The sequence below is a fragment of the Leptodactylus fuscus genome, chromosome 3, assembly GCF_031893055.1.
Source record: "Leptodactylus fuscus isolate aLepFus1 chromosome 3, aLepFus1.hap2, whole genome shotgun sequence".
NCBI lineage: Eukaryota > Metazoa > Chordata > Amphibia > Anura > Leptodactylidae > Leptodactylus > Leptodactylus fuscus.
Window position 1 is genome coordinate 143,343,088 of NC_134267.1, and position 57,552 is coordinate 143,400,639.

At 41.1% G+C, this 57,552-nt stretch overlaps 2 protein-coding genes and 1 non-coding gene across 3 annotated transcripts; 1 reads left to right on the plus strand and 2 right to left on the minus strand.

Moving 5' to 3' along the window:
- Positions 1–465: 465 nt before the first annotated feature.
- On the minus strand, positions 466–19,451 carry LOC142196902 (5-hydroxytryptamine receptor 3A-like). Its single transcript, XM_075266884.1, has 10 exons — positions 19,403–19,451; positions 15,839–15,996; positions 15,582–15,626; positions 15,256–15,365; positions 14,900–15,069; positions 13,402–13,562; positions 11,628–11,838; positions 9,038–9,319; positions 7,365–7,620; positions 466–499 (listed from the first exon to the last, which is right to left on the minus strand). The coding sequence occupies exons 1-10, from the start codon at positions 19,449–19,451 to the stop codon at positions 466–468; spliced, it is 1,476 nt and encodes a 491-aa protein (XP_075122985.1).
- A 7,928-nt stretch (positions 19,452–27,379) lies between these two features.
- On the minus strand, positions 27,380–55,365 carry LOC142196702 (5-hydroxytryptamine receptor 3A-like). Its single transcript, XM_075266679.1, has 9 exons — positions 55,287–55,365; positions 49,677–49,840; positions 47,764–47,808; positions 44,153–44,262; positions 43,142–43,311; positions 41,306–41,451; positions 32,355–32,565; positions 29,802–30,017; positions 27,380–27,636 (listed from the first exon to the last, which is right to left on the minus strand). Exons 1-9 carry the CDS (start codon positions 55,363–55,365, stop codon positions 27,380–27,382), a joined length of 1,398 nt encoding a protein of 465 aa, XP_075122780.1.
- Positions 54,638–54,745, plus strand: LOC142198757 (U6 spliceosomal RNA). The gene has a single exon (XR_012715399.1). It is a non-coding gene; the product is annotated as a U6 spliceosomal RNA (small nuclear RNA).
- Positions 55,366–57,552: the final 2,187 nt, after the last annotated feature.

Below are 57,552 nucleotides of genomic sequence, written 5' to 3' on the forward strand. Positions count from 1 at the left end.
CACTATATATTATAAGACTATTTGTACTATATTATTAATAATATATCTTGGGCGGTATTTTAAAATAAATGGAATTTCCATTTTTCTAACGATTATTTATTTATATTTTATGTTAATAGTTGAACACAGTCCTATAAAAGTTATTGGTGCAGTGGCCTCTTAATTTTCTGGAAACGCTGCTTTTTATTCCTACGCAAATGAGCTAAGAGTGCACTGGGGGCTTGTTCTGGTGCAGCTGAGCATAGCAGTAAAATCTTCCCCGCTCATCACCCCTTTCAGAACTTTTCCCATACCTCGTCCTGAAGAGAAGGAAGGTCTTGCCATGATGCTCAGTTGGCTATAACAGACCACCAAAGCACTCTCTAGCTCATTTGCATGGGAATAAAATTCATATTTTTCGGAAGATCAAGATTCCATTCTTGAAAAGAAAATTCCTATTTATCTTGCAGCAGCACAGAAGGTTCTTCATCCCTGCCTTTGACTCTCAGGAGCGGCCCACCTACATAGAAATCAAACAGTTAATTAGAATAATTAGTCTAAGAACCACCCCCCTTCCCCCCTCTATCCCTTTGTGTCTTTACTTGCACTTTGTTTTTTTCCATCTTAGCCCCACTTGGGGTTTATTTTCATACTTCTTAGGTCTGACGGGCACTGAAACAGATAAGAGACTTCTGTTTAGGAGTGAACTTACTGGGATTCCAGCTCGGAGAATTAGTTAGTGAAAGCGCCTATAGCTGCTGCATGCTGCTTCCAGTTGCCCATAGTCTTCTGAAATTTCATCCACCTACGCACAATGTGCAAACTGGTCTGAAGAAGGAAGTAGATTTGAGGGATAAAGCTCAGAGTCGGAGCCTGTATCGAATGCCGGCAGGAGTAATCCCAAGATGATACAGGTACTATGTACTTCACAGGGGGTATAAGTCAATTTCAAAATATCATTGTGCTGAATACAAAAGCAAAGTTTACAGGGAATAATAACTTTTTTCTATTCATTTAAGGTACAAATAATCAGGAAAACACACTTAACTGGGAACAAAAAAATGTTTTTGAAAATTGTTACATGGTGTAATCGTTACAAAAACAACAATACAAGAATAGGTAGTGGATCAGACAGTCCCAATCACAACCATCTTTCTTCACTACTTTTTTTCAATATACTTTTAAGTGTTTTATTGGACCTTTCTACCAGACCATAATTTTCAGAATTTTACATAGTTCTTTTATAATATTTGGTATAAATAGTGTCCCTTGATTTGTTAGGATTTCCTTTGGTAAACATGTTCTGGCGAATGTATGAAATAAGGGCTCGTTCACATCTGCGCCCGGCACTCCGTTATGCAGGTTTCCGTTTCCTGCATAAAACAGAGCAGGAGACGGAAACCTGCAGGAGTCTTTCTCACCCATTCATTTGAATGGTTGAGAAAGATGTGCGGCCGTGAGTGTTTTACGCTCTCCGCCGCGAAACCGTTTTTTTTAAATCCGGACACAGAGTCGGACATGCACTACTCTGTGTCCGGATTTAAAAAAAAACGGTTTCGCGGCGGAGAGCATAAAACACTCACGGCCGGACCCGGTCTGTGCTTTCCATCTTCTTGCATGTAGAAGACGGAAAGCACAGAACGGAGTGCTGAACACAGGTGTGAACCTAGCGTAACTCTCATAGGATACATTTTGAGGAGAAGTTTCTTAAAGGTACAGCCTCAGTGTACCGAGTAGCATAGTCTAACACTAACACATTGATGACCCCCTAGGGAACAAACCAGATCCATGTTCGTACGTATTTCGATAATTGGTAAAGGGACTTCTGAAAGGAGTTACAGGGAAGTAGAACTGGCAAGATGGTCAAAACTAACAGAAGTTCAGTATTTCTCTATAACACCCTGGCCAATAAAACCTCCTCCGGGCATGTTCCTGAGTTTTGCATGCCTCCAGGTGACCAGTAGTTGTTTTACCGCCTATTCTCTAACTTTGGTCACGTGATATATTAAATCATTGTTCATTGCAAATTAAGGGGAAAATAATAACTTTATTTCTATTGCGCCAACATATTCTGCATCGCTTTACAAAACACAGGGCACATAAACAGACATTCTGAGACATTACAATATGACAAAGAAATGAACATAGGAGTGAGGGCCCTGCTCGCTGCTGCGCACGCTCTGGCGCCATTTTTGTGTAGTTCTCAGGGGATTTAGCTGAAAACTGCTGGAAGAAAGGAAGATGGAGGCGGAAGATCGCAAAAGAAGGACATCTCACCGAGAAGAAACCAGAGGAGGGCGTCAACGAAGGATGGCGTGGAGGGGTGCACGAAATGCCCACCATGCTTGGTAAGTATGATTTACATATACATTTTTTTTAGGTTAAACTTAACAACGGGCTGCTCTTTTATAAAATGATTAGCGGGGCCAGAATAGCCTATTTAAAGGCTATTCAGCAATATGTCTATCTCATATTGCTGAAATTAGGTGATAGAGCCCCTTTTAAGAGCAAGATGAACAGAAGGGGATCAGAAGAGGAGAGGACAAGCAGGGAAGAAAGAGGGAAGAGAGATTGAGAGAGAAGGGGAGAAATTTTTTTTTTTTTATAAATAAGCAGTAGGTTCTGGTTGGGAGGGGAGGAGTCAGGATCGGAGTAATTCCAGTGGGAGAATTGGTAATGGATCCAAGGGCACTCACGAGCCAGATCCTCAACAACAAGGATGTCACAATTAGAGATGAGCGAACACTAAAATGTTCGAGGTTCGAAATTCGATTCGAACAGCCGCTCACTGTTCGCGTGTTCGAACGGGTTTCGAACCCCATTATAGTCTATGGGGAACATATACTCGTTAAGGGGGAAACCCAAATCCGTGTCTGGAGGGTCACCAAGTCCACTATGACACCCCAGGAAATGATGCCAACACCTCTGGAATGACACTGGGACAGCAGGGGAAGCATGTCTGGGGGCATCTAACACACCAAAGACCCTCTATTACCCCAACATCATAGCCTAACAACTACACACTTTCCACATTCAAAAAAACCTCTATCAAAGTGGGAAAATACCTGGAAACCTTCTTTACTCCCCAAATGGATGGACACAAACCCCAATTTAAGCTCAACAAACAGTAACAACTACCCCTTTAAACCATGACAACCACAGATGGAATAGGCAATGGGAAATCCTTTAGTCCTCACCCACAACTGTCATAGTGTGTGTGTGTGATGTGGTAAGACCTTCCAAAATTGACTTTTCTAGCCCTTAACATGAGCCCTTCCAAACAAAGTTACAGGACCTTAAGCTGAGCTACCAGTAGAGATTGAGGCCCTTGGCATGAGTAGAGCATTGCACCAGCAGTGTTTTTGGCCCTTAGGGTGAGTTGAGCCTTGTACCAGCGTGTGTCCCTTAACATCAGGCGGGCGCTAAGTTCTGCGCTTTGCACAAAAGTTCCACATTAACTAGGCTGAATGGTACAAACCTTAGTAGGCCCGAGAACCAGGAACAGGTCTTGCAATGGCTGTCGGATAACGCTTAAAGCACATTGTCCACCAGCCAGTCAGCCTCTACCTCCTCTCCTCCTCTTACCCAACAGTCTTGTCCTCCTTCCACCCAAAATTCTCAATCTTCCCAGAACAATAACCCCAACTGTCCCTGCTCCCCAGAGCTGTTCTCCCTTCCTTTGACTGTACCGCAACCTGCCCCTCCATTTCGCGATTCCACGGACCTAACAGACGAGTATCTGTGTCCAGATGCTCAAACACTAGAGTCTCCTCCATCTCCGGTCGATTTGGTGGCGGATGACCAGCAACCCACCCTCATCGACAACGATGAGACGCAGTTGCTGTCAGGGCAGCCAGTTGACATGTGCATTATGCAGGAGGAGGAGGCGAGACAGGAGTTGGAAGAGGAGGTGGTGGACGACGAGGACACCGACTCCACCTGGACAAGGCGGATGTCAAGCTGGGAAAGTAGTGTGGATGTTGAGGCAGGTGCAGCACCAAAAAGGGTAGCTAGAGGCAGAGGTCAGCAGCTTCGCCGAAGCCAGGCCAGACCCGGAATGTCCGAAGAGGTTCCCTTTTGTACCCAGCCCAGAAAAACTCCCCCATCGAGGGCACGTTTCTCGAAGGTGTAGAGTTTTTTTCAAGGAATGCGCCAAGGACAGATATAGTGTCGTCTACACAATTTGCCTCTCGAAATCGAGTAGGGGCCCTGAGAAGAGCAACCTGTCCACCACTTCAATGCACCGTCATTTGGAATCCAAGCACTGGAATCAGTGGCAGGACAAACATCGCCCGCCGTTCATGCCACTGCCTCTGCTCACAGTGCTGGCGATGCACTCCAGAGGACGAGTCAGGACATCACTTCATCTGCCTCCGCCACTTTGTTGACTTCTCCCTCATCCTCCCCTTTTCCTGCCACTTCTCCTTTTGCCCGCGCCATCATGCGCCTCTTCCCAGCAACTCCCCATCTCCCAGGCCTTTCATTTCATGCTAAAGTACAGCGCAACCCACCCACATGCCCAAGGCTTCAACGGTCTCATCTCCAAAAATCTGGCCCAGGAGATGTTGGAGTCCCGGCTGGGGGACACTCTGCCCTTTTTGGGCAGAGTGTCTACTGCGCCACCTCACTGTGCCGTCCACACCAGCACTTTCCCCCAAACATGAGGCGGTCCCTAAATTCAGCGCTTAGCTGGGAAGAGGCGCATTATGGTGCAGGCCAAAAGGGCGGATGAGGGTGAACTCCCCAATGTGTCACAGACGGATATGTAGGTGTCCTTGCATCATATCCTTGCACCATACTTGGCTGGATTGGACTTTCATTTTGTGCCAAAAAGTGGTCAAGACAGCGATCCCTCAGCTAATCCCATTACACCATCCGTTGCCAACTGCAGCACTGAAATTACCATCTCTGGAAGTGGTCCAAAATCTTTCTCTGCATTTAGCCAGGTTTGATGCTATGGTAGGCTCCAGGGTTCTCTTAATGCATATTGCATGGGGGACTCAGATGTGTTTCTCAGCACTGAGACCACCACTTCTGAGATCCCAAAGGAAGTAGGCAAGAGATGTGCAGTGCAGAAAAAAAAGATGAGAAAATAAGTGTAGGCTGTAGAGCACAGAGGGATCGGAGAGGGCAGAGCTGGTGTCGGCCAGGTATTCCCAGTCAGAAACTGGTACTATATGTCAGTGGCAGGACTTGAGTGTATTTGTAACCCCAATATATTCTTTGAATTCCCAGTCAGAAACTGGCACTATATGGCAGTAGCAAGAAATGAGGGTATTTGTAACCCCAATATATTCTTTGCATTCCCAGTCAGACAATGGCACTATATGGCAGTGGCAGGACTTGAAGGTATTTGTAACCCCAATATATTCTTTGCATTCTCAGTCAGACAATGGCACTATATGGCAGTGGCAGGACTTGAAGGTATTTGTAACCCCAATATATTCTTTGCATTCCCAGTCAGAAACTGGCACTATATGGCAGTAGCAAGAAATGAGGGTATTTGTAAACCCAATATATTCCTGGAATTCCCAGTCAGACAATGGCACTATATGGCAGTAGCAAGAAATGAGGGTATTTGTAACCCCAATATATTCTTTGAATTCCCAGTCAGACAATGGCACTATATAGCAGTAGCAAGAAATGAGGGTATTTGTAACCCCAATATATTCTTTGCATTCCCAGTCAGAAACTGGCACTATATGGCAGTGGCAGGACTTGAAGGTATTTGTAACCCCAATATATTCTTTGCATTCCCAGTCAGAAACTGGCACTATATGGCAGTAGCAAGAAATGAGGGTATTTGTAACCCCAATATATTCTTTGAATTCCCAGTCAGAAACTGGCACTATATGTCAGTGGCAGGACTTGAAGGTATTTGTAACCCCAATATATTCTTTGAATTCCCAGTCAGACAATGGCACTATATGGCAGTAGCAAACATAGTGGGTGTATATAGCCCCAATTCTATTGCTAGGGGACTTGCAGGGTATTTCTGGGGTGAAGTGGGGGGGGCACACCGTTGGAACGGGGGTATATATAGGGTATACGGGAATACACTGTCAGTGTATTCCATTCAGGATCCTGGGAAAGCTGGGTTGCGGCGATTGAGCCCGTCAGTGCCACGTTACACTGACAAGCTTCTCCCTGGAATTGAAGTTATATGTAACCCCAATATATTCTTTGAATTCCCAGTCAGACAATGGCACTATATGGCAGTAGCAAAAATAGTGGGTGTATATAGCCCCAATTCTATTGCTAGGGGACTTGCAGGGTATTTCTGGGGTGAAGGTGGGGGGGGCACACCGTTGGAACGGGGATCGGGGGTGTATATATAGGGTATACGGGAATACACTGTCAGTGTATTCCATTCAGGATCCTGGGAAAGCTGGGTTGCGGCGATTGAGCCCGTCAGTGCCACGTTAGGGTGCATGCACACTACGTAACGCCGGGCGTGTATGAGAGCCGTACACGCCGGCGTTACAGCAGGGCTGCCGAACACTTCCCATTCACTTCAATGGGAGCGCTCGTAAACGCCGCTGTTACGAGCGCTCCCATTGAAGTGAATGGGAAGTGTTCGGCAGTCTGCTGTAATGCCGGCGTGTACGGCTCTCATACACGCCCGGCGTTACGTAGTGTGCATGCACCCTTACACTGACAAGCTTCTCCCTGGAATTTAGCTCTTACAAGAGCTGTTGGTTGTCTTCTCCTTCCTATCCTAGCCTGTCCCTGCCTACCCAGAATCTAAGCCCTAGCTAAATGGACGGAAACCTCCGTCCCCGGTGAATTGCAAGCTCAGAATGACGCGAAACTGGGCGTCGCTGTTCTTTTAAATTAGAGGTCACATGTTTTCGGCAGCCAATGGGTTTTGCCTACTTTTTTCAACGTCACCGGTGTCGTAGTTCCTGTCCCACCTACCCTGCGCTGTTATTGGAGCAAAAAAGGCGCCAGGGAAGGTGGGAGGGGAATCGAGTAATGGCGCACTTTACCACGCGGTGTTCGATTCGATTCGAACATGCCGAACAGCCTAATATCCGATTGAACATGAGTTCGATAGAACACTGTTCGCTCATCTCTAGTCACAACCCCAGGTGCTGCCAGGAGGATACAGGGTATCTAACAGTAGCAAGCAAAGGTCACTAAGAGAGGGTCCTAAGCCTGTGTGGAAGTGTCAGAACTGAGAAGCGACAGGTATTCTCTAGATCATTAATTCAGATTTCTCTTGGTTCATTACACAGGACCCAAGCTCTGACCCAATAATTGGCTCCTAATAAAACAGGGCTCCAAAAATTCAGCATAAGACACCCCTTCGAATTAATTCCTCTGGTGGGTTCAGGGATCTGCAATCCAGCACTCCCATTACACAGTATATCTATTTGTTATACCAAACACACCACACACTAATGATTATAACAGCATATGATCCAATAAAGATCAGGTATAGACGATACAATAATGAGTCAAGGACATAGCCAACTTGAATCCACTCTTCTTCCTGTGCCCGCAACTGGTTTCTGCTTTCCAACATTTCTCTCACCATACGCAGGTTTTGACTTATAAGAGCAAGTTGCCTTTCTGTGCCTGGACACAAGGCCTCTGGAGGAAGCAGCTCCAGGATAGGTGGTGCAAACTCCTTTTGCTCTAAGAAAATAAATTAAAAAGAAAAAAATTATATATATCCTACTAATATTATAAATGAGAAAGTTTGGATGTTTGTGTGTTCGGATGTTTATGTGTCTGTTACTCAATCACACAAAAACAGCTGGACGGATTTGGATGAAATTCGGAACAGATAGTTTGTAACCTGGATTAACACATAGGCTACTTTTTATCCCAGTAAATGACATGGCTTCACGACTGTTATGAATTTATGTTCATATACTATATTAAACTGCTCTTGGCAGCAGGAAAATCAGCTAATTGGAGCTTGCTGATAAAGCTGCTCTGATTCTTATTATCTGATCTGCATAAGTGTTCTGTTCAGACAGAAAGGGGGGGGTAGACAAACAATAGCTGGTAACGGGCCCTATTTACTTACCGATCCTGGCAGGGCCGGGATCGGTAAGTGACACCACGGGCCCCACAAACACTATCATTATACTCGAGGGTCTTTTCAGACCCCTGAGTATAATGATCGGAGGCCCGGGAGAGGTAAGAAACATAAAAAAACACTGTTACTTACCTCTCCATGATCCGGGCAGGCTTCAGGCCTAGTCCCGGATCATGTGACGTCTGACGTAATTGAAGATGGACTACAGCGGAGGACTGCAGTAGAGCCGGGAGATAGGTGAATAACAGTGGTTTTTTATGTTTTTCTCCACCTGGGTCTCCGGTTATTATACTCTGGGGTCTGAAAAGACCCCAGAGTATAATAATTGTTTATGGCTGTGTACAGTGGGGCATAATACTGTGTTCAGGAGCCACTAAGGGACATAATACTGTGTGCAGGGGCCACTAAGGGACATAATACTGTGTGCAGGGGCCACTATGGGACATAATGCTGTGTACTGGGGCCACTATGGGGTATAATACTGTGTGCAGGGGCCACTAAAGGATATAATACTATGTGCAGGGGCCACTATGGGGCATAATAGAGCGCGCAGGAATGTGTAGGAGGGGTCGGTCGAGGGGGGGGGGCCCATGTCAAAAGTTCGCCACGGGGCTCCGACATTCCTAGTTACGCCACTGCAGACATGTATGCAAAATTGACCACATTAAGTATAACCATATTGTTTATCATGTTTGATCTCGCTCTTTGCAAATGATGACAAAACTGTGACTTGTTATTAATTGCAAAATATTCATTGTTTCATATCTCTGTAAATTGATACAATAAATCAATGATGTGTATCAATTTATCATAGATTTCAATATCTGTGCTTGCTGTTATATTGGAACTTACTTTCATAATATGACAACCTGTTCTGGTCATTTATGATACTTACACAGAGGATTGGCTCAGTGCAATGTATTTACCTTGTAATGAGTTAAAGTTTTATTATTACTAGCATATGTAAAGTAGATATAAGCAATAATTATCTTTCTGGAGTTTTCTTACCTGTGTTGCCTTTTTTGTCATGGCAGGGGCTTGGGGGTGACTGGGTTGATGCGTTTTCATTATTTGGAGGCAAAACATGGTTATTGAATGATGTGTTATTATCATTATTGGCATCTGGATCACTGTAACATATCAAGTGAGCCAGAAAACCCAGAACAAATCTTCTGACCCAGTAAGGCATGAAGCCGCTCTGTAGAGTCCCTCGATGCAGCACATGGGTGATTATTACTGTCTCCAATAGACTGAGTACAAGTAGTGCAAGACAAACGGAGAAGTAAATACCTGTAGAATAATATCAGGCAAGAATAAGCCGTCAAGTATAATATGCATAGAAATCTTAGTTAACTAGATAGAATAAACATAGGAACTTGTAGCACAGATATATATTTGTTTAGGTAAATAAGATAACTCAAAAATTGACTGCACTTTGTGTGCATATATGCAAGGACATGAAATTGTGAGCTTCATTAAAAACAGAAATTATAGAATAGCAGGAGATGTAGACCTTCTGCCCTCCAGGGTTCCCTTTGCGTCTGATAGCACATCGCTAGGATTCTCTGGAGGGAAGAAGGGAAAGCATAGGTGGCCATGAGCAGGTGCAGGAGCAGGGAACAGTAAGTAAGGCTGCAAGCCCATGGCAAGAGTATTCGTTGAGCGAACCCCAACAAATAATGCTAATATACTGAAAAAAATCCCAAAGTATAACGATTAGAGGTCTAGGATAGTGAGTAAACATAAAAACCAGTGATATTCACCTCTCCTGGTCTTCAGTGTGAATCCCTGCTGTCTTTGGACTTCTGTAGTGATGTCACAAATGTCATGTGGGTCAGGCCAGTGTCACGACACATAATGATGCCAGTGTAACCCACATCTATGAGGTCATTGAAGAGGGCCGAAAACAGCAGGGAGCCCCACTGGAGCCCAGGAGAGGTGAATACCAATGGTTTTTATGTTTGTCACTTCCTCTAGGTGTTATGTCAGTCCAGGTAGCTGCAACGGGGCTAAGGGATAGCAGTAGGGAATCTCGCCCTGCACTACTCCCACTAGCTATCCCAGTCCCTGCCTCACGGGTGTGGGTCGGCTGTACTCAGGCTAAGCCTGACCCTGACAGCTCCTCTCTCACTGATTCCGTAGGCCTAGAGGGAAGTGGGAGAAGGAATGCCCTATAAGACCTCTAGGGACTGGAGACTAAAGGGGGTCACCCCTAACGAACAAGTGAAGCTGCTACTGACAGGGACTGACAAGGGTGTGCGCTGACTAACAACACAAGCAGCACACAGGAAACATGTGGGAAAGGATTCCCCCAAACCAATATGGGAAGGAACCATACACTAGGAAACAAACACAGGGAAACTGAGTAGAAATCAAAGGATAAGGCAATTCACTCACACAGTCAATAACACACAGAGGTAGGATTGGTGAACACAGAAGGGAAAACACACAAACCAACTCGTTCACCCAAACCTCCCAAAAATCAACCACGGAACTTCCTCTATCCCAGAACACCACCTACTCCTCCTGCTAAGGCCTAGCTCTGTAAAAGCGACACTCAGCACAGAACCATGGGAGGCATGGGTTTAAATACAGAGTAGAGACCACTCCTCCCAGGTGCAAATGGGAGGACAGACTAATCAACCAGGAGATAAAGCTGCCTACCATCAGTGCGCACGTGCAAGTCAGAAGGTGTGCACCAATACTCACGACAGGACAACCCCACAGCGCCAGGATGCCACCCCAGACACTGCGCAGCCAAAAACTCCCCAGGTAAGAAAAATAGAAAGTAAAGAACCTAAATACTCCTAACACTAGGCCTCCAATCATTATACTATGGGGTCTAAAAAGACCAGGAAAGGGGGCGCTATGCTGTGGGAGAAGTCCAAATCAAAAGTTTGCTATGGGGCTCAGGCTTTTCTAGTTACGCTCCTCTTTAGCAGTTTGCCACTCCTGTCAATAGCTGTATCTGTTTGATACACCACAAAAATACTATCTTCTCCTGTACCTTCAGCTGCAGCCCTGCTACCACTGATGCGCTTGCTCTGGATGCACAGCTGTCAAGATGCCAAGAAAACTGCCACCTGACAATAACTTCAGGCTTAGCAATTTATTTAACATGGAAATTGTCATGTCATGCGTTGCTTGGTGATTGAGGTTTGTGCCTTTGCTGGATCTTGTTCCTGTACGTTGCTATTAGCTATGGTGTTTATCTTTCTAACAATTGCTTTGGTCCTGACTTCACTATTTCCTTGTCATTTATATTGTCTGACTAATTCCTGTTGTTCTGGCTCTGACCCTTGGCTACAGTTCTGACTACACTCCTGTCTTCTCCTTTTGCTATCTGCATCCTGACCATCCGCTTAGTAAGTACTCTTGGCTTTGTCTCTGACATCAACTAAATTACTACTGCCACTAATCTGGACTATTTTGGCGGCCATGACGTGAGAATCTTTCTTTACCAAAGTCCATACCTTCTTTTGGGGGTTAAGAGAGCAAATTGGGGGATTCCTTCAACTACACACCCCAGTCTAGTTAATGTCAGCATGCGACTTCACACTTCCAGTAAGTGACTGTAAGAAACAGTAACAAGACTCACCAATCAGAGGAGTCCCATTGGCTGTGCTTGGTAGTAAGTCATTCATTATAAGCAGGAATACAGTGTATCCCAAGAGCAAGGTCATCTTGAAGGATGCACGGTCAGTGCTGTGTGGTGGAAGGAAGAAGCTCAGTATGTCAATCAGCATCAGGAAGGCACTAGGGATAAGTAGATTCACCACATAGAGGACAGGACGACGTCTGATCACTACCTACATAGAGCAATACAGATTAGAATCTGAACTTGACAATTTTGACAATACTTACAGGACAGCAATATCTATTAATTACAATATGTGCATTTTCTTCCTACTTTCCTATGTACATGTGTTTATATCCTTTTTATAAAACATCCTGGAATCAAAGGCTGCTGTGCATTCCTCTAGCGGATATGCCACAACTTGATTAAATAACTATGTGACTTTAAGGGGTTAAACATTAGGATTCACATCTGATACATCCATTAGTATAGACAATGATTCTGACTCTACTGCAATATTCTGACATGGTCATCACTTATAATATACAGTAAACTGTCATGGCTTCTAATGAGTCATTCAATTCCAGGTAGAACTGCTAGAACAACTTTCATCTGGGAGAGTCAGCAAGTTCCTTTTCTGAAGGAGATATTGATTGATGGCTAGATGCCCTTGTTATTTACCCTGAAGGAACATAGTTTGGTCCCTTCTGTCTCCTGGCTTCAGTTATTTATATGATCACTTCTTGATTACACTCTACTCCCTTATGACATTAAGTTATGGGAATAAAACAGACTCTTTCTTTTCTATCAGATGTAAGGCCCAGATGTGTTTCCAGGATCTACAAGATCTTATTGCTCTCTTCCAATGTGGGAAGAGCTTCTTTCTTCCATCATTGGGAAAGAGAATTAAGCATCTGCATTGGTCAGAAGGAGGTCCTGAAGATTAATATCTTGACTCATTGGTTATCTGTGGCATCTCAGGTGAACATGAACTACTCTAAAATTCTCCCCAGGTGGTATTATTGTCCAGTGGATGTGTTCCATGTACACTCAGGGATGTTGGAACTTTGTTGTAGATGTGGAGTAGAGTTGAGTCGTATGCTACATGTCTTGTGGAGTTGTCCCAAGATTAAGCCTTTCTGGGAGAAAATTCTATATATCTATCAGGTTTATGCAAACAGCTCCTTAACTAACTCGCCACAAATATTACTGTTGTCCCTGTTGCCAGGCTCTTTCTCCAAGATCTAATGTACTTGGATAGATGTACGTGGTTGGTATATAGGTGCTGTTACTGTCTTATTCATAAAGTAGCACCATTGTGTATGCTATACTTCATTGCTTAAAGGGATTCTACCAGCAGGAAAATAGGTATCAAACTAATAACAGTACCTTGTAGAGTGGCTTCTATTCTTTCCAAGGATGCCTTTTATATTTTACATAGCAGCTCCAATTTCATGAATAAAAAGCGTTTTAATATTGTTCTCCTGCTTTGGTTATCTGATCATGGGTTTTGTTAACCTAACAACCCCTGTTATATTTTATTTTCAGAAAATAACTATATATATTTACTTGAAAGCAGATAATTTTAGAACACAAATTTACTCATTGACAAACAACATTAAAAAAGCAAACAAATATATAGTATTGCACCACAAGAATTCGCAGTGGAGGATTAAGTGAACTTTATCAATTTGGCTTACAGACATTTTTAGAAGCTTGTAAACATCTGCATTTTTGTGTTCAAAGCACTCCTCTTTCTGTCTATACAGTCATATTTATGGGAAGGCATCCTCACCCAGAATGTAATTATATCCCATTCATCAATACCGAATTTCAGAATATCAGGGCCGCCTTCAATCCTAAGGAGCTCCCACTCTCCGCTTGTCTCTAAGTATTGTAGAGAGTTCTGAAGGATTTGTTCTACAGGAAGGGCCAACCCTAGGCGCACATCCCTCACTGCAAGAGGAACATAGAACAGTGGCATTACGGTGATGCTTCATGTAGAATAGATGATTAGTCTGTAAATATATCTCATAAATAGATAAGCTGAGCCTCAATATAATAGTTCAAACACAAGCAGGAAATCTCTACGTCTACATTCCTCTTAATATACAGTTTGCGGATTTCCTTTATCAGTACTGCATACTAAACATGGCCAGAGCACAGATGGAAACAGCACATTATGGAGGATTCACCAAACGATCATGTCTTCATAGGGGAGAAATGTCACCATGAAAAGGTCATCCAATTGGCAGGCAGCATGTTATAAAGCAGCATTTGCAAAGCAGCACAATATAGATATTTCTCAGATTTTGTAGACTTTATAAAGGGCAATAATTGAAACTGGAGACTTAAAGGGGTCATCCAGTTACCAGGATTATTGTTTGTATAATGAAATGTTATACAATTTTCCAAAATACTTTCTGTGTCAATTCCTCACATTCATTTTCAAGATCTCTGCTTAGGGTGGGTTCACACCTGCGCCCGGTCTCTGCTTTCCATCTCAGAAACTGGACAGGGGACGAAAACCCGGCGATCAGTTTTGAAACCCATTCACTTGAATGGGTTTGCAAAGTGACTGCCCGTGTGCGTCTTCTGCCTGTCCGCGGCAAAACCGTTTTTTTTAATCGGACATGCAGGACTTTGTTTCTGGTTAACCACTTCAGTACCGAGCCAAATTGTGGTCCAGGACCAGACACATTTTCGTTTTTTTTTGTATGTGCAGTTTTGAGGGCTGTAACATTTTTCTCGTATGTCTCATTTAACTTATTTTTGCGTCTTTTTTCAGGGACACATAGGGCTTTATTTTTATGTTTTTATTTTCAAATGTGTTTTAATTTTTTTTTTATATCCGGGAAAATATGAACATAATAGGAGGGAAATTGTGTCTGGTTTTCACTTTATTTTTTTTATATTTAATAACACAAAGTGCTACTGAAAAACTTTATGAAATAGTTTTTCCTCTCCATTACGGTAATTTTTATTTTGTATGGTGTTGTCGGGGGTGGGGCTATAACTTTTAATAACGGCGTTTTATTAGCGTATTTTAATTTATTTTAATTTTTTTTAAACTTTTTTTGTAATATTTTATTTATTTATTTATTTTCAGATTGTGTCCCCATAAGGTCATGTGGGGTTTTTTTTCTTTTACTTTTAACTGTCACTTCAATTTAATCCTTGTTTTAAACTTTTGGGTTACATTTTAAGCTTGTATAACGTACTTATATTGTCCAAAGTAGTGTGTTTTATATATAGTAAACTATTATTCGACTATATGTACCTGTAATACATACCTGTATGCATGTATGAACCAAAGGTCAAAGAGCAGTTCTGAACATCAAATGGGAAGTTGAAGATGCCAAGGTTGCAAGAGCTGACTACTCTAAGCATTTTGTCATATCTCACACGTCCAGTGTGGTTAACATATACAAAGGGGGTCCGCTGTGATTTATCCTCATCTATGCTGTAGGAAATAAATAGCAGTGTTTGCTTCAAATAAACATAATGCAATAAATTACTTTTAGAAGAAACACATCAAATCATACTTCATCCATAGGTGTCATTTTAGCACCTATGGCTGCTTGGTGGAATACTGGAATTAGTCACAATACAAACATACACAAGTAAATACATAACAGACAAAACATACAACTCATAGACAATTATGTCTGGTGTCCAGATGCTCTCTACTGGCAATGAAATTTTCTCCACAGATCCACATTTTGCAGGGGTCCAGGTCAAAAACTCATGATACCAAAACTGGAAAAAAAGATGAAATTATTAAAAGTAGAAAACATAACTCTTACAATATGTTCCCAACACACTAACATAGTTTTCCTTTCTAATGGTTGAAGAACATGAATGTTGAGGAATGTGTGTACCCGTTAACCATAATCAGTTTTTTGCAGGTGGATTTTGATGCGATTCTGTGAATTTCATGACTTTTCATAGATATAATTTAATGATATAACTTACCAGCCGTACCCAAAGGAAAGTAGTAAGGATCTGAGATTTTTCATTCTAAAGAGAACAGAGAATAAACTGAAAAAGGTGATAAAAAAGTGGCCTAGTTACCTAATGTGGGATTATCTGGTGTAGATGTAATACATCTCTTTTCATGATTCTTTGGACGTTGTCAGAAAAAAAAAAGTCATAAATGTTCAAATTTAAAATCTATACAGATCTAACAACCTGGGACCTAAAGCTTCAATATTATATAAAATAATTCTTACCACTCCAAGCACTGCATAGATTGTGAAGGAAATATTCACACTAGTTGGGCGGCTATAATTCAGGGTTGGACGAAATGGTTTCTTATCAAACACGCTCTGCAAGGATTCATATGATGGTCCTGCTTCAGAACCTGAACATTCTAGCTCCGCACCTTCAACTAGAAAAAAATATGTGAAAATAGAAAATATTTGACTTCATTTAACGCTATAACTTAGATACATATTTGTGGAGTATTAGGAACAAATAAGCTACAAGGTAAAATCCTATGTAGACTGATCCAAGTGAGGCTTTGTGCTAAATGTTTTTGTAGTTTTGCTGTGTTATAGGAGCAGAAAAACAATAAATAAATAAAAAATAAAAAATGGAACTATTTCCTATGGAGACCATAATGTGATCTGTCATGTTTCCCTTGGGAAGCCTGATATCTTAATGGACAAAATTGTGCAGCATGTTGCAGTTGCACTAGGTTGTTTTCCAAAGGAGAAAACATCAGCATGCTCCTGGTGTAAATGTAGGATAATTTGAGTCAGAGGTTTAAAAAAAAAAAAAATGCAAATTGGTGGCCCAAATTTATTGTTACTTATTGTGGATATAATAATTAAATTAAACTAATTTTAAATACACAATGTTTTTTAAAATATATGTGACTTCTAGTACACTAAGTGAAACTCTAACCAACCACTCCAATTTCATTGTTGTCCAGTGTTGGATAAATACATTTATAGATCCATGCATTAAAGTTGGACAATTATCAATCATTACCTGCCTTTTTTTCAATGACTATCCTCAAATATTAGTGTAATACCTTAGTAATTTCTTAATATATATTTAGAGTGTTGAACCTCCATTCTCTTGATCTTAAAATCCCTTTCAGGGCAGGGGAGTAACTAGGGGGGACCAGTGCAACTGTGTGTCAGAGATGGGGGGGCCAAGCCACTTTTATGGATTTAGACACAACATAAAGTCAGTGAAATTAACTTGCTGCTTGGGTGACAGAAGACCTAGCCACAGGTCTGATTCAGGGTTTCTCCGCATGGAGCATTATACTCTGAATTTTCTGTCATGGATTTGCAGACAGAAAAAAATTGCAACATTTACAGTAGCAGTAAAGTGGCTGAGATTTAAGAAACATAGAGTGAAATCCTCAACAATTAAGCAACAAAATTCACATTTGGCCAGGGCTCCACATAGCGTTCTAGCGAATCCCATCCAAACATTGTGGAAAAATACACGCATTGGACATGCTGCGATTTCTAAAACCATTGCGGTTTTGGAAATCACAGCATGTCAATTATATTTGCAGAAATGCTGGTGGTTTCCCTATAAGTATAATGGGAGCAGGAAGTCTGCAGAGGAAAACGTCAATTAGACTGAAAATGGGTAATCCCTTTAAAGCGTATCTGCAGTTATAAACAACTTTTCATAGATGAATAATACAGACAAATACAAGAAACTTTGTAAAATATCTTATTAAAGGCATTCAATCATTAAAATGGAATTTATTCTCCTTGACATGTAGGAATAGCCTTAAAGGGGTATTCCCATGTACAAAATCATATCTATATTTGTAGATAAATAAAAGTTAAACATTTTTGCAAATATAAGTAATTAAAAATTCTGCAGAGTTTTAAAGATTTTCTCTAACTTTCTTACTGGTGATAGTCTTTTATCTTGATCGGTTGCCATGGTTACAACCACTAATGCAGAAACTTTCTATGGGAACTGTCATTTTTAACTAATCAGATACTTGCATAGCCTTTAGAAAAGCTATTCCACACCTACCTTTAGTATGTAGATTGCCTCAGTGGTTTCTGAATAAGTCTTTTTATTCATATGCTAATGAGCTTCCAGCCAGCTCAGGAAGTTCCCAGCAGCACTCGTCTCTGCTATCATCTCCTATGTATGTGTGCAAACAGGAAGCTGAGTCATTATCAGTAGCAGCAGTAGCAGTCTGTGCTGTGTACACTCATAGGAAACAATAGCAAAGGGGGTGCACGATGCATCGTGCACCCAGTCTAATTAGCATATGAATAAAACAGACTTATTCAGAAACCACTGAGGCAATTTACATACTACAGGTAGGTGTGAAATAGACTTTCTAAAGCCTATACAAGGATGTGATTAGTTAAAAATGACTTTTCTCAATGATAGAGCCCATTAAAATGGCACGCATGCGCAGTCGAATCTGCCATCGGGCAGGGCTGAGTGCATGAGCCGGCAGCCATTTTCTTGTGGCCACTTACATGAGCGTACTGTGTAAGCAGCCACAAGAAAATGTCCGTAGACATTCGCAATTGGCTCTGCCCGATGTCAAAGCCGACTGCGCATGCGTACCATTTAAAGCCAGAAGAAGCCATCGAAAGAAGACGTCGCAGAGAGGGAGTGTTAGAAGAAGACAGAGGCCGTTGCTGGAGAGTTTTCTCATAGCACTGGGGAAATACCCAGTGCTATTTGAGCGCTGGAGACCACCCCCAGTGCTGTGAGAGAACTCATTTGCATACCAAAGAAAATCAGGATATCTACAGAACAGCGGTGCGGAGTAGACTTCTAAAGGTAGGAGAAGAATAGCCTTTCTTAAGGCTATTCCCACGTGTTAGGGAGAAAAAAATCCATTTTAATGATTGAATCCCTTTAAGGATATCTGTATTCTTCTCCACTTAATAAAGGAATAACGATAAAAAGAATTGTACATATATATTGTGATATGCTGTACATATAAACTGTGATATGTCGTACATACATGCTATGATATGCTGTACATACATGCAAACCAAGTATAATCTGTATACTCCCTAATATTCAATAGCATTATTAAGGCTGTGAGTTCTACCCTGAAAAAGGTTGTACAGATATCAGTATATTGGCACAGTAACATTGTTTTCCACTTCATGTTTTGAGAAAAAGATGTAGCTTCTATAAACTAGAAATTTTCACTTATCCCATGAAATAAACAGTATTACAGCTGTGCATTCTCTTACTCAACAAATTTATGTTTATGTGGTTTGGATTTTGAATTTAAGCCAATAGCAGCTGAAATCTGTATTTCTGACTATTGGATTGTGTATTTTAGCATAGAATCAATACCAGTAATACCATCAATACCAGTAATAACGTGTCATGGATTTTATGCTACACAGGGCTGCAATACCATCACTAATGGAAGTGAATTGAGTTGCATTGCGACCTATGGGATGTTATGACCAAGACTTATAGTTGCAAAACAAATTTGAGCAGAATTGTTTGATTTTTGTGTGTAATTCTAAGCCTTATTCATAACGCCTAAGTATTTTATTAAGCAGGTTGCATCAGAGACTATAAGCCAAAACCTAAAGTGAAGACTACACAGGCAGAAGGTATAATACAAAGATTTGTACTTGTTCTGTGTTTTGAACCCTTATTCCTATTTAGCTAAGTGAGTGAAGGATTTGCAGGGCGACACAGCAATGTTTGTTTATTGGACAGGAATCTTGTCCAAAGATGACCTGTGTCCCTAGCCTAATGATTCAGTGCCATGGTCATTATTCTGCGCAAATTTCCCAAAGCAAAACTTTAGTATTTCTTACCATAAGATAAAACTTGCCAGATTATGATGCCGAGAACAACAGTCTTCATGTCTCCAGTTATTATCTGGACGCACTTCTTCCAGTTATAGTCCTCATGAGTTGTCTAAATAAGTGTTGCAGGTCTCCAACTTATCTACAACCTTGTTTCGCACATATCACGTTCTCTTCCTCTCTACAGATCTCCAGATCTAATGTTTTTTATCCAGTTATTGCCTTCACATTATTGCCAGAATTCATACTCCTCCATTATTATATATTTGCCTGACAATATCACGTCTCTCCTCTTCCATGAGAACTCTATGTATGGTGCTCGGATCAGCTTATCTTTCTACTTCTATATGTAGTAGGTGGGCAGCACCAGAGAACACTGTTCAACATGTCCAATTTCAATGATTGTTACTTTTCATTCTCCTCTATGGATTCATTAGAAGTGAGAAAGGTCGCTGACATTATTCTGTGTTCATTTTCCTAGTATATTTCCCAGTGGTCACACTATTGTCACTATAGCTGTACAATTAAATTCAGTCATTTGGAAAGTGTGAAAGCCGATCTTAATCTCAACAAAATTAACACTTCATATTTTCAGAATGTTGTAAGTGTTTCTTCTTCTATTGCTTCAGATTGCATGCCAAACCCATCTGGTCCAACTTTTCCTATGGGAACAGATCCAATCTAATTGATGTTTCCTCCATCAATATCAGACTTTGAGCGAGGATTGCTAGCTGCTAGTGAGTGCTGCCATGATATGTGAAACATATACAGTCCTATGAAAAAGTTTGGGCACCCCTATTAATCTTAATCATTTTTAGTTCTAAATATTTTGGTATTTGCAGCAGCCATTTCAGTTTGATATATCTAATAACTGATGGACACAGTAATATTTCAGGATTGAAATGAGGTTTATTGTACTAACAGAAAATGCGCAATATGCATTAAACCAAAATTTGACCAGTGCAAAAGTATGGGCACCTCAACAGAAAAGTGACATTAATATTTAGTAGATCCTCCTTTTGCAAAGATAACAGCCTCTAGTCGCTTCCTGTAGCTTTTAATCAGTTCCTGGATCCTGGATAAAGGTATTTTGGACAAACAATTCAAGTTCAGTTAAGTTAGATGGTCGCCGAGCATGGACAGCCCGCTTCAAATCATCCCACAGATGTTCAATGATATTCAGGTCTGGGGACTGGGATGGCCATTCCAGAACATTGTAATTGTTCCTCTGCATGAATGCCTGAGGATTTGGAGCGGTGTTTTGGATCATTGTCTTGCTGAAATATCCATCCCCGGCGTAACTTCAACTTCGTCACTGATTCTTGAACATTATTCTCAAGAATCTGCTGATACTGAGTGGAATCCATGCGACCCTCAACTTTAACAAGATTCCCGATGCCGGCATTGGCCACACAGCCCCAAAGCATGATGGAACCTCCACCAAATTTTACAGTGGGTAGCATGTGTTTTTCTTGGAATGCTGTTTCTTTTTGGACGCCATGCATAACGCCTTTTTTTATAACCAAACAACTCAATTTTTGTTTACAAAATGAAGCTGCCTTGTCCAAATGTGCTTTTTCATACCTCAGGCAACTCTATTTGTGGCGTACGTGCAGAAACGGCTTCTTTCTCATCACTCTCCCATACAGCTTCTATTTGTGCAAAGTGCGCTGTATAGTTGACCGATGCACAGTGACACCATCTGCAGCAAGATGATGCTGCAGCTCTTTGGAGGTGGTCTGTGGATTGTCCTTGACTGTTCTCACCATTCTTCTTCTCTGCCTTTCTGATATTTTTCTTGGCCTGCCACTTCTGGGCTTAACAAGAACTGACCCTGTGGTCTTCCATGTCCTTACAATGTTCCTCACAGTGGAAACTGACAGGTTAAATCTCTGAGACAACGTTTTGTATCCTTCCCCTGAACAACTATGTTGAACAATCTTTGTTTTCAGATCATTTGAGAGCGGGCTGTCCATGTTCGGCGACCATCAAACTTAACTGAACTTGAATTGTTTTGTAGAAAGAAATGGTCCAAAATACCTTCATCCAGGATCCAGGAACTGATTAAAAGCTACAGGAAGCGACTAGAGGCTGTTATCTTTGCAAAAGGAGGATGTACTAAATATTAATGTCACTTTTCTGTTGAGGTGCCCATATTTTTGCACCGGTCAAATTTTGGTTTAATGCATATTGCGCATTTTCTGTTAGTACAATAAACCTCATTTCAATCCTGAAATATTACTGTGTCCATCAGTTATTAGATATATCAAACTGAAATGGCTGTTGCAAACACCAAAATATTTAGAACTAAGAATGATTAAGATTAATAGGGGTGCCCAAACTTTTTCATAGGACTGTATGTTGCCAATGGGCAACTTAACTGTCCTGTCCAATTAGAAAAAGCTCTGTATTAAGTCATGTTATAGTCACCAAGGGAGATCCTAAGTAGGGAGCTATAAGTTGGAGAAAAGAGATACTGATACATAGCTTCTCTGTTATTATTGACTATGGCTGTCCATGTGTTACATCTGTATGCCCTCTGTAGGGTAAATGAGCAGTTGGCAACTTACAGTATACTCAACCATACTGACCAATAGGCCAACTACCATATAAGAACAAAAATCGGTATAAAAAGTATAAATTTATTGAAAAACATAAATAACAATAAATATGGATTCAGAGGCAATTTGTGCAACCAACAATGGATGCAATGAAATACATACTAGCAGGTTTCCATAAAGAATACACTTTACAATTAGTCAATGCAATACTGAATGACAAAACAAACATACTCCATGGAGTGGGTATCATTCACTGTGTTCAAATAGGTATATGAGAGGATCATAGATCACTAGCAATTGCTGAAAGCTAACACATTGACCCACAATATTGCAGACATGAGAAAAGGCATTTGAGATACATTTATATTACCTGTATGTATAACATGCATTAGTACGCGCCCCGACGCGCGTTTCACCACATAAGTGGCTTCGTCAGGGGGAAAGGCTATATTTATGTTTTTCAATAAATTTATACTTTTTATACCGATTTTTGTTCTTATATGGTAGTTGGCCTATTGGTCAGTATGGTTGGTTTCTGTTAACACTACCTAGATTTGCCCTATATATTTTTTGTTTGTTACAGTATACTCAGTATACTCAACTGTTTAGCAGCTCACAAGCTTTTTTTTAAATTAATTATTTAATATTAATTTTTCAATACAACTAAGAACAACTGGGGTAACAAAACTGGTCAACTCCTTGAAGGGTGCATCTATACAAGGAGGAATAAAGATGTAAACAATTGGGCACAAAGGTCTACTTACTAATATAGCGCTATTATATTGCACAGAGATATTATAACACTGTCCCAAGTAGGGCAATCTAAATTCCCTATCAGTATGTCTTTGAAGTATGGGAGGAAACTGAAGAACCCGGAGGAAACATACAAACACCTTGGCTGGATTTGAAGCTAGGACTCCAGCACTACAAGGCAACAGTGCTAACCACTGAGTGATAGTGCTGCCCTATTAAAAGGAATCTAGAAATGTGAGGTACGTTATAGGGAATAATGAATATGTCAACAACCTAAAATGGAAAAGAAAACGAGAGCAGGGGAAGAGGAGAGGAAGAAAAGGGAACATAGAATGAGAGGATGAGGGTTGACGTAAAGAGTGACAGAGCAGAAAACATAATGGTGAGGAACAGTGGACCTCCACATTGCCCCTTGTCACCCCCCGCCTCTGCAGGAGTGAGCAAAGCAACTGAAACTATGAAGAGTTAAAAATTGATCCACCTAAATAGTTTTGTACTTAGCGTCTTGAAGTGCTAAAGTCGAGGAACATTTCATAACGACTTTTAATTTGCACTTTTTCAGCTACAGTTTCAGGAATTTCTATAGAGCTGGAATATAGGCTCTAGCCATGTTTATAGGATGCCTTAGAGCATATACGTGGTAGGATTTCATTGGAATGTAGCTATGACACAGAAGGAAGAAGGCTGGGGAGAAAGCTACTGGAAAATCAGTGAAGGTGGAGCTAATCTGGGAGCTTAAAGGGGTTATCTGGGATAAATCTCTGCACTAATCTAAACACCCTCCCCCCTCCGTTTTTCTAAATAATATAATTAATCAAAAGTATATATTTATCCATATCCCTTACTGCTCCAGGGACATTTTCCTATTATCCGGTTACAATCCGTTTCCCTGTTTCCGGAAATGGAACGTAACTACAACTCTCCTCCCATCCACTCCATCATACTTGCCTATCTTCCTCCTCCTTCTGTGACGTCTGCCCGCGCTATAGACCCTGCGCTGCTCTGTGCAGCCAATAATCCACCTCTACTGCGCGGGCATGGGAGCAGCATCAGCAGCGGGTTTGAGCTGAGTAGGTTGGGAAGGGGTAGTAGTTGTGAGTGGGATAGGTAGAGAGAGGGCGTGTATGGGAGGGAGGGAGAAAGCAAGGAGGGGACTGAGGTGAGAGATAGCTAGGTGGAAGTTACACAGCAGGAAGCTGAACCAACTAAACAAATTCAGAAGATACCAGGAGTTCCCAGAGACTCCCAGAAATCACTCAAAACACTGCTAAAGGTATATGGGTGCATTTATTAACCCATTACTAGCACTAATAGATCTTTTTCAAAAACATTTTTTGTCTGGAAGACCCTTTTAAATCAAACATGAAAAGGTGGAGCATGGTATCCTCTTCATTGCTTCCACACCAGGGGGTGCTGTGTAATTTGGAGAGGACTCTGTATCATATGGACAAAAAAATGTAACACAAGTTCCTCCATGAGGAAAGTGTAAATTAAAGAGCCATTTGCATAAGCAAGTGAGAATGTATCTTTTAATTAGCAGAGTTCAAGCACAGTAACCCCAGTGGTGTCTTGGTGTGAGTAAAGAAAGTAGGAAAGAAGGGAGGCTAGAAAATGATGAAGTTGATTGGATTTCGCAAATCCTAGAAGACATGTCAGAAATGTTGCTTAGGGGAGCCAAGGATATCCACAACTGCCTGCTCCAAATATGTCTACTTATCTTTGGAAATATGCAAATCTGTTTTCCAGGATGTAAATAGGAAAACAATGCCTCTGCTTGCTGCCCTCAAGGGACAGCCCCCTTAAACATCATGCATTACTTTTTCAACAAGCCTATTGCTATGATGCAAGTTTTAGCCAAACCAGTAGATCTATTCCACAAGGAACAGAATCCCAACTGTGGACAGTGCTGTTTGGATCTGTTGAATCTCATCAGCACAGCTTAAGGAAAACTGGTTTTGAAGAGATGAGAGACTTATACACCAGGTTCTGTGGATACATCTGTAAAGGTGCTCTCTCCCCTTAAGGAGTGATATTATTCCCAGAACCTAGTCTAGAAGTCTCTCATCTCTGCCAAACCAGTTTTCCCTACGCTGTGCTGATGAGATCCAACGGATCCAAACAGCGCTGTCCACAGCTGGGATTCTGTTCCTTGTGGAATAGATCTACTGGTTTAGCTAAAATTCGCATCATAGCAATATGCTTGTTGAAAAAGTCATGCATGGTGTTTAAGGGGGCTGTCCCTAGAGGGCAGTAAGCAGAGGCATCGTTTTTCTATTTACATCCTGGAAAAAAGATTTGCATATTTCCCATAATCCCTCAGTGGAGAGAAAATGACTTTGTATGTCTCCATACACATGTAAAGATACTTATCTTTGACCTTAGATTGCTGTAATCTGCAAAAATATATTTTGCCTGTGGCTTCATGCAGGGGGCAGGAAGTTGTGGTCTATATTTGTCAGTATAGGATATACTGTAATTTATTCCATCCTTGTACTTACATGGTATACATATGCTTTGCAGAACTCTTATGTAGTTAATATTGTTTGATATTATGGGTTGGAATAGTATGCAATTATTATGTTACATTGCAACCTCAACACCTTTTGTTATGTGATCTTTCATCACTTTACTTCTTTCTATTCATATATTTTATGACTAATGTTTAAATAAAGACCTGTATTTTTAATATGGATTTTGTGTGTCATTTTTTGGTGTTTTACTAACAGGCTTTAACTAATAGCTCTATATATCTAATAACCGGCTGAAGTAGATGATATTATGATTCTCACTTGCCACTTTGTTATTCCCCAGTTGCAAATAGTCCTGTCACTGCGATAGTGTATGGATAGCTTTTAAATACAAAGTATCCTCTAATATCTTCTATTAGTTGAAATGGGCGGTAGTATAAAGCATACTGCCTGTTTAAATTATATATTAGGAGAGCACAGCATTCATGTGAATCATTGTTGTGTCCTGTAATAGCGGCTATATCGTATGATAATTGAGCTTCTCAGAATACCAACTTCCATGAGTGTTTCCTGCCCCAGATTCAATCAATTCCTCTGCTGCCCTGGGATGAGACAGAATCATTAAGAGGCTCCAAACTATTAATAATTCCAGCTTATTTTGAGGGGTCCCATGTGTCACAGAGGTGGAACTACCGCCATAGCAGTCATATCTGCTCTATGGGGCCATTGACTTTAGAAAGCCCAGCCAACCCCCCTGAGCTTTTTTTTTTTTTTTTAATAGGTCATTGCCTGCAGGATTGCTCCAATAAAGGGGTCAGTATAGCATGTGAGGGGCAGTAAGGGGGGCATTATACCATGTAGGTGCCAGGAAAGGGGGTGTTATATAGTGGGGAGGCCAGGAAAGGAGATGTATAACGTGAGTGCCAGTAAAGGGGATATTATAACATGTGGGGTACAGCAGAGCCCCAGTTTGTCATGGGGCCTAGTCTTTACTAGTTATGCCCATGATGTGTCAGAATTGAAATCTCATCCAGGGGCAAATATTTTAAGTAAGATTCATGTTTGTGAGTCCTGGGGTGCCTTAATCCATGCTCCCTTATGTCCACTTTCACTATAATATTTGTTGTCCTAATAGTAAGAAGATCACTAGAAAGTTCTTTGTACTGTCCCTTCATATATTTGTACATTGTTAATAGGTCTCCCCATAGACGTCTTAACTGAATAACCCCAAATTGGCTAATCTGTTGTTGCACTACAATCCACCCATTCCCCTAATAATCTTGGTCACCCTTCTCTGCATTCTCTCTAGTTTAGATATATCATTTGTTATATGTTGGGCTCAAAATTTCACACAATAGTAGTGTGGCTGTATTAGGTATTTGTATAGAGACATACCTATGTTCTTGTCATAAGAACCTGCGCCTCTTTTGATGCATCCCATAATTTGCCTTGGCAGCAGCTGCCTGGCACTGGTCACTACAGGTAAACTTAATGTCCACCAAAATCCCTGTCTTTTTCAGTGGAAGTTTACCTAGTAATTTACTATTAAGTACATAAATATACATGTTATTTCTTATTGTTTTAAAAGGCATAACATTACATTTGTCTACATTAAACTTAATTTGCCAAATCCCCGCCCATGCTTCCAGGTTCCCTAGACCCTCTGTAATATTCCATTATCCTCTTCATTTTTTAATTACTTTACAGTAAGTAGAATTTAATATCATCTGCAAATCTGGAAACCCTGCTCTGTATGCCCTCTACCTGGTCATTAATAAACATATTAAAAAGAGTGGACCCAATACTGACCCCTGCGGTGACTCTAATCCAGTCTGAATATTTACCATTCAAACATGATTTCCTATCACTGAGCCAGTTGTGAAACCAAATGCAAAGGTTTTTCACCAGTTCCAACATTTACATTTTGTTTAACCACCTTTTATGTGGTACAGTATCATTTACGGTTTGTCTTTCATTTTTTCACTTTTTTCCTTTATTTTACTTTTCATTTTGTTCTTTCATTTCAAGAGAATATAAAGTGATTCTAAATATCTGGACAGTTTATTGGTAAGGACAGAACTATTATAGCTGCAGAACATAAATGCCAATTTTCAGCTATTACCAGTTTATTTTCCAAAAACATTTACAAATTTCTTCTTGGTCATAATAAAACATTATTAAGATTATGACATTATTAACATTGTTTATGCATGATACCATGTCCCCCACACAGCCCCTAGTACTACAGCATAAATAATCATGAAGAGCAGGTAGAACCTGTAAACCAGAGCATCCAGAATAAGACCAACGTGCAGCCACTGCTCTTGCAATTTTTTATTTTCATTGTAACGTTCCATCATCTGCCTCATGCTGTGCAAGTCATCTGAGATGGAGCTTAGAAATAAATGGGACATTCCCTGGGTAGATGTCATCTGTGTGGCTTCCATGTCATACATATCCCCTGTGTATGGAAAGAGAGTTGAAAACAAAAAAGTGGTATGATTATTAAAAAAAAGCTCATTTTACAAGGATAGTAGCTAGCAAACAAGCTGCACAGGTAAACCAATACTGCCCTAGCAAATGAATACCAATATAATGGAGATGGGCATTGAAAGGGATATTTCCATATCTGACTTTTAGGGAATATCTGCAGTTACACCATAAATATCTGACAAATGTTGACCAAACTCTAGGACCTTCACAAAAGAACTTGGGTCGTCTTACGTCAGCTTGTGCATGTTCTGTCTGTAGGGTTGTCTGTGCTTACACAGTTTTCATTCATACCTATGGTAATTCTGAATTTAGCTAAGCATGCCTGCAATAGAAGTAAATGGAGAGAGTATTGTAGGCACATCCATGAGATTAGCGTTGAGGGACCCCTATTCCTATGCCCAGTGGGGGTACAAGAGCTAAGACATTTATGGCATATACTGTGGACATGTCCAAGATGGGAAGTATCTTTAATAAAGAGTAATAAGAAAAAAATACTTCAAAAACTATAACACTGCACTGCTCCCAGAAGATTAATTATTGTCTTTTCCGTATGTTTTACATATTCCACTTTTTATTACTTAATTGTATAAGGTAAGTGTACATTAGGTATAGAGTTCTCTATTACAAATTCTATTCTGTCCTACCCATCATTCTTCTTTAGTCACTAATACCTTTAATTATATGGATTGTTACGTAGACCAGCGTCAATGGTTATACTCCTATGACAGGCTGGGGAGCCTTCATAGGACTGTTGGCTATCATGGGAACAGGATGGCTCCCGCAATGTTAATGCTAATGTTCATCTGTCAGCCCCCATTGGAGAGTGAATGTCTGCTGTACTTTCCATTATCCACATCCAAATTTCCAAGGAAACCTCAATTCTTTTGATGGTGGGTGGACATAACCTTCACTATGAAAATGTTAAGTGTACTGTATATTATCATCTAATATTTTTTTATTCAGTGAAATATAGAAACATTTCAGAATGTTCAGAGTACTTGAACTATGATAAACTGACATTTTCTTTTGTATTCGTTTCTTTCTTGAATAAATTGTGACTAACATCTGACTAACAATGCTTTATATCAAGCATGCCATGAAAATGTTTTAAAGAAGCAATGTTCTATATTATACATTCATTTCCAGGATAATATGTTTAGGAATCACTGTTTTACATGTGACATGCATTTTTATTCACTATTTATTTATGACGATTTATATTGACTCATTCATGTATTATTTTGTTAATGACAAGGAATATTTTAGATCAGAGGCGCCCAATACATTGATCGTGATCTACTGGTCAATCGCGAAGGAAGTATGGGTCGATCACGTGACGCAGCCAGAAGCACTCATTGCAGGTGTGGTCTGCTGTGTGGGCGGGGCCTGGACTGCAGCCCCGCCTAGTTTCCGTGTCAGACCGGAGAGAGGGGGAGCGCGTCATGCCCTGGAGCTGCTGCTGCTTCTGTCCCGTGTGTCTCAGCAACGGAACGGAGGAAAAGACTTCCCTCCGCTCCACCGCCAAGACACACGGGACAGTAGAAGCAGCAGCTTCGGGGGATGACGTGCTCCCCACTCTCCAGGCGGCTGCGGGCAGGATCCTTCCAGGCCGGGGGTCTGTGCTGCGGGCACTGGCATTACTGGCAGTGGTGTCGGCTCTGTGCTGGGTGCCCGAGCAGTGCCATGTCAACTGTGAGCCAATCAGAACGTCTGCATCAGAGCAGGCCCCACCCCTTAGACTTGTTAAGCCCTGTAAAGTCTTGTTAGACTTGTGGGCCCCGCCCACGCAGCAGACCCAGGCCCCGCCCACACAGTAGATCATTTTGACTTGGTTAATTTATAAGTAGCTCAACCCCTGTACCCCTGTTTTAGATCCTCCCCCTAACCAAGCAGGAAGTTTGACATTGACAGGTGGGGCTATTTACATGAACTTGTTTACATGCATTTTGTTTAGTGCAACACACCCTGAAATGTGTTATCTGAGACATTTAATAAATGCTTTAATTCTACTCCATCTGACAAACCTTTGAATATTTATTTCTGGTGAGGAGCGCGGATCTTGGTAGTTTTTTATTTTGAGTTTTCTGAGGATGCAAAATGAATTAAAATAATTTCTCTGGTAGAACATCATACCTCTAGTTTCACGGATGGTATTTAGCTGTTGCTCTTTGTCGGAATGATCTTGTGTTTTATGGCGTACCACAACTGCAACAAAATGGAGGACTAATGTATGTAACCATCTTGGCACATGTGGACATCTGAAGGAATCCTTATGTAAAATATTCATAATAAAGACTGTTTCTAAAAGTCCTAAAACCAATAGTGCCAAGCACACTGACACATAAATACCTGTGGGGAAAAAAAACAGAAAAGTAGACAAATATCATACAAATAATGGTTTGAGTTTTTTAGGCGTAGTCAATTTTTATTGAAATTTTTAAGAACAAATAGGATAATGCAAAACAGTTGCATAACAGTCATGAGCCACAGTATGCATATAAAGGAGGGAAAAGCCCAATGGAGGTCAAATCAATAGCTCATACAAAAACAATCAGCAACGGGAAAGAAAGAAACAGAAGCGAAAAACAGGGGGGACAGAAGACAAAAACAAACAGACATAAAAAAAAGAAGACAAGACATGGGAATCCAGGGGCCAGAACAACCGGGTGGTTTTGGTTTTTTGATTTTGTCATAGTTACATTTATTAAACTTGATAAGACGAAATGTATGTTAAACTGAAAGTGAACTTATGATATTAGAAGTTGTAGGGCATGGGAGCAGAAGGTGTAATATACAGATTATAGCATGGATTTCCTTGTAATCTGTATTTTTTACTACATTAGACATTTTCTCCTTAAAGGAGTTGTCTCATCTCAGTCTTTCTTCAGGCTGTATGCAGTGTCTGCTTCTCACTTCCTGTATTTCTTTCCCTCCCCCTCTCTCCTGCTGAACGGGACACAGAACACTTCTGCAGGTCAGTTGTTATGCAGATTTTTAATAGAGCAGTCTCAGAGTTATCTATATGTTATTTAGATGAGATAAAAGACCCTGGCTTTATCAGCAAACTGCAATTAGATGAAACAGACAAGAGCAGTGAGTAAGTGACGTCACTTGTCCTATAGGTCTGTGGTTATAGCAATAGTAAATAGTAAACAATGGGAGGAATAAATTCACATATCAAGCAAACAAAGCAGAATTTCTATAGCAATATATTTAGAAACAAAAGGCTTCAATTTACATGAACTAACAGTATAGATAGGATCCTTGAGATGGGACAACTACTTTAATTAGATAGAAGGTTGCAAGGAAATTTTACATTTTCAAACTTTTACTTTGACCCTGATTTGGTATGGACAAGATTCTCTGTGTCAAATAAACTCTGTGGCAAACCCCACATTTCAACCCAATTGTTGTTGTGTTTGATTTTTTTTTTTGTATTATTTGGTGTTTTCCATCTTTTTGTCCCAGCAATGCGAGACCACGATTGACGTTTTTTTTTTCCCCACAAAAGAAGCATCTTGCTTAATCTGTCTTCCATGGGTTCTATAAAGTTATTTGGAAAGGAATTTGAGATAGAAGATTGACTCAAATTCTCTTCCAAATTCTTCTGTGTGAAATTATCTTAGTCTGCTATTGGGGAGGAGGGTAGTAGCATTACTTTTGTCACATGGGTAAGCTATTTTAAACCGTTTTCTGCTGTTATTAAGTGAGCCTTCCTATGCCTCTTGTATGTTGTGCATGGTTATTTGTCATTAGTTCTTCATGCAGAAGAACCACCGACATGACTTTATGAGTCCGGATGCACAGTCCTTGGCTTCATGTGCACAATGCACCTATGCCACTGGACTCGTCTTCTCTAGAGATGAGCGAGTACTGTTCGGATCAGCCGATCCAAACAGCACGCTCGCATACAAATAAATGGACGTAGCCGGCACGCGGGGGGTTAAGCGGCCGGCCGCCATCAAAGCGGAAGTACCAGGTGCATCCATTCATTTCTATGGAGCGTGCTGTTCAGATCGGCTGATTCGAACAGTACTCGCTCATCTCTAGTCTTCTGACTTAAAGGGATTATCCGGTTTTTATTACTGATGTCATATCCAACACCTCAGACACCTGCATATCACCAATACTGAGACTGTATGGCTCTCGGTAATGTTTACATTACCATTTACTGCAAGCCTTGCTGCTTAGTTGCCATAAAAACTGTAGCAGCCATTGCAGGTTCGGCCCAACTGTCCTATAGACTACAATGGAAGAGTGCTGTAATTGCGAAGCATTGCATTTGTCAGCATCCACTAGCTGTGGAAGAGCCATTACCAAGTTCAATACCATCCTCCACAGTGGAACTGCTACTATTACCCCCAGCCGGGAAGATGTAATGATTGCCTGTTACCTCAATAAAGTTACATTATTTGGTTCTATTGCGCTGCTGGTTCTTTCTCCTGGTTTTTGTGTTGGGATGTGGTTAATACTTGAAGGTAGCCGTAGACTCTGTGAACCAGAGTGCTGTTGGATTATAAATAGCTTATCTTCTTGCTGTCTGTTGATCCCGTAAGTTATCTGCAGCTTATTAGGGAATGGCTTAGATACTATTTCACTTAGTCACCCTTTAATAATAATTAATAGAGAACGTAGCCAAGGTAACATATGTGGTAGACTTAAGGTATTCATAATAATAATTCTTACCTATAAGTGGTGTTCCAATAGATGTAGCAGGTAACAAATTATTTATGATGAGAAGAAATACCATATATCCCAACAGTAAGGTCATTTTGAAGGTTGCACGGTCCATGCTATGTGGTGAAAGGTTAAAACTGAAGATATCAATGACCATCAAGAAGGCACTTGGGAGTAGCAGGTTCACCACATACAAGGCTGGCCTTCGTTTAACAATAATCTGAAGTAATAATACAAATTCATAAGCAATAGCAAGGATTTTAAATGGGTTTTCCCACTATTAACATTCATCTCCCCCTTGTAGTATGTGAATCCCAGCAAAGTCTCATGTGCTGTGCTTTTAATGTGCAAATATGATCATAGCCTAAGTTGAACTTTTAATTAAAGGGGTCATCCAAGAAATCATTACAAAAAAATCATTTGAAGGGGACTGAACTGTAGTATTGCCATGTGACCAAAGGATGTGACGTCACTTCCTGAGAAGAAGAAAGCAGCCATGTTTTTAAATAATGGATAACCCCTTTAAAATATTTGACTGGGGGTACTTACTTTAATACATCAGGAAACTTCTAGGTCACTTTCCATGTTCATTAGACAAAGAGAGTGAAGAAAAGTTCTATTGCAGTATACCATCAATTATAAAACCACTGTTCATATCTGAATGGTCCAAGTGAATATAATAAACCTACAGATTTTTTTCTTTTTCCATTTATTAGGTTGCTTTTCACCTCCTTCTTCCTTTCATTTAGACTGTTAACACTACTAGGATCTGTATTTTTATCTCATACACAGAAGTCTATGGAGAGGGAGCCTGCTACCAGCCAATGCATAATTTATTTCCTCATTCTTTACAATTGAACAGCCTTATCTTGGAGGAAAGATAACGCTGATAGCAGTGTCAAGAGAGCTCGCTTACTTAGGGTCCATTCACATGGAGTTTTTTTGGCAAGGATTTTGGCACTGAATCTGTCAGAATTCATGTGGAAAAAAAGCCTCCCCATAGAGTTCTATGGGTTCTGCTAGCTTTTTTTTTCCACTAGCGGATTTTTAGCAGACACAAAAAAGCTTCCTTCAGGCAGATTCTGCCTGCAAAAACCAACACAGTCAATGGGAGGCGGAAAATCCACGTGGAATTGGCAAAAAGTACGTGGAAAGACCACTAGCTGTTATTTTCAAGGTCCATACACTATGCTGGAGGAAAAAAAACATTTTTTAATTCCAGAAGCAGATTTTTTCCTTGCCAAAAAACTCTGTGTGAATGGACCTAATGGTGCATTCACATGGAGGAAAATGGTGCTGAATTTGGTGTGGAATCTGTGTTAGATTCAGCTCTGAAAAAAAGCCTCCCATTGACTTCAATGGGTTTTTTAGCAAAAAAAGGAACCCATTGAAGTCAATGGGAGGCTTTTTTTCAGCACTGTATCTGATGCGGATTCCACATCAAATTCAGCGCCATTTTCCTCCGTGTGAATGCACCCTTGTAGTGTAGCGAGTAATACAAAGAGGCCAAATACACAAGTTTGTGTGTGGAAAAACCACATCAAAGATAAAAACTATCCACACACATAAATAATAAAACAGTATAAACTTACTGATATCCAGGATAAAAAGCAAGGATAACAAAAAGTAAACAGAAGACAAAAGATAAATAACATACAAATAGGGGACTACATAAGTCAAGGTACCAAGAATACCAAGTCAGGTATGTAGGAATATGTGGTAAATAGTAATGACATAGAGCTGGCAGAAATAGCCACGGACGCCGATGAGCTGAATACATAGGTGATTAAAGCAGGAGCTGTGGGCTCAGCTCCTGCTTTAACGCTGCGGCCTGGCTTGCGTGGGTAGATGTGATGACGATGTGATGACGTCATCGCGCCTACAACTATGTGAATGGAGTGAGAGAGCGGAGAGAGGAGTGGCGGGGGAGTGTAAGTGTTTGTTTTGTATTAAATATTAAGGTGGAACATAATGAAGGGGGCCCATGAAACTGGGGGGCAAATGAAAAGGAGGGGGGGAACGGCATGACACTGGGGAAGATGAAAGGGGTGGGGAGAGAATGGCATGACACTGGGGCAGAGACGAGGGGACATGAAACTGGGCAGGTGAAGGGGGGGAGAACGGCATGAAACTGGGGACAGAGATGGAGGGGGCCCAATGAAACTGGGAGACAAATGAAGGGGAGGGGGGGAACGGCATGACACTGGGGAAGATGGGGGGGTGGAACAGCATGACACTGGGGCAACGACGGGGGACATGAAACTGTGGGCAGATGAAGGGGGGGAGAACGGCATGAAACTGGGAACAGAGATGGAGGGGGCCCAATGAAACTGGGCGGCAAATGAAGGGGAGGGGGGGAATGGCATGACACTGGGGAAGATGGGGGGTGGAACAGCATGACACTGGGGCAGAGACGGGGGACATGAAACTGTGGGCAAATGAAGGGGGGGAACGGCATGAAACTGGGGGCAGAGATGGAGGGGGCCCAATGAAACTGGGGGGCAAATGAAGGGGAGGGGGGAACGGCATGACACTGGGGCAGATGAGGGGGTGGAACAGCATGACACTGGGGCAGAGACGGTGGACATGAAACTGTGGGCAGATGAAGGGGGAGAACGGCATGAAACTGGGGACAGAGATGGAGGGGGGGACATGAAACTGGGGACAGAGGAAGGGTGTATATGAAACTGGGGGAGAGATGGAGGGGGGGCATATAATTTATGGGTGACTGTAGGAGGATTATACTGTGTGGGAGCACATGATAAATGAATGAGAATGGGCGGAGTCAACATAAAAGTGGGTGGAGCTAAATTTCCCGCGGCACGCAGAGTGCGCCACACATTTTGCCCCTCTTTATACTCTTTAAAAGTTGGGAGGTATGGCGGTGACGCCACACTCCTGCGTGACGTCACTCACTTCATCTGCGACGCACAGTGTCTCGACTCCCCTGCCTCCTTTACAAGGGGGCCCACTGAGGCTCTGTCACCCAAGGGCCCATAAAAACCTGGAGCCGGCCCTGAATAGAAGAGCATGCATATGTAGTTACCATTATAGCTTAAAGACACTACAAGTCTTTACAAAAGTCTTTGTCAAAACAGACATGAATTACCACATACACAAATTTACCACTACTGCCAAGGGACCACCCAACATGCGTTTCACCCAACCAAGTTCTGATGAAGCCCACTTGGTTGGGCAAAACTGCGTCGGGCGGTCCTTTGGCAGTATTGGTAGGTTTGTGTATGTGGCAATTCATGTCTGTTTGACTCTGCTGGTGTCTTTAAACTATAGTGGTAACTATTTATGCATGCTCTTCATAGCTTTTACCTTGTGGTTCTTATATCTTTATTCCTTGTTTAGTATATACCACATTTATGTGTCTATTTCTGACAGCTCTCTGTCATTACTATTTACCACATATTCCTACATATCTGCCTTGGTATTCTTGGTACCTTGACTCATGTAGTCCCCTATTTGTATGCTATTCATCTTTTGTCCTGTGTTTACTTTTTGTTATCCTTGCTTTTTATCCTGGATATCAGTAAATGTATACAGTTTGACTATTTATGTGTGTGGATAGTTTTCGTCTTTGTTACGGTGTAGCAGAGCTTAGCAGCTGCAGTATGTGTTTGTTTTCTAGCAGCCTCCTTCTCCCCCTCCACGGATTTCTGTGTAAGTAGTATCACAACCTGATAAGGAAACTTATTTCTAAATAAAATACATCAAAGTTTCTTATATTCACTTAGATTATCAAGTTATGATAAAAGAAAAAATATGTCCTTGTACCGTGTTAGCCAGTGGATATGAAATGAAAGAAATTTTTTGAGAGAAGTCCTCAGTAGTTGATACCTTCTTTAATGGCTAACTTAAAAAGTTTTTTGATGACATATCGAGCTTTCGGGACTATAGAGGTCCCTTCATCAGGATGGTATAAATCAATTTCTGAAGGTAGGCATATACAGTATATACACAGAGAAATGGAGTGTTAGATGCAAAACAGATGGAGAACAGAACACCATGTAAATAAACAGTGAAAAAACATATATATCAGTTCACAGGAAAGTTCTCTAGGTTTATGGCTTCTTTGATCAGTGACATGTTGTCTAGTGGTTGTAAAACGTCATAAAACTCTGGGCCTGGTTTAAACCCCTCTGAAGTGTGTTAAAGGTCATCATAAGTTTAACCTCCCATATGAGGCGATCTTTTCTGCTCTTGAAATTCCCTCTCAGTACCAGGATCTTCATATCCTGGGTCATGTTATGATTTTCATTGCAGAAGTGTTTTGGCACAGGGAGGTCCATTCTCTGTTCTCTAATCGTATGTCTGTGTGAGTTCATCCTCATCCTAAGTGACTGTCCTGTCTCACCTACATACAGGCCCTCAGGACACTTAGTACACAATATCAAATACACTACATTAGGTGTGCTGCAGGTGAAGTTACCTGGGATCTTGTAGTGTCGATCAGAGTTCGGGATCTTTATTTTGTAGGTAGGTAGATGTAGTCACCAAACGAGAAGTAATTGTGGGTGAGGATGAATTTTGTGAGTTTCACCACAGCTTCAGCATTCATACCCTGTTTTTCCATAAAAAACTGGCAGGCGTTTGCACCGTCCTGGTGTGGGATGTTGGAGTATAAAAATTCTACATCCATGGTGGCCAGGATGGTTCCATCTGGAAGGGGACCTATAGTAGATAGTTTATTTAATAGGTCTGTAGTATCCTGTAGGTAGCTGGCTGTATCCTTCACTAAAGGTTTGAGGATGCCCTCCACCCATCCAGAGATCTGTTCAGTGAGAGTCCCAACACATGAAATGATCGGTCTCCCTGGGTTCCCAGGTTTGTGCAGTTTTGGAAGCATGTAAAAAGTCCCCGTTCTTGGACTTGTTGGTATGAGGCCGCTTAGGCTTATTGCTCCATCAGATAGGCCGGAGATCACCTTTTTTAGTTTTTTGGAGTATTCCACTGTGGGGTCTGAATCCAACTTGGAGTAGTAGTGTGTGTCATCCTCACCCACAATTACTTCTCTTATGGTGACTGCATCTACCTACAGCAGACTGGCACCGCAATGGGGAGCAAAATGGCGCCACAGTACGCTAATCTCTTCATGGCCAAGCTTGAGAGTGACTTCCTATCCACCTGCACCACCAGGCCTCTGGCCTACTATTGCTTCATTGACGATATCCTAATCATTTGGACTGGGTCTGAACAACAGCTGAAACCCTTCCATGAACAATTCAACCAGTTCCATCCCACCATCAACTTGACGCTCAATTACTCCTTCTCTGAAATAAACTTCCTAGACACAGTCATCAAGATACAGGACAACAAAATTGAGACATCACTGTATCGGAAGCCGATTGACCGCCCTACCTACCTAAGATGGGATAACTTTCATCCGAAACACATAAAGAATTCCATTGTCTACAGCCAAGCCATCAGATACCATCGCATATGTTCAGACCCAGTGGACAGAGACAAGCACATTGGGGGCCTCAAAAACACATTCTTGAGGCAGGGTTACCATCCAAGAACAGTTGAAAACCAAATCAACAGGGCCACCAGAATACCAAGATCGGAGTTATTAAAATACAACACTAAACAGGAGAACAATCGGGTGCCCCTGGTTGTCACATATAACCCACACCTGGAAATGCTTAGAGGAATTACATGCAAACTACATCCACTACTGCAGAAAGACCACCATCTAAAATCCATATTTCCAGACCCCCCTCTCCTATGCTACAGACAGCCACCAAACCTCAGGAATATGATTATTAGCAGCTCTCTGTCACCTCCAACTAACACAGGACCATTTCCATGTGGAAATGAGAGGTGCAAGACATGCCCGCACATACTGACTACGGACAAAATAAAGATCCCGAACTCTGATCGACACTACAAGATCCCAGGTAACTTCACCTGCAGCACACCTAATGTAGTGTATTTGATATTGTGTACTAAGTGTCCTGAGGGCCTGTATGTAGGTGAGACAGGACAGTCACTGAGGATGAGGATGAACTCACACAGACATACGATTAGAGAACAGAGAATGAACCTCCCTGTGCCAAAACACTTCTGCAATGAAAATCATCACATGACCCAGGTGTAAGGGAATTGCTAGGACAGCAATTCCCAGTAACTGTTTAAACCCTGGGATGGGGCACAAGGGACAGTGAGCCCTAAGCTGAAGCCTCCCTCTTTCCCTTCCTATTGCCAGACCCTATCCTAGGTAATAGGCGGCAACCACGAAGACAGTCCCTCCCTGAATACGTGAAACACAAAACGCAGACAAGACAAACAACAACAAAGGGAGGTCAGCTAGCCAGGGTTCGGTAACAAGAGAGCGATGCAGTGCCAAATCGGAGTCCAAATGAATTGTCAGTAGGGAAGCCAGAGATCAAGGATTAGAGTACAAGTAATAAACAGCAAGAAAAACCAGAAAGCTAGGGCAATAACCGGCACCAGTGTGACTGTGAGCCAAGACTAAATAGGGGAGGAAGAACCCGCCCTGAACCTGATAGGAAGGAAAGCTGTCAATCACAGGCAAGACAAAATCAAACACTTAATGAACAGAGGCAACCTTGGCAGAAGACGGGTGTGGTGCAAATCCAATTAAGGACTAGAGCCGTGTTCACACAGTGCAACTAAAAACTTTATGACATAGGTGTATCAAGTGGCAAAAGCTCAATGCCCAAAGATTCAACAACTGAATATTTAATAAAATTTGCTGCAGACCCAGAGTCAACTAGAGCCTTGCCAGAAACAGATCTGTCCCCAGAGGACAGAGACACAGATAACATCATCTTAGTGTTATTTCCACCAAATACCTGGTTGCCTGAGTGGTTCTTCTGATTACCACTCAGGCACTGAAGTCTTTTCGCAGGTGACAAGGGTCTGATAGAGCAGTCTCGGATGACATGACCAGGGGAACCACAGTACAGGCACAGGTTATTCCTGAGACAATGTTCTCGTCGTGTTCTGGCGTCCATAGCTCCCAGTTGCATGGGTTCCTCACCAGAAGTGATGGGAGGAAAGGTAGGTTTTTCGGAGGAGAGAGAGGAAGAGACAGAAAACTTGGAGGCAACAGGCCCTACTCTCTCTTTTAAATTTTCTCGGATCTTACGGTCAATACGGACCGCCAAAGTCATGGCCTTCTCAAGAGTTGGGGGATCTGGGTGACCAACCCAGAGCTCCTTAACACGATCACATAGCCCTTGTTTAAAGTGAGCTTTTAGCGCTGACTCACACCAACCTGCCGTTACACTGTACTTACGGAACTCAGAGCAATACTCCTCTGCAGAGAGTTTGCCCTGCCGCATGGTGAGGAGTTGAGATTCTGCAAGCGCAATGTGGTCTGGTTCAGCATAAATAGAGCCCAGGGACTTAAAATTTTTTTCCAGATCAACCCACTCCTCAGCCTCAGCAGGGAGTTTAAGGGCCCAAGCTTGTGGGTCCCCCTGTAAAAGAGATATAACCACTCCCACCATTTGGGCCTGAGTCACATGTGGATTAACACAGAAGTACAGGCGACAAGACTCCCTGAAAGTTTCAAATTTTGCACGGTCCCCTGAGAAACGGTCCGGGAGTAGCATCTTGACCTTATAAGGTGCCAAAACAGCTGGGGATGATGCAGCAGCCTCAGTTAGGGTCTGAACCTGTTTAGCTAGCTCAGCTACCAGGCCTGTCAATCCCTCCAACTTGGCTGCAAGGCCCTGAATAGGATCCATGCTTATCAGGAGAGAAGCAATGGCAGTAGGTTTTGGGCCGGTTATTATGTAAGGGAATTGCTAGGACAGCAATTCCCAGTAACTGTTTAAACCCTGGGATGGGGCACAAGGGACAGTGAGCCCTAAGCTGAAGCCCCCCTCTTTCCCTTCCTATTGCCAGACCCTATCCTAGGTAATAGGCGGCAACCACGAAGACAGTCCCTCCCTGAATACGTGAAACACAAAACGCAGACAAGACAAACAACAACAAAGGGAGGTCAGCTAGCCAGGGTTCGGTAACAAGAGAGCGATGCAGTGCCAAATCAGAGTCCAAAAGAATTGTCAGTAGGGAAGCCAGAGGTCAAGGATTAGAATACAAGTAAATAAACAGCAAGAGATATCAGAAAGCAAGGGCAATAACCGGCACCAGTGTGACTGTGAGCCAAGACTAAATAGGGGAGGAAGAACTCGCCCTGAACCTGATAGGAAGGAAAGCTGTCAATCACAGGCAAGACAAAATCAAACACTTAATGAACAGAGGCAACCTTGGCAGAAGACGGGTGTGGTGCAAATCCAATTAAGGACTAGAGCCGTGTTCACACAGTGCAACTAAAAACTTTAAGCAGATTATCAAACTGCACACGCCTCCTGCGCCGCAGCACACGAGCAGAGGGTGGCGCAGAGTCCTGAACAGGCAGAGATGTTACACCAGGATATGAAGATCCTGGTACTGAGAGGGAATTTCAAGAGCAGAAAAGATCGCCTCATATGGGAGGTTAAACTTATGATGACCTTTAACACGCTTCAGAGGGGTTTAAACCAGGCCCAGGGTTTTATGACGTTTTACAACCACTAGACAACACGTCACTGATCAAAGAAGCCATAAACCTAGAGAACTTTCCTGTGAACTGATATATGTTTTTTCACTGTTTATTTACATGGTGTTTTGTTCTCCATCTATTTTGCATCTAACACTCCATTTCTCTGTGTATATATATGCCTACCTTCAGAAATTGTGTTATACCATCCTGATGAAGGGACCTCTATAGTCCCGAAAGCTCGATATGTCATCAAAAAACTTTTTAAGTTAGCCATTAAAGAAGGTATCAACTACTGAGGACTTCTCTCAAAAAATTTCTTTCATTTCAAGTTATGATAATAACAAATCTATGAGAAATTCATAAACAGCCATGCAACATAACACATACAGTCTCTTTGGTGGATAAGTAGTAAGGTTACAACTATTTTACTTACATTAAAAGTCACCATGTTCTGCATATTTCCAGCATCAGATATTTCTATGTTGACCAATTCCCACTCACCCTGTGGACTGTTACCATCTGAAGGAATTTTCTCAGTGCTGCCATTTGCCACAAGAAGAGCAAGCTTGATGTGTTGGGCTGTGGGCAGAAGCAGTCCAATATGTGAATGATTATGCAACTTAAAATGCTTGTATCTTGTTCACACTGCTGAAGTAGTTTATGTGTTTCATTTTGGACTATACCTTTCTTGCCATCCTGTGGGTCAATTGAGGTGTTTAAATGGGTTGGACTTCATGCAGTTATGTTTTTAGATTGACTATGCTAAATTGTTATTTTACATACGAGTAAAGTAACATTTCTAACTAAAATAAGTGGAAATTGTGTAATAACTATTTAGAACCAGAAGTGTTTGATAAAAAATTGTTCCAATTAAAAATTGGAATCACAAACTTGTGAATGGCTGCAGCCAAGTAAACAAAAACTGGAAGATAGGATCGTATGGGGATTTATCATGTAATGAATGGGTCTATATATTGTTTATGGCACAATCTCCCTTCTACATTTTGTCTGATGTCAGATAACCTCTATAATATTTATTTATTTATTTATTAAAGCTCGTTCACACTTATGTCTTTAAGTTTATTATTCTGATCTGCCATAGGATCACAACAATGCACTGAAACGCAGAGAGAATGAAGTATGCAGACAGACCACCTTCTGTTTGCATCCAGTATCATTATCATGTTAAAACAAAGTCGGAGGCTTTTTTTTAGTCTTATTTTTTAAATGTAAGGCAGTCCTGCACATGATGTCGTTGTCTGTACACTCCTGTAGTTCTATGGAGTGAGGGCAGCTGGAGGGGGAATATTAATGTTACCCTCCAGCTGCCCCCAGTTTAATGTGCTCGTTTAGTTTCCCTAAGCTTAATGTCCCCCTCCAGTTTCCCCCAGTTTAATGTACTCCTCCAGTTGCCCTCAGTTCAATGTTCTCCTCCAGCTACTCCCCGGGTTTAATGTCCCAATCCAGTTGCCCCCAGTTTAATGCTCCCTTCTATCTGCCCCCAGTTTAATGTTCTTCTTCATCTGCCCCCACAGTTTAATGCCCCCTCTACCTGTCCCCAAAGTTTAATGTCAACCTCATTTGTCTCCCTTTAGTAATCAGCAGGATCACTATTCTAATGAGAGACTGGGAGGGGGAGTGTAGGAGTCAGAGGGGGGGGCTGAGTAAGAGGGAGTCAGTGCAGCAGCTACACAGGAAGTCTGCGCAGCAGTAAGGTAACACCATATAAATAACACAGAGGATGCAGCAGCAATCAGAGACATCCAGAAATCACTACAATAACTGCTAAAGGTATATGGGTGTACTTCTTAACCCATTACTAGCACTCTCAGACCTTTATAAAAAAGAAATCTTCCTGGAAAACCCCTTCAATACTAACTGCTCTCACTCATCATAGGATGAGTGCAACAGGTATTAATCATAGAATTCAGATCAAGCACCCTCTGTCTGATGTTTGTCTGTGTTCACACTCATGTTAATAAGCATTACGGAAGCTTTCTTCCCTTGTGTTTTTACATTTATGACGGACAGAGTCCTGCATGAACTGTCTAGCAGCAACCTAAGAATGTGCCACTCATCTCAAATTCATAGTAATATGTTATTTTATTCTTTAAATAGATGTATGAGAAGTATCGTACAAATGTAATGTGTAAGTATAATGTGTGCTACTCAGTACTGAAATATACAAAAAGGTAAGGAGATATTAATAACTAAAAATAAAAATTATAAATACATATACTGTTTCAAGTAGATGACTAATTCTACCCACCTGTGTTCAAGGAAGAGCCAAATGTCAAGGAACAATTCTGGATATCAAAGGGAAAACGAAAAATGCTGAGATTGCAAGAACTAGTAACTCGCATTGGCTTTAAGAAACTAACCCGTCCTGTATGATCCACACTTAGATAAGAAAGATGTTGATATGTGTCCTCACCAACACTGAAAGATAAGAATATCAGGCATACAATATTACTTAATTAAGTATTGTAAGGCATAAATCGGAAACATATACAAAACTGCTGATACATGCAACAGTTTGTAATGGTGCACACACTAGATTCACACTGGCGTTCGGATCTCAGTCGTTCAGGTCCGCATGGGGACCCAAAAGAAGGAGACCCTTTAGTTTAAAAAGCGATTATCCATGACCCCATAGACTATAATGAGATGCTGAAACCAGAGATACTGAAACCAGTGGAGAGAAAAGTCTTTTTTTGCAGGACTTTTCTCTCCACCAATTTTAAGCAGAATCTGCGGCAGAATCCAATACAGATGTGAATCCAGGCTTAATCGTATTATTAAAAGTTGCCAGAATATAACAATTCATAGCTGGCAACCAGGACACAGACAACAACAGTATATACTCCTTTCAGAAGGTTTGGGAACCATTGTATTAGTCCATTATTTAGAATGCTAAGTTTTATGCAAACAAAAAAGTACAAGTTTTCCTGCATAAAATAAGGACTCATATATCTATGACAGCAAAAGGGAATAATGTGTGCTTTTATTGTATGTCCCCAAAATAGTGCTACTGAAAAAAATGCTGTACTTTGTCTATTTCCATTGATCCTATTGAAATGCAAGGGATGGGTACGTACCAGCCCAATCACTGCTCCAATCAGATCAGTGAGCAAAACACTCCAATTCTGTGATTGTTGTGGGTACTAGTGGTCAGATCGCTATGATCTGCAATGTATTCCCTATCCTAGTGGATAAGTAGCTGACATAGAAAAAAAAAGTTTTTAAAAATTTTTAATTGTTATAAAATTTGGATACTCACAACTGCTGGATAAATATATCTGGAATCCACATATTTTCAATTGGAACAGAAATGTCCTCGATACCACCGCATTTGTCTGGATCCCATTTTGCAAAATCATTAAGCCAAAGCTTAAAAATACATACAATATTGTTAGACAAGGCTAAATAAAACATCACCAAAGACTTTTAGGTTTTTAGTGGAAGTGAAGAACTAGCGTTGGGTTGTTCACTTAAATAGGAGTCAGTATTGCTTTATTGAGGCCGAATCGTCTACAGTCATGGCCAAAAGTTTTGAGAATGACACAAATGTTCTATTCAACCATGGACCAGTTCAAACTTCCACCAACAGTGTAGGGAAAATGAAAGAAATCCGCGCTTACCGACTTTATTCTTTGCCAATAGACCTTTATTAAAACCTTCCACTCACACAACGCGTTTCGAAACCTATAGCCGGTTCCTTCCTCAGGTGTACATAAGGGTAGTTCTATTGTCACATGATCTGCTGCCCTCTGGTTTTTCTGTGTGTTTGTCAGATGTTTTTATCACATACAGAAATAGAATTGCAATCATATTATGAGTAACAAAAGCTTATATTGACAGTTAGAATGAGTTAATGCAGCGTTGCAATATTTGCAGTGTTGACCCTTCTTCTTCAGGACCTCTGCAATTCTCCCTGGCATGCTCTCAATCAACTTCTGGACCAAATCCTGACTGATAGCAGTCCATTCTTGCACAATCAATGCTTGCATTTTGTCAGAATTTGTAGGTTTTTGTTTGTCCACCTGTCTCTTGATGATTGACCACAAGTTCTCAATGGGATTAAGATCTGGGGAGTTTCCAGGCCATGGACCCAAAATCTCTATGTTTTGTTCCCTGAGCCATTTAGTTATCACCTTTGCTTTATGGCAAGGTGCTCCATCATGCTGGAAAAGGCATTGTTGATGGCCAAACTGCTCTTGGACGGTTGGGAGAAGTTGATGTTGGAGGACATTCTGGTACCATTCTTTATTCATGGCTGTGTTTTTAGGCAAGACTGTGAGAGAGCCGATTTTCCCTTGGCTGAGAAGCAACCCCACACATGAATGGTTTCAGGATGCTTTACAGTTGGCATGAGACAAGACTGGTGGTAGCGCTCACCTCGTCTTCTCCGAATAAGCTGTTTTCCAGATGTCCCAAACAATCGAAAAAGGGATTCATCAGAGAAAATGACTTTACCCCAGTCCTCAGCAGTCCACTCCCTGTACCTTTTGCAGAATATCAGTCTGTCCCTGATGTTTTTTCTGGAGAGAAGTGGCTTCTTTGCTGCCCTCCTTGAGACCAGGCCTTGCTCCAAGAGTCTCCGCCTCACAGTGCGTGCAGATGCACTCACACCTGCCTGCTGCCATTCCTGAGCAAGCTCTGCACTGCTGGTAGCCCGATCCCACAGCTGAAACACTTTTAAGAGACGGTCCTGGCGCTTGCTGGTCTTTCTTGGGCGCCCTGGAGCCTTTTTGCCAACAATGGAACCTCTCTCCTTGAAGTTCTTCATGATGCGATAGATTGTTGACTGAGGTGCAATCTTTCTAGCTGTGATACTCTTCCCTGTTAGGCCATTTTTGTGCAGTGCAATGATGACTGCACATGTTTCTTTAGAGATAACCATGGTTAACAGATGAGAAACAATGATGCCAAGCACCAGCCTCCTTTTAAAGTGTCCAGTGGTGTCATTCTTACTTAATCATGACAGATTGATCTCCAGCCCTGTCCTCATCAACACCCACACCTGTGTTAATGGAGCAATCACTGAAACGATGTTAGCTGGTCCTTTTAAGGTAGGGCTGCAATGATGTTGAAATGTGTTTTGGGGGATAAAGTTCATTTTCTAGGCAAATATTGACTTTGCAAGTAATTGCTGTTAAGCTGATCAGTCTTTATAACATTCTGGAGTATATGCAAATTGCCATTAGGAAAACTGAAGCAGTAGACTTTGTAAAAATGAATATTTGTATCATTCTCAAAACTTTTGGCCATGACTGTACATGCAAGCATTGTTCCCTCTTTAATGCAGTGAATGGAAAATGTATCCGATAGGGACCTACACTTATCAAGCATAAGATAGAAATACCCAGATATGTATTACTACCAGATTTGTTATCCTTTGCTCTTTGTCAGACATATACCTTTTATGTAGCTTGCAGTAACCTTTTTAAAGTAAAACTTTTTTTTTTTTTTTTTTTTTGGAGATTTTTCATTGACTTTGCATGATAAAAATAGTACAACTTAACATACAATTTTGTGTATTCTTGTATCTTTTGAAAACATATTGTCATACCTGCCAGATGTGTGCCACATTGCCGCATGGTTTGTAGTAAGTTTTCATACTGTAGTAGTATCACATTGCAGTGCTGGTAATGCAGAAACCTTTCTAAATTCTTTCTTTCTAAAATCTTTCTTAATAAAGCTTAAAATAATAACTACAAGCTCCTAGCAACACACAATCTGTAAATTTCAATTTGTAATTTACAGTTACCTGTGTTTGTCAAATAACCATGTGCTTGATAAAAGCATATAGTAAGCCTTCCTAAACATACCCACTATACAGAGGTTGATCCTATATACTATAATCAATACCTGGAAAAAATCTATTTTTTCATGAATTTATTTAACTTGACTATACTTAAATACATTTGTGCAAATATTGATTAAATCACTCATACAAAGGGTTCTAGTTTCTAGCACATGATGCAATTATAGTGAAAGTAATCTTCTTACTAGTGACTGCATTTGTGACCCATATACTCTCTTCTGGTCCTCAGCTGGGTCATGTGACTGGCACAGAGACTCTTCAACTGACCCAGTGGGGAAGATTTATTATTCACCATAATTCTGGCATAATTTGTGCCAAGAAACTGACTAACGTAGCTTACACCATATTTATTAGTTGTTTTAGACACTTTTTAGAAACACTTATGAGTTTTATGGTATGGCTGATCAGAAAGTGGTTGTGTTCTAAGCTGCAATACTGTGTGCCAAAAAACGGGACAAAATTATGACACAGTTTTGGCTTAATCTATAAAAATAATAAGTAGAGTAAGAATAAATTACTCAATTAAAATATGCACCAGGTTTAGCAAACAGAATCAGACACGTTGACAAATCTGGCACGGTTTGACACTGTCTAGACTAAGTCTGCATATCTAAAGCTTAAACAGTATTGGCAAATTTTCATCAGTGTCTTATCTGTGGACAAGAAGTCAGTTTCTCTTTTTATTCCTATGACAGCCTTGATTTGTGTCTCATAACAATGAATCGAGAAACTAACTTCCTGTTCATGTATAAGAAAGATATTGCTGATAGGGGAGTCTTATTGCTGATCTTGTGATGCAGTTGAGATCCAAAAATACAGACAACTTCAGTACAACTTGCTTTCTAACAGAACAGAGAATCGTTTTTAATGTACGCACACTATCGTTACATTTATTGAAAATAAATTGCTACTAGTGTATTCCGATATCTGGCAATTTACAGTGTAGTATTGGATCTTTTTATGCTATTTGTCCACCATCAGGTCTGAAATAGTTAAAGACTGAATAAGATAGTTTAGAGCATAGTATAGTTGAAGATAAGGTCATGTTATCTTTGCTCACTCACCATATGTATCCATACAAATGTTGTTAGTAGTTGTTCTTTCTCATTCTAAAATTAAAAAAAAAAAAAGAAAGAAAAAAAAAAAGAAGAAAAATATGAGTATGATGCAATCTCCGCATGAAAGATTTAGGGAGATGTTATCAAAGCATCTACAGCAGTTATCTATATAGAAATATTGTACATTTTGAGCAAGCCCCGTTTTCTTTTAGTCTAAGGCCCCATGTGACGTCCCACAGCAAGAAAGTGCTGCGGGAAAAACCACAGCGGCAATGCATCCCAGTTCTTCCCACAGCACTTTGCATAAAAAGTTTGCAGAGGTTTCCTCTGCGGACTTTCTACTTCCATTATACCTATAGGGAAACTGCTGGCATTTCTATAGGTATAATTGACATGCTGAGCATATTTTGGAAATCACCACATGTTTGCAGTGCATATTTTACTGCAAAGTGGGGATGGGATTCACTACAGACCCATCAGCTTTACTGTGATTGTAAAATTCCAAATAAAAAACATGGCATTTATGTCTCTTGGGGCATTGGCCTTAAAGTGGGTAGTGCTGGATGTACATTTCAGATTATAGCATATGGACCATCGAACATGCATGCCAGGGTGTATTCACATCATTATTTTGCATTCATTGACCTGATCCATTTAATGGATAGAAATAGACAGCCTATCCTTAGGATAGGTTATAAATGAGATTGTGGAGGTATAACAACTGGCACCACCCCAATCAGCTGATTTATATCCATCACGGTGTGTGTGTGTGTGTGTGTGTGTGTGTGTGTGTGTGTGTGTGTGTGTGTGTGTGTGTGTGTGTGTGTGAGAATAGAGAGCCAGGCGAGGCTTCAACATCTTTGCCTGGCCCTGTTATTCTTGCATGAGCGGCAGCAAGGCAGCTCGTCAAAATGCAGGGGTAGAGGGGGAGGGAGCAGTCTTGGTGTGCCAGGCTCCACATTTGCATAATAAATTTTATAAACATATCTTGGCAATGATTTCTATAAGAAAAACAACATAACATTCCAGGGATCCTAAGGAATCTTACAATATGTTCACTTAAATTTACTCCTTACAGATGACAGACTCCCTTTAAATCAAGCTGAAATGGCTTTGCAATGCTACTACACAGTGTTTGAAGCCATCTGTTTATGCCCAACCTCTGGCTATACCTCTCACCACTGCTCATATTTTGACTGGTCACCTGCAAATAAATCTGCTGCATGTGACATCACCCATACGATAGCTAACCTTAAAATACATAAAAATCCTCAACAAATAAGCAACTTTTGTATGTGGTTTTTGCTTTGGATTTCAATATAGAGTTGAAGCACTGGACTGAATAACTATATATTTATAAAACAACGTTGACTCAAGCATGTTCTAAATTTATAAAGCACATGTTCTACATTTATAGGACAGCCTAAGGCCTGGTTCACATTTGCCTCAGTAATCCGTTCAGGGAGTCCGCATGGGGACCCCCCCGAACGGACTACCGAACGCATTAGCAAGCGGTGTTGACGATCTACTTTCCTGTCCGCATGACTCGTGCGGAGACCGTGCGGAAAGCACACCGACCTTATTATATTCTATGGGGTCTGTGTGCTTTCACTGCACACTGTTCGGTATTCTGTTCGGGGGGTCCCCGTGCGGACTCCCTGAATGGATTACTGACACAGATGTAAACCAGGCCTGAGTCATGCAAGAAAAAGTTTACAAATTACAACATTTGTGCCACATATTATAACTTTACTGAGCATTCTCCAAGAGTGTGTACTTGCATCAAACACAAGTCATCAAAACTGGTCAATTTTGTGCCAGGTTTTAATAGCACACTGCTATCAATAAATAAGGCTTTACAAGTATATACAAGAGTATTCAGGAATAGAATAGTTATTATGTGCATATATAATACATACCACTCCTAAGATTGCATACAGTGTGACAGAGATGTTTACTGACGTTGGGTAATTGAGATCTCCTGACGGGCGGAAAGCCTTCTTTAAAAACACTTGCTGGAATGAGTCAAGAAAAGCTTCGCCTGTGAGATTAGTACAGTGAAAAAATCCCATAACGTGTGTGCCTGATAGAGGAAAATCAGATTCCACATAAATATTTTAGATTTACTATATAAGAAAATACAAAATCTTATGTATAGACTAAGTCTGAGCCTAACGTTACAGGTATATGTAAGGATATTTCCTAATTTATACTTTCCACATATGCCACTTTTAACCACACAGTAACATAGTTTATCCTTATGGTCCTATATATTGCACATGACACTTTTTTCCTTTATATAGAAAAATGAGGTTTGCTGCCCTTTATTATACAGTTGAAATAAAAAGGTATACTGGCATGTATCCTTGCCATGGACTCCTTTATGTCCTGGGTTCTAAGAATATTCACAAATTGTAATGTTTTGGAGAAGAGCTTCATCTCTCCTGTACAGTGGTGTAACTAGGAATGACGGGACCACGTGGTGAACTTTTGACATGACCCCCCCCCCACACCCGACACCAACGCCGAAGACCTGGACTGACCCCCTCCTACGCATTCCTGCGCGCTCTATTATGCCCCATAGTGGCCCCTGAACACAGTATTATGTCCCTCAGTGGCCCCTGCACACAGTATTATGCCCCACTGTGGACACCCATAAACAATTATTATACTCTTGGGTCTTTTCAGACCCCAGAGTATAATAATCAGAGACCCAGGGGGAGAAAAACATTAAAAAAACACTGATACTCACCTATCTCCCGGCTCTGCTGCAGTCCTCTGCTGTAGTCCTTCTTAAATGACGTCAGATGTCACATGACCCGGGACGCAGGCCGGGGTCATGAGACATCAGACGACTAGGCCTGAAGCCTGATCGTGGAGAGGTAAGTAACAGTGTTTTTATGTTTCTTACCTCTCCCGGGCCTCCGATCATTATACTCGGGGGTCTGAAAAGACCCCCGAGTATAATGATAGTGTTTGTGGGGCCCGCGGTGTCACTTATCAATCCCGGCCCTGCCAGGATCAGTAAGTAAGTAGGGCCCATTACTGGCTGGCGGCCTATTAAAATAAAAAATCCGCAGCAGTAGCAGCTGTCGCTGGGCCCCTAATGTCCCGGGCCCTGTGGCAGCTGCCTCTGCTGCTACGGCGGTAGTTATGCCACTGCTCCTGTACCAGTTACAGGGGACCAGGACCTGAAGACCTGTGCTTTTTCTACTTTATTTTAGCTACTTCATGGCTACGGGGTGTATTTTGAGTCAACTCATTGTATGCGTATAGTTCTTTCAGTAGGTAAAAAATTCATAGTACAACAGTGGACACAATGGAAACTGACATATCTGGAAAAGTTAGAGGTGGAAAAAGCAGTGGAAAGTATATAAAAATCTTTCAGAAGTGAAGGGAGTCATATATCAGTAAGGTGGTTACAAAGAGGGCTATGGAGTCAGAGTTACTGACTCCAACTTCAGCTTAAAAATAATATTGTTAAAGGGGTTACTCCATGAAAATGATTTATACACTATTCATAGGATAGAGAAAAAATTGCTGAACAGTTGGGGTCAAACCACTAAGTTCCCAACCAGTGCCAAGAACAGGGGTGTTTTGCTCCCATTGTGAAAGTAGCGCTGGCCGCAGAATTTACACACCCACTCCATTTACTTCAATGTGAGAGCTATAGCTAGTCAAGTGCTGAACTTCAATCATTTGATTGCAAGTCCCATAGACTGCAATACAACTATACAGTCTATGGGATATTCTGTACATTACTATTGAGGATGGTTGTAGACCAGTCTCAGTAGTAATATTACTATGACAGGCCTGGGAACCTTCATTAGGCTCCCGGCTCGAGCTGGCCTGCAACTAACAAGGTACCACCGGGACCAGGGGCAAATTTAATACCTTTGGGGGGAATTATAGGTTGTAATGCCCATGATCAGAATGGACTCTGATCGCAGGCATTAGCTCCGTGTCTCTGCTGTACATTATCTTTACAAACCTGGTATCTGCTGTAATAGCACGGCGAATGCCCAGGGCTCGCAGCATTGCTCCACTCCTGCCACTGCAGAAAGCCCCACTACAGGAAGCCAGCAGCGGAAGAAGTGGGGCGATGCATTCAGACTATAAGACGCACCCCCCATTTTCCTCCCAAATTTGCTGGGAAAAGTGCATCTTATAGTCCGAAAAATATGTTATGTATATAGAAGAAATGTAATAAAATAAGATAAAAGTAAAGAGTTTAAGTTCATAAGTCTAATTTCATTTCATTGACTAGCCCTATACTTCTTTGGAATTGTACAATATGTTCTTCAACCTCATCAGTTGCTAACTGACATTTAGTTATAGCTATGGATCACAAAAATCTATACAGCATTACATATTCATTAGGTGTCTGGAGTTTCATAGGAGACATAGGAAGAATACAAATATTAAAAGGCAAACCAAGCATTACATTAACATCCTGAGTATAAATTGTTCAATTTAAGAATATAATGGAATGGAATTAGTATTTCAATGGAATGTATTATCAATATTTTTAATAAATTAAAACCATGTGATCTTTTCTAAATATAGATTATTCTATTATCTGTACATGTGTATGGGGGCAATCATTATGCCTGAACTGCAATTAACAACATTTAGAGAATTGCTTAACAGCAGTCACATGGGACCAAACATACAACACATGCCCTGTAACCTATGCAGAGGTTATTGTGAGGGAGAAGGGGGGGGGATAAGAAGTGTCCATCATCATGCGAATGAAGTGATCTTGTACCAGCTATATTTATATGTGTTCCCTTTTATTGTAATCCTATTTATGATGATAACGAGATGACAGAACAAGAAGTGTCAGTATAAGTCATTACATTTAGAAGCCAAAGTGAAATTGCAGGATTTCAGGATTTATTCTAAATATTTCGGTGACATAGAAAAGAAAAAAAAAAATTACCAACAATTCTTCCAATATGTTTAATATAAGTACTTGATTTAAACAAAAGGACGTTTTCTGATGACACATTGTGTTTATGAATAAAGTATTTACTGTATATAGTGATAAATAACATTCAAATAAAGAGTGACGCTGGGTTCACACCTGCGTTTGGGGTCTCCGTTCTATGGTTTCCGTCTTCTGCATGCCAGAAGACGGAAACCATAGACTGGGTCCGGCTGTGCGCGGCGGTGAGCGTTTTAGGCTCTCCGCCGCGAAACCGGATTTTTTTATCCGGACACAGAGTACTGCATGTCCGACTCTGTGTCCGGATTATAAAACCCGGTTTCGCGGCGGAGAGCCTAAAACGCTCACCGCCGCGCACGGCTGGACATCTCTCTCACCCATTCAAATGAATGGGTGAGAGAGACTCCTGCAGGTTTCCGTATCCTGCCTGTGTTTTAGGCAGGAAACGGAAACCTAAGTACGGAGTGCCGGGCCGCAGATGTGAACGAGCCCTAACTGGCATTTCAACTATTTTTTTTGTAAATGAGCAGTTCATGTGAATATAAGAAACTTTGTAAGGGGGCGTTCACACATGGACCTGCAGTCAGCCTGCCGTGATTCAGCTGAAATTGCTCAAAAACAGTTTGGGGATGGCTTGCATATGGTCAGTTAAAACCCAATCACTTCAATGTTTTTTTTTTTAAAGCAAACTGATTGTGTCTGTATGCAGCCTCTCCACCGTCCCCAAAGTGTGTTTGTGCAATTCCGGTGGAATAATGGCAGGCAGACAGCAGGTACAAGTGTGAACGCCCCCTAATATAGTTAGATAGTTAGGAAGGGTTAGCAGTGGGTGGGTTAGCTAGGGAAACAGGGCGGAGGAGTGAGCAAGAAAAAGAAAAAGCAGAAGATTCCAGGAGCTCACAGAGAAACTCAGAAATCACTCAAAGCACTGCTAAAGGTATTTGGGTGCACTTATTAGCCTATTAATAGCACTAACAGTCCTTTTTTGAAAAAAGATTTTGTCCAGAAAACGGCTTTAAATAAGTCACATAAAATCCAGATGAGAAAAGACACTAACAGCATTTGCTTTTCGGGTTTATGACAAAGCCATATTTAAAGCATGGCATACTGTCTGTAAAAAGCATGGACTTCACCCATCTATTAATATGAATATGTGAATGAGGCCTAAGGATGCTTTTATATGGCAATGTTTGGTCAGTCATTTTGTTCAGTGATTGTGAGCCAAAATTAGGAGAGGAGACTAGACAAAGATCAGGTATAATAGAAATATTTGTACCTGTTCTGTATTTTTAACCCACTTCTAGTTTTGGCACACAATCACTGATGAAAATCACTAACGAAACACTGACTATGTGAAGCATCCTAAGACTGAGGCCCGTCATTGTGGAAACGCACCTTCTTTTGTTGCAGATTTTGCTGCTTTTTTTAAAGACAAACCTAGGAATGGCTAAAAAAGGAATGAAAAATATACAAGAAGCTGTTATACCTCTACCATCTGCTCAACCCAGTCTTGACTTTGGCTTAACAAACTTGCAACAAAATCTGCAATTAAAAAAGATGCACTTTGTAATGTGGGACCTCAGCCTAAGGGACCCTTCACACGGAGTTTACGCTCTGCTCATTCTGAACGTAAATTTGTTCAGAATGAGCGGCGTTAAAACAGATCCCATTGATTTCTATGGGTCCCGGCATACGTGCGCTACCCATTGAAATCAATGGGAGGATTTTTTACCTATTGCTTTCAATGTGATACGCGTGTATGCCGGCACCCATAGAAATCAATGGGATCTGTTTTAACGCCGCTCATTCTGAGCAAGTTTACGTTCAGAATGAGCAGAGCGTAAACTCAGTGTGAAGGCTCCCTTAGGCTGTATTCACATGTGCCATTTTTGCCAAATGCTTCTGAAAAATGACAAGAAAATAAGTGTTTTAGTACTCACTTCAGCAGCACATATACTAAAATTGGAACAATATAGAGAAGATTAGCATGGCCCCTGCGCAAGGATGACACGCAAAATTCATGAAGTGTTAAAAAAAAAGTGCTTTAAAGCTCAAACCTATCAAAGACAAAAGTTCAAAAAACATGTAGCTAATAATAAAAAGCATTCAGATAAATCTAATCTAATTTAAAATCAATGATAGAGAAAGACAGGAATAGACATAATAATCAAAATCTGTTATTTTATTACATTATAAATCTCAGCTGCTGTAAACATTTAATGCACATAAATGTTAGGACCTCTAACAGTCACTAAAATAAAGTGACTACATTGATAGAATGAACACCAGACTACTGCAACTCCCATAAGATGCTTCATTTACTGTCAAGATCTTTAATGGGTTGACCTCATCTTTCCTGAGTTAAGCCAAGCACATGAAAAAGGGATATAGCCCCTTCATTTCAGTGATTGTATTATATCTTCTCATTATATCATACATGTATGTGGAGAATGCCTCCAGGCATGACATTTCTTAGAACAATCCATCCCATTTAATTAGACTCACACCTTCAGACACAGAAGAACATATTCAAATGTTAAAACTCCTTCTCTCAGCATTCCTGGAAGCCGGCATGTCTCACCTTGTGATAATAGGATCATAACTAAGGCCATGAAGATTGCAGTAGTGGTTCCTAATACCGTTATCCTTGTATTCTGCATGGATTCTGCTGTGCCTTCCTTCACAAGCCAGCTATTTCTATGATGTCCCAGCCAACAGGATCCTCGATAAACCGTATATATCAGTATATACTACTACACAAAGGGCTACTATAGCATTACGTCACTTTCTATTTTGTGCTCATAGAAAAATATTAAAAATCTAGTAATGAGGATACCTGAATGATACAGAAAGCTTTAATCCCAGGAGACGACAAATAAAGTAGGAAAATCACATCATGAATTTGCCTGTTAAAAGAAGGCACCAAGGAATTAAAGGTAGATTAGCCATGTCAGGAGTAGCCATAATGCAGCGGAGATAATAACAATTATCTGCAGTAATGAATAGTCTGGGGGACTACACCATAGTTAAGGAAATCCTGAACATGCATAAACAACTCATTAAAGGGTTACACTTTGTTGGTATATATAATTATAACATATGTTCATTTTAGTGCTTTAATTTGTCAAAAAATACATTTTGATCATGTCACAAAAATCAATAGTAGTAGTCCTAGATGTTAGGATTACTGAACACTTATTCATCCAACGGCTATTCCTCCCCAAACACATGAATGCTCATGTGTATATGTTCTAAATGGGGAGACAGAGGGGTGTACACTGAACTTACCTCCCATAAGCACAAATAATCAGGCATATTAAGATTCAACATGCCTAATCCATTCTTTCTGATATCAACAAAGAGTTGGACCACATTACACATTAGATGTTTTATCAATATGTATTCTTTCAAGTGTTCTTATTCACTACGCCAAATCCAGAGAAAATTGTATTCCAAAAAAAGTGTTAAGGAACTCAAACACCTCTCAGCAAAAGAACTCTTACAATAATAGTCAAAGTTTCCCATAATATACTGTCCAATATCAATCAATCAGAATGTTTTCCTTGACATCCTGTTCTGAAGTAAAGAAACAATAGACAACACTTTCACTTTTTGATAAGACAGCTATAAAAACGGTTGAGTAAGGCTAGGTACATGCCTGCGCCTGCATTACGTTGGGGGTTTCCGTTCCCGAACTCTCTTGAAAAATGTGAAGAGATGTGGCGCAGGTGGCGCAGGTGTGAACTTAGTATAAGAATAGTGAAAGTTTTTTACCCTGGAATGAACATCTGTGAAAGCATTTTTTTTTTAACATTAAAGTTTATTGAAGGTTTTCAAAAGTTTTTTTTTTACAACATGGGGAGGGGGAAGAAAAAGGGAAGACGGGGAGGACCAGAAATGATAATGCACACCTATGGAGAGGAGGGTAGCAGGAGAAAACATAAAATCTGACGCAGCAGAGTCCAAATGCAAAAAAAGTACAAAACAGAAAAATATCAAGCAACAGTAACAATTAATGTAATTGAATGGGGACATAAAACATAAAGACAAAGACACACAATTTTACAAGGGTACAGAGGGGAACAGGGTGCAGAAGTTGGCGGAATAATAGAAATAGATCCAGAGCAGCCAAGTCTGTTGGTGTATCCTTTCCTCAGGGCGGAGCTGGGCCATCAGATTTTCTATTGTGCGAAGGTGGAGAAACTCCTTCAGCAAAGAAAGAAGTGTGGGAAGCGTCTGAGACTTCCAGAGTCTGCGGACGACTGATCTAGCTGCCACCAACATGAATCCCAAAAGCCTGCAGGTGGGTTTCCTAAATTTGCGCGTGAATATAGAAAGGATTAGAGGGGTGGGGTCATCTTCTATGTCTGGTGAATAACCCGCCTAACCCCAGTCCAGAAAGGGCGCAGGAGAGGACATCCCCCCCATTGTGCTTTGACCAGACATCTCCAACACCTGGCAGATGTGGAGGGATAAATTGCATGAAGGAGAACCGGAACTCTGTACCATCTAGAAAGAATTTTATAATTGGTCTCCTGCACTCTGCAAGAGATGGAGAATTTATGGCACGCAGCGAAGGCAGATGACCAGACATCTGGCGGGAACGAGACCCCCAAATCCCTCTCCCAACCCACTACAAAGGCAGGCAAAGGGGTTCTGGGATTTTCCAATAACACCTCATACAGGAAGAAGACAGTGTGTGCGGGGAGCAGCGATGCAAGGAAGAGGCGTTCAAGAGGGAGTAGGGACCTGTGAAGGTCATGGGAGAGTTTCAGAGAGGAGTTGAAATGGGAGAGCTGAGGGACATGCCAATACACGGAGACTTAATTGAGGCGCAGAGTCCGGGC

Excerpts from the sequence above, each read along its gene's own strand:
- LOC142196902 (XM_075266884.1), bottom strand. The coding sequence starts at position 19,451 with ATGAAGACTGTTGTTCTCGGCATCATAATCTGGCAAGTTTTATCTTAT. Across the intron at positions 15,997-19,402 it reads CTGGCAAGTTTTATCTTATG|TTGAAGGTGCGGAGCTAGAA; the intron begins GTAAGAAATACT and ends ATTTTTTTCTAG. Across the intron at positions 15,627-15,838 it reads TCTATGCAGTGCTTGGAGTG|AATGAAAAATCTCAGATCCT; the intron begins GTAAGAATTATT and ends TGTTCTCTTTAG.
- LOC142196702 (XM_075266679.1), bottom strand. The coding sequence starts at position 55,365 with ATGCAGAATACAAGGATAACGGTATTAGGAACCACTACTGCAATCTTC. Across the intron at positions 47,809-49,676 it reads TGTATGCAATCTTAGGAGTG|AATGAGAAAGAACAACTACT; the intron begins GTATGTATTATA and ends TTTTAATTTTAG. Across the intron at positions 41,452-43,141 it reads TGGCTCTTCCTTGAACACAG|CCCAACACATCAAGCTTGCT; the intron begins GTGGGTAGAATT and ends TTCTGCCCACAG.